The sequence below is a fragment of the Bos taurus genome, chromosome 1 (assembly GCF_002263795.3).
Source record: "Bos taurus isolate L1 Dominette 01449 registration number 42190680 breed Hereford chromosome 1, ARS-UCD2.0, whole genome shotgun sequence".
Taxonomy (NCBI): domain Eukaryota; kingdom Metazoa; phylum Chordata; class Mammalia; order Artiodactyla; family Bovidae; genus Bos; species Bos taurus.
The window spans coordinates 5,474,487-5,546,575 of NC_037328.1; the positions used below are offsets into that span (position 1 = coordinate 5,474,487).

A 72,089-nucleotide genomic window follows, 5' to 3' on the forward strand; every position below is an offset into this window, starting at 1 on the left:
CCAAAATCCATTCCAGCCCAGAGGCGCATGGGAGGGCCTTGTCATCATCAACTACAGAGTGGTACCCCCTCCTTTCTGACTCTGGAGGAGACTTCCTGCACTTGTAGGAAGTGTCTCCCTTGCCCCAAGGAGGGGAAATATGTGACCTCTTGATCTTTTGCTCAAACAGAGTTTGGCCCTCTTTGTCTAACTTGCAGCCTAACTTGCAGCCCCCCTATCTCCTGTCTCAGGAAATGCAAACAGGAGGAGAGTTTTAAGTGTGCGACTGAAGCCTGTCTATCTCCTGCCTCAGGGGGAGTCCCTGCCTTGCTGGAATCCAGGGAATGTTAAAGGGACTGGGAGGCTCAGATGCCATTTGAGATGTAAAGACTAAAGGTTTTACTAGTCCCACTTCTGAGGATTTGCAGTCCCTGTACTGAGATGAACAATGAAGCTCAAGTAACTGGACTTTTACTCCTCATCTGGATTCATCCCTGTTATAGAGAGTGAGCTGGGGTGACTGGCAAAATCCAGGCCTCCCCAGAAGCTTTGCAATTGGTGCTGTGACCTTGGTGGTTTCAGTCACCGCTCTCATTTTGCCTGTGGAGATGAGAACTTTGGAAGACAAGGTAAATTATTCTGGCCTCTGTCAGGTCATGGAAAGTTCATGTTCCCAGTAATCAATTCAACACCCATTAACAAGATGCTAACATTTTGGATTTATTGATATAAGATTATCTTTGTGCCATCACATTTGTAGATCAGAATTTTTAAAGCATGACATTTTTCCCCCAAACAATTTCAGCAAGTAATAAGTATTTAATTGTTGTAGACTAAACCTCAACTTTAATATCTTGCAAATCACATTGCAATCTTTCGAGCTGCTTAATTTCTACCTCAGATATATCAAGTTTCTAAAGGATTAAAGAAATTAACTCATAAGGTACTCACTACTAAGGAGAAGTGTGGTGATGGTATTCAAAGGACATTATTCTTCTGGCGAGTTATGTCTTGAGAGGGTTATTTTCAGTTATGTTCCTTCTAATGAGGGCTTTTTGTTGCTATGAGCAGTCTTTTATTTATTCAGTTTTTATTCTGAGTGGTAGGAAATATAGAAGCACATAACATCCAAAACCAAAAAAAAAAAAAGCAAATGTATAGTTAGTATCAGGAACAGCATGGTATGCTGGTGAAAAAAGGAATCAATAGCAATTAAAACCAGTCAAGCCAAGCAAATAATCAAAAAAGTCAATTTTGCAACATGTGGAACAATATTCAGTCATTTATTTTTATTTTTCTTAGGTATTTTGATGCATTAAATATTCAGGCTCTGTTGTTGTTCAGTTACTTAGTCATGTTTGACTTTGCAATTCAGGCTCTGAGTAAAAATAAAATCTATATATACAACAGAAGACATAAGAATAAATGGCCACCTAATCACAATAAAGATTTAACAGCAAAGAACATCAAGATTATGGCATCCTATACAATCTATTTCACCCACTAATTGCATTAGTTCTTCAGTTGAGAAACTCAGTTTTACCTACAGCTCATTTAACCTCCGGTTGTGTTTGTGCAGTAATTTTTTAACATTTGCTTGACATTGATCCCAATTTTCAATTTATATCTTTCACAGTGACTCTGTGAGTCATATTCTATATTTTTTGTATTTTCAGTTTGTATATAGTTGTTATTACCTTAAAAAGAGTAATGATTCCTGAATATCCTTCTTCTTTGGTGTTGACTAGGCCTTCCAAATGAACAATGATATCTTATTTTTAGTAATAATCTATGTTGTTCTTATAGACACCTTATTATGATGACTAGGTAGACACAAGGGTTTTTCAAAACCAATTTAAGTGGTGTAGCTGTTGTAATATTTTTTTAACTCTTAACAGAATTATATCTTTTATTTACTTTTAGAAACACCAATAAATAGTCTATAGTGACTTTGTGTATGTTAGTCACTCAGTTGTGTCTAACTCATTACAACCTCATAGACTGTAGCTCACTAGGTTCCTCTGTCCATGGAATTCTCCAGGCAAGAATACTTGAGTGAGAAGTTTGTTCTCTTCTGGAGGGAATCTTCCCCATCCAGGGATTGAACCTGGGTCCCTGCATTGCAGGCAGATTCTTTACCATTTGTGCCACCAGGGAAACCACTGTGATTATATCTGCAGAGTTCATATTTTTCACCTTTATTTCAGAGTAGCATAGTTTAAGCATCATATGTCATGCTCACATGTTTTATATTCCTTTCATAATTCACTGTAAAATAAGAATGTTGTACTCATAACCAAATTATTTTAATATTCTATGATCCTGTTTTTACTATTACTAGATATTAAGTGTTCTTTTTGCATGTTAAATTTTTATTTGAAAATAAAACCAAATACCTTTAATATATATTTATATACCATCTTTTGATTTAAGACAGATGGCTAAGAATTGTTATTACAACTAAGAATTATTACAGATATATGTGCTTTTATGTTTTTTTATTTTATCTTAACAGAATTTCATGGAATGTTGATTCATTCATTGTCTCTATTAGTTGCCTGATTATCTAATAAAGTGAGCGAAATCACTCTGTCATGTCCGACTCTTTGCGACCCCATGGACCGTAGCCTATCCGGCTCCGCAATCCATGGGATTTTCCAGGCAAGAGTACTGGAGTGGGCTACCATTTCCTTCTCCAGGGGATCTTCCCAACCCAGGGATCGAACCCAGGTCTTCTGAGTTGCAGACAGACGCTTTACTGTCTGAGCCACTAGGGAAGCCCTGATTATCTAATAAGTAGTCTATAAAATCTATGAGGAAAGTGGTACAACTTTCAAGCCAAATATACGTTTTCAGCTTTACCTAAAGTAAAAGTCATAAAAGATACCTGTTCTTTAATGTTTACTGAAGAATCTAATGAATATTTAAATTCATGACTTGAAATAACTTGGGTTAACTGATTTTTATTTTCAAGACATTTCCTTACCCTTTATGAATTGATTTTTATTTCTAAAAATAAAACAAGTGAACATATGCTTTTTGATGAGTTTGAGTTATAGTGCCTAGCAATTATTTACTCTAGCTGGCCTCAAATTTAATCACCTGGGATCAATTAATTTGAATTTAATTTTAAAAATTCACCATTTAAATAACTTACAGCAACATGGATAAACCTGGAGAACATTTGACTAAGTGAAATAAGCCAGAAACAGAAAGACAAATACTGTGTGATATTATTTATATGTAGAATCTAAAAAAAGTCAGATTTTTAGTAACAGATAATAGAATGGGAATTCCAGGGGCTTGTGGGCTGGAGAAATTGGTCAAAGAGTATAAATGTTCAGTTACAAAATGCGTAAGTTCTGGAGACCTAATATATAGCATGAAGAGTATGGTTAATAAGATTATATTGTAAACCTAAAATTGCCAAGAAAGTAAATTTCAAGTGTTCTCACTAAAAAAAAAAAAAAAAGGCAAAACCCCCCACAAAACTGTGAGATGATGCTGTTATTTTGTCTCCAAGTTATGTTTGGCTCTTTGCCACCCCTTGGACTGTAGCCCACCAGGCTCCTATTTTCATTGGATTTTCCAGGCAAGAATACTGGAGTGGGTTGCCATTTCCTTCTCCAAGAGATCTTCCCAACCCAGGGATCAAATTACATCTCCTGCATCGGCAGGTGGATTCTTTACCTCTGTGTCACCTGCTGTCCAATACCAAACACCTAGTGGGTGGTAAAGTCAAGATTCGAATCTGGATTCACAATCCATGTTTGTTCTGTATTCAACACCTTGCTGTTCCCAGAGAGAAGGTATCAGTTCTGATATTTAGGATAAATTGTGAATTGCAAGAGATGGGAGATTGACTTCTTTGTCTTTGCTGGCTAACATAAATTGAGCATTAATTGGTAAGACTCAAGAAATCTAGAAACAAGAAAAAAATAGGAAAAATGAGTTTTGTTTAGATCATGAATTTTTCATTGGCACACACTCAGGAAAAATTAAGGAAACCCTAGTATAAACCAACTGTGAATAGTTTTTTATAGCATATATAGATATATAGTAAAATATATCATATTTTACACCAGTTGAAATAGACATTAATGACACTTTGTGTATAACTATCAAACAGGACCTATAATTTTGAGTTGAGGATGGACAGAAAATTTACTTTATTAGAGAAAACTTCATAAGGCTCAGAATTGCAACAGTGGGCCTAAGTCTACCGGAATATGAGCTAAGGAAGAACAGCCATATAAGCAACATGCTAATCTTACCTCATCTCCTCTAATCCTTTCTCTTTCACCATGGGATATACAATGCTTAAAATTCTATCAGATAACTTTTAAGGAAGGTAAATTTTGCCAAAATGCTCCCAAGGACAAGAAATTTCATGATAGATAGCCTAGGTATTTGGAAGAAGAAAATTTCAAAGGGTAATCTAGAAGGAACACCCACCCCCCCCCCAAAAAAAAAAAATAAAGGAAGAAGAAATCCTCCCTTTATAGAACATTTCTCTAAGGTACAATGTTGCTTTATGAGCTTCAGAGGTGGCCACTATTGGTAAAGAATTCACCTGCTAGGAGTCACAAGAGATGTGAGTTCAATCCCAGGGTCAGGAAGATTCCTCTGGAGAAGGAAATGGTAACCTACGCCAGTACTCATGCCTGGAAAATCCCATGAACAGAAGAGTTACCTGGAGAATTCCATGGACAGAACAGCCTGGCAGGTTACAGTCCATGAGGTCACAAAGACATTACTGAGTGACTGAACACATGAATACAATGGTGCCTAACATAAAGTCTAGATTCTCTGTGCTAAGAATGGTTGGATTATTACTAGAGGGAAGATGGTTTGAACAGCAGAGGTCACATAAATGAATTTAAATAAATGGCGCTAATAATAAAATAATATTTGAAAAGAAAGTTGTGAGTCTGGTTCATTTCAGTTCAGTTGTTCAGTCGTGTCCAATTACTTGCAACTCCATGTACTGCAGCACGACAGCCTTCCCTGTCCTTCACCAATCCCAGAGCTTGCTCAAACTCATGGACGGTAAGGCCATCCAACCATCTCATCCTCTGTCATCCCCTTCTCCTCCTGCCGTCAATCTTTCCCAGCATCAGGCTCTTTTCTAATGAGTTAGCTCTTCTCATCAGGTGGCCGAAGTATTGGAGTTTCAGCTTCCAATGAATATTCAGGACTGGTTTCCTTTAGGATGGATTGGTTGGATCTCCTTGCTATCCAAGGGACTCTCAAAAGTTTTCTCCAACACCACAGTTCAAAAGCATCAATTCTTCAGCACTCAGCTTTCCTTACAGTCCAACTCTCACATCCATACATGACTACTGGAAAAGCCATAGCTTTGACTAGATGGACCTTTGTTGGCAAAGTAATGTCTCTGCTTTTTAATATACAGTCTAGGTTGGTCATAGTTTTTCTTTCAAGGAGCAAGTGTCTTTTAATTTCATGGCTGCAGTCACCATCTGCAGTGATTTTGGAGCCTCCCAAAATAAAATCTGTCACCGTTTCCACTGTTTCCCCATCTATCTGCCATGAAGTGATGGGACCAGATGCCAAGATCTTAGTTTTCTGAATGTTGACTTTTAAGCCAACTTTTTCACTCTCCTTGGAGAAGGCAATGGCACCCCACTCCAGTACTTTTGCCTAGAAAATCTCATGGATGGAGGAGCCTGGTAGGCTGCAGTCCACGGGGTCGCTAGAGTAGGACACGACTGAGCGACTTCACTTTCACTTTTCACTTTCATGCATTGGAGAAGGAAATGGCAACCCACTCCAGTGTTCTTGCCTGGAGACTCCCAGGGACGGGGAAGCCTGGTGGGCTGCCGTCTATGGGGCCGCACAGAGTCGGACACGACTGGAGTGACCTAGCAGCAGCAGTAGCAGTTCACTCTCCTCTTTCACTTTCATCAAGAGGCTCTTTAGTTCTTCTTCACTTTCTGTCTAAGGGTAGTGTCATCTGCATATCTGAGGTTATTGATATTTCTTCCAGCAATCTTGATCCAAGCTTGTGCTTCATCCAGCCTGACATTTTGCATGATGTACTAAGCAGGATGACAATTTACAGCCTTGAAGTACTCCTTTCCTTATTTGGAACCAGTCTGCTGTTCCATGTCCAGTTCTAACTGTTGCTTCCTGACCTGCATACAGATTTCTCAGGATGCAGGTCTGGTGGTCTGGTATTCCTTTCTCTTTCAGAATTTTCCACAGTTTGTTGTGATCCTCACAGTCAAAGGGTTTGAATAGTCAATAAAGCAGAAGTAGATGTTTTTCTGAAACTCTCTTGCTTTTTTGATGATCCAGCAGATGTTTGTAATTTGATCTCTGGTTCCTCTGCCTTTTCTAAATCCAATTTGAACATCTGGAAGTTCATGGTTCATGTTCTGTTTAAGCCTGGCTTGGAGAATTTTGAGCATTACTTTGCTAGCGTGTGAGATGAGTGCAATTGTGTGGTGGTTTGAACATTCGTTGGCACTGCCTTTCTTTGGGATATGAATGAAAACTGACCTTTTCCAGTCCTGTTGCCAGTGCTGAGTTTTCCAAATTAGCTGGCATATTGAGTGCAGCACTTTCACAGCATCATCTTTGAGAATTTGAAATAGCTCAACTGGAATTCCATCATCTCCACTAGCTTTGTTCATAGTGATGCTTCCTAAAGCCCACTTGACTTCACATTCCAGCATGTCTGATTCTAGGTGAGTGATCACACCATAATGATTATCTTGGTCATGAAGTTCTTCTTTTTGTATATAGTTCTTCTGTGTATTCTTGCCACCTCTTCTTAATGTCTTCTGTTTCTGTGAGCGTGGAGAGAATCTATTTGATATTCTCAAGATTCAAGAACCTCTAGTAATCCATGATGCACATAACACACCTTTTTTTGTGACAAAATAGCTTCAGGGGAACGTCTGTCCACCAGGGGGCGAGTCACCATTGTTTACCATTTAGGAAATTTCTAAATTTATTTTGAGAACTCTCTCATTCACTCTGTCTTCCTTGTTGTCTTACTGATCATTTGGTTATCTTTCAAGACTACTTTTGGTCTCTTCTAATTTCATCGTGGAGCTCTAAGAGCTGAAGTTGGCTGGGAGTTAATATTGTGTCATTTAGAAACCAACAGGAATCATTTTAAGATTGGAATAAAACTCTTCAAACTTTCCGTATTTAAAGCTTAAATTCTTTGTTCTGTGAAGCTTGATGTTTCTGTTGAGGTAGAAACTTTTGCAAATAGGATGAGAACAACCTAGTTTTCCATGATTTACATGCTTTGGATGGTTGCAGTCCATTGCTAATTTGCTGGGGATCTTTTAGACCTTACTTAGAACAATTCTCATTAAAATTGATGCCAAAGCAGTACTACTTGACACTTAGAAAGAATCCTTTACTACTGTCTAATGCTTCTCAAAAAGCTCATTACCAAAAATCCTTTATTTTCAGTTAATAAAGAGTATAGATTTTTGAAACTATATAACATAATCCTTGGTGTACAGAAGGTACTACTGGAGACATTTTGCCTTTGTCAACATAAAAAAGGAGATTTCTCTCTCTCTCTACACACGAACACACACACACACACACACTCACACACATACATCCTTATTATACTTTCAGGACATGTGGCAAATGTAAAATTGAAGGTAAAAACTGAGCTTTCTCAGCCAGTTGATTTTTAATACTTCAACCTGAAGAAAACAGAGGCTGTGTATCAATAATAGAAAACATGATTTTCTACGTGCCTTGCAAGGCAGAGCCTTTGTAAGGCAAATGCCTTATAGGGATCAGAATTAAGCAACATAATGGAGAACAGCAGCTGATGTGGTTTCTGAGGCATGTCATAAATCGTGTTCTATTTCACTCTGAAAATGTCTCTGCTGGCAATCACCTCTGCATTCAGGGGTCAAGTGGAATACTCATCTCCTATTAAATCCAATGCAAACTACAAAGCAAAGCTTAGTGGCTGTGTTGTGGTTTATTTCTCAAGGGACTCGTAATTACAAGTGAAAAAGCCCTGGACATCTCTCATGATAGACGGTTTTGTAAAGAAATATACCAATGCACATGTGTTGCTTAGCAACATGGCTTTCATAAGGAAAAGCCAATGGTTGAGTCTTTCAGAAAGTCATCACTGTAAGTGTATCCCAATGCCTTCAGTGAAAAGTTGAGAAAATCGAAAAAAAAAAAAAAGTACAAACACTTTTGACCCCACCATTGATGCTAAACTAGTAATGCTTATGTGTAGGTTCCAATATTTATTTACTCATGCAAGAAATCACATGTTTTGGAACATCTGCTACAAGCTAAGCATGCACTCCTACTGTGATGTCAATATCTTACCCCGTCAGAACAGCATCCACTATCTCTTAAAGAAGTAGATGATTACAAGTAAAATGATTACCTTATCATAGTATTCCCATACTTGTTAATGGCCAAATTAGAAAGAGGAGCAATACTGAAGGGACTATTATATAAAACATGTTTTGTCGAGGTAGCCTTCTCTAATTACATTAAGTCCAAAGCAGTAAATAAGAATGGAAATTCTATTATAAAAAAAAAAAAAAAAAAAAAACCGAGCTGGATGCTGTATTAGATATTTAACAAAGTATGTACTCAAATCAGTTCAGTTCAGTCGCTCAGTCATGTCCGACTCTTTACAACCCCACGAAACGCAGCACGCCAGGCCTCCCTGTCCATTACCATCTCCTGGAGTTCACTCAGACTCACGTCCATCGAGTCAGTGATACCATCCAGTCATCTCATACTCTGTCGTCCCCTTCTCCTCCTGCCCCCAATCCCTCCCAGCATCAGAGTCTTTTCCAATGAGTCAACTCTTCGCAGGAGGTGGCCAAAGTACTGGAGTTTCAGCTTTAGCATCAGTCCTTCCAAAGAACACCCAGGGCTGATCTCCTTTAGAATGGACTGGTTGGATCTCCTTGCAGTCCAAGGGACTGTCAAGAGTCTTCTCCAACAACACAGTTCAAAAGCATCAATTCTTCGGCGCTCAGCCTTCTTCACAGTCCAACTCTCACATCCATACATGACCACTGGAAAAACCATAGCCTTGACTAGACGGACCTTTGTTGGCAAAGCAATGTCTCTGCTTTTCAATATGCTATCTAGGTTGGTCATAACTTTTCTTCCAAGGAGTAAGCATCTTAATTTCATGGCTGCAGTAACCATCTGCAGTGATTTTGGAGCCCAGAAAAATAAAGTCTGGCACTGTTTCTCCATCTATTTGCCATGAAGTGATGGGACCAGATGCCATGATCTTAGTTTTCTGAATGTTGACTTTTAAGCCAACTTTTTCACTCTCCTCTTTCACTTTCATCAAGAGGCATTTTAGTTCCTCTTCACTTTCTGCCATAAGGGTGGTGTCATCTGCATATCTGAGGTTACTGATATTGCTCCTGGCAATCTTGATTCCAGCCTGTGCTTCTTCCAACCCAGCATTTCTCATGATGTACTCTGCATAGAAGTTAAATAAGCAGGGTGACAATATACAGCCTTGACGTACTCCTTTTCCTATTTGGAACCAGTCTGTTGTTCCATGTCCAGTTCTAACTATTGCTTCCTGACCTGCATATAGGTTTCTCAAGAGGCAAGTCAGGTGGTCTGGTAGTCCCATCTCTTTAAGGATTTTCCACAGTTTATTGTGATCCACACAGTCAAAGGCTTTGGCATAGTCAATAAAGCAGAAATAGATGCTTTTCTGGAACTCTCTTGCTTTTTCCATGATCCAGTGTATGTTGGCAATTTGATCTCTGGTTCCTCTGCCTTTTCTAAAACCAGCTTGAACATCTGAAAGTTCACGGTTCACGTATTGCTGAAGCCTGGCTTAGAGAATTTTGAGCATTACTTTACTAGCGTGTGAGATGAGTGTAATTGTGCAGTAGTTTGAGCATTCTTTGGCATTACCTTTCTTTGGGATTGGAATGAAAACTGACCTTTTCCAGTCCTGTGGCCACTGCTGAGTTTTCTAAATTAGCTGGCATATTGAGTGCAGCACTTTCACAGCATCATCTTTCAGGATTTGAAAGAGCTCAACTGGAATTCCATCACCTCCACTAGCTTTGTTTGTAGTGATGCTTTTTAAGGCCCACTTGACTTCACATTCTAGGATATCTGGCTCTAGGTCAGTGATCACATCATCGTGATTATCTGGGTCATGAAGATCTTTTTTGTACAGTTCTTCTGTGTATTCTTGCCACCTCTTCTTAATATCTTCTGCTTCTGTTAGGTCCATACCATTTCTGTCCTTTATCGAGCCCATCTTTGCATGAAATGTTCCCTTGGTACCTCTAATTTTCTTGAAGAGATCTCTAGTCTTTCCCATTCTGTTGTTTTCCTCTATTTCTTTGCATTGATCACTGAAGAAGGCTTTCTTATCTCTTCTTGCTATTCTTTGGAACTCTGCATTCAGATGCTTATATCTTTCCTTTTCTCCTTTGCTTTTCACTTGTCTTCTTTTCAAAGCTATTTGCAAGGCCTCCCCAGACAGCCATTTTGCACTTTTGCATTTCTTTTCCATGAGGATGGTCTTGATCCCTGTCTCCTATAGAAAGTCACCAACCTCATTGCATAGTTCATCAGGCACTCCATCTATCAGATCTAGTCCCTTAAATCTATTTCTCACTTCCACTGTATAATCATAAGGGATTTGATTTAGGTCAAACCTGAATAGTCTAGTGGTTTTCCCTACTTTATTCAATTTAAGTCTGAATTTGGCAATAAGAAGCTCATGATCTGAGCCACAGTCAGCTTCCGGTCTTATTTTTGCTGACTGTATAGAGCTTCTCCATCTTTGGCTGCAAAGAATATAATCAATGTGATTTCAGTGTTGACCATCTACTGATGTCCATGTGTAGAATATTCTCTTATGTTGTTGGAAGAGGGTGTTTGCTATGACCAGTGCGTTCTCTTGGCAAAATTATATTAGCCTTTGCCGTGCTTCATTCTATACTCCAAGGCCAAATTTGCCTGTTACTCTTGGTGTTTCTTGACTTCCTACTTTTGCATTCCAGTCCCCTATAATGAAAAGGACATCTTTTTTGGGTGTTAGTTCTAAAAGGTCTTGTAGGTCTTCATAGAACCGTTCAACTTCAGCTTCTTCAGCTTTACTGGTTGGGGCATAGACTTGCATTACTGTGATATTGAATGGTTTGCTTTGGAAAGAAACAGAGATCATTCTGTTGTTTCTGAGATTGCATCCAAGTACTGCATTTCAGACTCTTTTGTTGACCACGATGGCTAATCCATTTCTTCTAAGGGATTCCTGCCTACAGTAGTAGATACAATGATCATCTGAGTTAAATTCACCCATTCCAGTCCATTTGAGTTTGCTGATTCCTAGAATGTCGACATTCACTCTTGCCATCTCCTGTTTGACCACTTCCAATTTGCCTTGATTCGTAGACCTGACATTCCAGGTTCCTATGTAATATTGCTCTTTATAGCATCAGACTTTGCTTCTATCACCAGTCACATCCACAACTGGGTATTGTTTTTGCTTTGGCTCCATCCCTTCATTCTTTATGGAGTTATTTCCCCACTGATCTCCAGTAGCATATTGGGCACCTACTGACCTGGGGAGTTCCTCTTTCAGTATCCTACCATTTTGCCTTTTCATACTGTTCATGGGGTTCTCAAGGCAAGAATACTGAAGTGGTTTGCCATTCCCTTCTCCAGTGGACCACATTCTGTCAGACCTCTCCACCATGACCTGCCCATCTTGGGTGGCCCCACAGGGCATAAAATGATTGTTATAAGTAGCAATCTCATAGAGTAGAGGAACACTTCTGAAGACTTCTTACACATTCTTCTATGTGTAAGAACACACATAGAAGCAGTCGAGCATTCCAAAATGTGAAAACAATAGAGCAATATCTCAAACAAAAGCAAATGCATATACAAGTATTGGATGAGAGGAAATTGATAAATAATTTGGAGTGTGGAAAGAAACAAATTAGAAAAAGAAGGTTGGAACCAAATCATAGATTATTATGTGAAAGAACTATACTGAAAAGATGAATTTGGATTCAGACCGAGCTAGGGTTACCAGCTTCAAAAATTATTAGCTGGGTGTTGTTTAGCATGTTATTTGTTTTCCCTGATTTCTAGTGCCAACCACACAGAGTTGTGAAAATTAAGTAAGTTATCTTGTGCAAAGGTGAGACCTCATATTTAATTAGCAACAAGAGACAGGCAGTTTATATAAATGAGCACAAGAGAGTCTCACATAAGGATTCAGTACATCATATTTCAAATAGTATCTTAGGTTCTGTTTTTATTTTTCATGAACACAGTTGGCCAGTATGGTTAGTGTATTCAGTATGTAGAAATAGTCTTTCACAAAGAAATATGTTCTTTCTTTCATATTTTTAAAAACATAGAGACCTCGATATTTTTTTCACTTTGCTAGAGACTAGAGTTCAAGAAATATTATTTCACCACTTTTTAAATTTTACCTTATGACAAAAACAGTGCAAATACATTAACAACTTCTAATCATGTTAATTCTCAGATTGAAAGAAAGTGGTGAACCGCAGGACCATATCCCAGGATAAAAGGAAATATATATATATATTTTTTTAATTTAGAAATTTATTCTGTTTAATCCACAAGCTTTATATAGCTTTAGTTAAAATAAAAAAAAAAAAAAAAAAACAGAAACAAAAACAGTGAAAACAAGACACTATTTCAAAGTCTGGGCCCTTCCAGCTTTCCAAATACAAGAGCTCTGAAAGTTGTATATACCGACTGGAACAAGACAAAGTTATGAACGGAGCCGTGACATTTCATAAAACAAAATTTTATGTAACTGAAGGATCCTTCCTGGGGCTAATTAGTAGCCTTTACAAAAAAAGAGAAAAGAATGAAATTCCAGTGTTTCAAATCAACTTGTTACACATCTATATAAACCCACAGTGTCCTGGCAAACAACATGCTTTCATTTTCTGTCTCATCTTAGAGCTCGAATCCTGATTCATTTCAGCAGAGACTCCACAGGCAACAGGAAAGATTGTGGCATTAAAATATTCATTTATACTTTTGTGGTAGTTCAACAGTGGTTTTATTTCTGGGCAAGCTTGCAAACCATCAAGGTTGAAAGCATCATAACTTAAATGGGTGCTAAGACTCAAATGAGAAAAAGGGAAAAGGAAAGAAAAAGTAGAAAGAAAAACCTCTGGGAATAGCCAGGGGTATTTAAAGGAACCATAAGAATGCCAACAATATTTAAAAAGGGGATTTTTCTTTTTTGGCTTAAAATACTTCACTCTAAACGAATTTATGTCAGCTGTCAATGAAAGAATGTCCCTAATACACTGTGGATACCTTTTGCAATGTAAATCCATGCCCTTTTTTTTACATGGTGAACTTCAACCTAGCAATTATTACAACAAATGTTATAGTCTAAAGCTCAAACACATTTTAGCAATTTTGAAATTGAATTGCGTACAAACCAAATAAAATTTACATCATAACAAACATTTCCACCTAGGACTGTGGGGACACTTGAGCCTTCTGCATTGATCTCAGGGCCTTTTCACGCAGGTGCTTTTCTAAGTCATCAAGGTTATCTTCAGCCTCACTTTCAGTCTCCTTCTTAGGCTCTGGCTCTGCCTCTGGTTCTTCCTGTGCTGATGTGGTTGTGGGAGCAGCTACAGCTGCAGGGGTTATAGCAGCTGTAGCAGCAGCAGCTACAGCCTTCTCATTTTTGTGTCTTTTTGTGCTTCTGTGCTTCTTATCCTTTTTGTGTTTCTTGTCCTTCTTTTTCTTCTTTGTCTTTCCACCTCCTTCTGGGTCTGAATTCCTTGCCAGTGATGGGCTTGGTATTGGGCTTTTAGCCTTTTTAACCGGCACCGCTGGTGACCAGTTGGTGGAGGGTGACTGAGACTGGACAGGTGACGGAGGTGCTGGGGGCTTTTTAGCTGCTGGCTCAGGAGATCCCGAGACAGATTGGGAAGATGAGACCCTCCTTACCGACTGAGGGCTTGGTGAGGCAGCTTTTTATCTTTTAGGGTTCCGGAGTCCTGGAGACTATCCTAATGGGCCTAGAACTTGGAGATGGGGACTGCCTTCTTTGGGGTGACAATGATGCTCCTCTTTGAACAGGTGGAGGACTTGAGGTCTGAGGAGCGCGAGGCCATGGTGAGGGTGAATACTGTTTTTTTGGCTGTGGTGACTGGGCCTCACGGGCAGATCAACTCGGGGAAGACCCTTTCTTATGCTTTGATGACAATGAAGGCGAACGTCTCTTGGTGAATGGGGAGCTTCCTTGTTTGGGAGGTGGTGAATGGGAAACCTGTCGCTTTGGTGTTAGAGATGGTGATGCCCTTCGTTTAGGAGGGGGAGGCCGTTCTTCTCTTTGGAGGTGGAGAAGGAGAGTTTCTCCTCTGTATTGGAGGAAAGTATCTTCTTGGGGAAGGTGAACGACGACATGGAGGAGGAGACGGAGTCCTTCGACGTGGTGGTGGTGTGGAAGACCTGTGTCGACGAGGTGGAGGAGCAGGAGAAGGAGAACGTCGCCTTCTGGAGGGAGGTGGGGAGGGACTTCTCCTCCGTCTACCATGAGGGGAAGCCTCTTTCTGGCGCTTTCGAGGTGATGGAGAGGCACTCCAGGAAGGGGAATGTCTCCGTCGCCTGCCTACCTCACCATTCTTCACAAGGGACCTTTTGGGTCGTTCATCTTCTGAGGAAGAGGAGCCAGAATAAGATGAAGACTGCTGGTTCTGTCATCTATATTGGCGTCTCTGCAGCACAGAATCTGCTGCAGCCATTTTGCCACCTTTATCTTCTTCTGATTCAGATAACTCTACTTTCCGAGGCTTCGGTGCTGGTGAAGGGGATTCTCTTTTCTTAGTACCTTTATGTTTTGTCACTTTACCTGAAGTTCTCCCTGGAGAGACAGAAACACGACTTCTCCTTGTATGGTTTGACTGCTGGGGTGTTCGGGAATGACGAGTTTTTGGCGGCGGAATAGCTGGAGGTGATGGCCTATGCCTTCGCGTCAGAGGACTTGCTGAAGGAGATAACCTACGAGTTTTTCGAGGAGGGCTAGATGTCCTCTTCGGAGGCTTCTTTGGTGGTGACTGGGAACTAGACGAAGAAGATGATGAACTACTCCCAGACAAGGATGCCGATGAATGCCTTCTTCGTCTCACTGGAGATCTACTCCTATGCCTTGGTGGAGGAGGCATGCGTCTCGGTGGGGTTCTTCTTAGAGGAGATGGCCTTCTTCTTGGGTTTGGCTGTCTTTTAGGTGAGTATGATCTTGACCGAGATCTATGGTGCCTTCTTGGTCTAGTATGAGAAGGAGAGCGAGAACGTGTCTGGGATCTTGACTTGGAACATGACCGAGATCTTGGCCGGGTTTTTCCTTTTCCTTTTCCTTTTTGGAGTTTTTCTCCGGAGAAGGTTCTTTAGGCTCTAGTACTGGTTCAGTCTTGGAAACTTTCAGAATGTCATTAGTAGAAGTGGCCTCTTGTAGTGACGGTTCTTTTACTTTCACTGATGGCTCTGGGAGCTCTGGAATTTTTTCCTTCTTCTCTGGAGCAGAGGAAGGACTCCGGCTTTTGGTTCTGTGACAGGGAGATAGAGAATGACTGCGCTTTCTCTGTCCCCTGACAGGGAAAGATCGTCTTCGAGGGGAAGGAGAACTGGATTTGCATCTTCTTGGGCTTTGAGACGGCTCCCTGTTTTCTCTTCTGCTTTATTTTTCTTCTTTATCCCTCTTATCCTTGTCTTCATTTTGCTTTTTCATAGATGCCAACTTTTCTTGTTCAATCTGTCTCTGTTGTATTTCTTCCTTCTTCAGTTCTAGGAGAGCAGAAGGGATTCCAGTGATGTTTTCTTGTGCATTTAACAGTAGGAGCCACAGTTCTCCTGTAAATTCCCTAGCATTTTTTCCATTCAAAAACCTGGTCAGGTTGATTTGCATCATTTTTGAATCTGGATTCTTCACTTCCAGCTGATTGAATATAAACTCAATCACAACATCATCTTCAAACCCAAGGATTTTCATTACTTGTTTTGTTATACAAGGCTTTATAACCTCCAAAATTGCTTTGCTCATGTCCACCTTTTTTTCCTAGGCATTCTGCTAATTTCAGCTGCTTCAGTAGCTTCTTCTGTTTGTTGCTGAACCGATTATCCTGTTCTGCACTTGTTCCGCAGAAGAATCCTGCATCCATCTTGCTGCCTCGCTCAGAGATCACTCCCTATCCCCAAAAGGAAATATTTTGACAGTTTTAGTAGATTGTCCTTTAGGAGTCAGGCTAAGACTTATAAGATTTCAAAAATAATCAGAGTACCAATATATCTTTCTATCTCTTCCTTTAAAAATTTTGAAAACCTGTTCAATTAAAAAAAAAAAGAACATTGGGGCAATTGATGTATGTCATTTGAATAAAATTTGAAAGAATCCTTGGCCTTCAGAGATTCTCTATAACTACTTACTGAACAAATGAATGATAACTGAATTATTCATTGATTGAATAGATGAAAGCAGGGCCGATTTGACCCACTGTTTTTGAATTCTGAAGTGAAGTATGTATCAATATGCCAGCAAATAGTTCTCAGTAAATCTTTATTCTTGTTGTTGGCCAATCACTGAACAGCTTTAAGGAGAAGGATGATGTTATCTGAACTGATTTAAGAAGGATATTCTGTTTTATCAATTAAATTTAGTTGTATGCAACACAGAGACTAGATTTATATAGGAAGTAATCAGACAGAGGAAAGTCATTGCAATATTGCCTGAAAAGAGCTTGCAAAAGTCCATGTAAGAGAGAAGCAAAGAAATAGGAACAAATGGTAGCTATTGAGAACATTTTAAAAGAACAGCCTAATCTAATTTGTTGTAAATGAAGATTAAGAGAAGGATAAAAACCAAACCAACCTGAAGATTTTGAGTCTTGGTTACAGAAGTAAAGGGCTTATCTTAGTAGAAATAAGGAGGTATAAGAATGAGTCCAAATTTCACAAGCTGCCTTTGAGATATTGATGGTTAACAAACATGGCAAGAGATACCTAGAAATTAGTTGACATGCAAGACTTTTCTTTGAAACTAGTTAAGATTTTGAATGCAAATTTTTAAACTACATGTAAAATTGATAGTGAAAAGCATGAAAGAAGATGCAGCTATCCTGGGAGGAGTCATAGGGTATTAAAAAAAAAAAAAAGCATGGTACTCCATTTTGCAAAATGAGTACATTTTGAGGACTGAAAAGAAGGACATGACAATGGAGAATTTATGGTTAGGTGGATACTGAGAGATCCAAGTGAGGCAGAATCAAATAAATGATTCAAAGAAGAGAGTTTCAAGAAATGTAGAAAACTGGTCCCATGAGACAGTTTAGAAAGGCACGTATAAGAATGAGAAGAAAACACTGAATTTGATCACTAGCTGGGCACTGATGACCAGTAACCTAGCATTTCAGCAGAGAAAAACCAGTGGTGGCCAATAAAGAGTGAGCAGGCAAAGAAAAAAAAGAAAAAGAAGAGACAGCTAATATAAAGTTTATTTGTAGATATGAGTCATAGAGTTGAAAAGTGGGGATGGGGTTGCGGCAATCAGATTTCACCAGCTCTTGTTCACTTATTCTGTGTTCTCTTGATATGTCTTTATATGTTTCATTTGTTACAGATTGATGGGTTTGAGTGTAATTGTGCTGAGTCAGTCTAGATGTTAAAATCACCATTGGCATGAAACCTTGGATTATTATTAATCTATTGAATAGACCTGAAAAATGATTCTGTGAAAGTGCTGCACTCAATATGTCAGCAAATTTGGAAAACTCAGCAGTGGCCACAGTACTGGAAAAGGTTGGTTTTCATTCCAATCCCAAAGAAAGGCAATGCCAAAGAATGCTCAGAATTACCGCACAATTGCACTCATCTCACAAGCTAGTTAAGTAATGCTTAAAATTCTCTAAGCAAGGCTTCAACAATATATGAACCATGAACCTCCAGATGTTCAAGCTGGTTTTAGAAAAGGCACAGGAACCAGAGATCAAATTGCCAACATCCACTGGACCATCGAAAAAGCAAGAGAGTTCCAGAAAAACATCTATTTCTGCTTTATTGACTATGCCAAAGCCTTTGACTGTGTGGATCACAATAAACTGGAAAATTCTGAAAGAGATGGGAATACCAGACCACCTGACCTGCCTCTTGAAAAATCTGTATGCAGGTCAGGAAGCAACAGTCAGAACTGGACATGGAACAACAGACTGGTTCCAAATAGGAAAAGGAGTATGTCAAGGCTGCATATTGTCACCCTGCTTATTTAACTTCTATGCAGAGTACATCATGAGAAATGCTGGGCTGGAGGAAGCACAAGCTGGACTCAAGATTTCCGGGAGAAATATCAATAACTTCAGATATGCAGATGACACCACCCTTATGGCAGAAAGTGAAGAAGAACTAAACAGCCTCTTGATGAAAGTGGAAAAGGAGAGTGGAAAAAGTGGCTTAAAGCTCAACATTCAGAAAACTAAGATCATGGCGTCTGGTCCCATCACTTCATGGGAAATAGATGGGGAAACAGTGTCAGACTTTATTTTTCTGGGCTCCAAAATCACTTCAGATGATTGGTGCAATCAGGTGCAATCACTGCAATCAGATGGTGATTGCAGCCATGAAATTAAAAGACGCTTACTCCTTGGAAGGAAAGTTATGACCAACCTAGACAGCATATTAAAAAGCAGAGACATTACTTTGTCAACAAAGGTCCATCTAGTCAAGGCTATGGTTTTTCCAGTAGTCGTGTATGGATATGAGAGTTGGACTTTAAAGAAAGCTGAGCACTGAAGAATTGATGCTTTTGAACTGTGGTGTTGGAGAAGACTCTTGACAGTCCCTTGGACTGCAAGGAGATCCAACCAGTCCTGATCCTAAGGAAGATCAGTCCTGAATATTCATTGGAAGGACTGATGCTGAAGCTGAAACTCCAATATTTTGGCCACTTGATGCGAGGAGCTGACTCATTTGAAAAGACCTTAATGCTGGGAAAGATTGAGGGCAAGAGGAGAAGGGGACAACAGAGGATGAGATGGTTGGATGGCATCACTGACTCAATGGACATGGGTTTGGGTGGACTCCAGGAGTTGGTGACAGACAGGGAGGCCTGGCGTGCTGCGGTTCATGGGGTCGCAAAGAGCTGGACATGTCTGAGAGACTGAACTGAATTGAACTGAAGACCTGGTAATGTCAGTGGAATGTAAGCTCTCTGAGATAAGGAATCATTCCAGTCTTTTTCAACACTCTACACACAGCACATGTCTGACATATAATGGGTCAAAAGATGCTAACTGTTTGAATGTTTGATGAGAAATCCTCTCTGACTCACTTGTTCTAGGCTTTTGCTTGCATATATGTTTCCTTGATTGAATTCTAATTATCTTAATGACTAGAGGTGTCAGTTTTTAATTCTTTTGGTTTCCCACATTTCCTTTGAAGATATGTGATATTTTTGAAAGGTTTCCAACAAGGTGGGTGGCAATTAGATTAAATTATATTTTTTCATCTGAGAAAACTGTATCATTAGACTATTTTTAAAGGCCTACATTTTAGTTGTCCTAGCTCAGGTTTCCTGAGATGCTTGGTCTTGGCAAATACTCTAATTCAGTGTTTTGAGAATTAATGGCTAAAATTATGTGAAATGATTACTTTAAAAAGAGAAAAAAAAATCTGAAAATGAAGTATTTTACAAGATTTATTACATATAAGGAAGTCTCCCTCACCACTAACTCCCAGGAGATTCAACTAAATATTAACATATGTGACATAGTTCTATCTGCAGTTTCAGTAAGGTGATGGATTCATTCGAAATCATGTGTAGACATTATGTCCATTACCAAGGCACAAAGGTTAGAATACTGGGTGAAACATTTTCTCAGACCACTCCCTAAAAACGAACACATCAGAACCGCTATCATCTATCATTCTAGAAACTTCAGTTAGGTCCTTGGGGCTCCCTGTAGCTTCTTTCTTTCAGTCTTCCTATCCAAGCCACTTTATCTATTTTTCCCTTGTGCCTTTCAAGACAATTCCCAAATCCATGATGGCTGCCACAATTCTTTCTACAATGCCATTGGCTCGGCTCCTGTATATCCAGTCAAATCTTTCTCTCTGTCTCACTCTTGACAAATAATTTAATACTAGATAGTGGGATTATAGAAGTGGGTTCTACCATCTAAGCAGATTATAGGGTTTGATCCCTAGGTGGGGAAGATCCCCCTGGAGTAGGAAATGGCAACCTGATCCAGTATTCTTGCCTTGAAAATTCAGTGGACAGGGAAGTCTGATGGGCTCAGACCATGGCATCAAAAAGAGTTAGACATGGCTGAGAGACTGAGCACACATGTGCACACACATAATTCTCCATCAGGAGTGCATTGTAATGCAATATCTTTGTAAAAGAAGCAAGTACCTAAATCTTTTGTAATACATTATGTGATGTTCATAATGTAATGTATGTGTATTAAAGTGCCATATAAACTGTAAAACATGATATGAACATTAAGGAACATTAAACTTTGTTAAGAGTTTAACTTGAAAGAATTCAAACTTGAACACATACTTGTTAGTATTCTTTTTGATTATGATATAAGCAGAGACATATATGAGATATTTTTAATTGATTTAAATTTGCCTCAACATGCTTTCTAATTATTACTTATCCCTTTTAGAATAAAAACTCTGATTTTATCCTAAATTATCTTTCCATCTAAAGTTTGTTATTTTATCTGATAAAAAGTATCTAGAAATCTAAGATTTCTTTTGCAAACATCTAGTGACCCACGGTAGAAAAATTCTCTAATAGGAATTTTGTTTCACTTACTGGGAGAGAGATAGTGCGCTGTTACATAAAATAGAAGAAAATGTTTGTGATAAGGTCAAGTAAGAAGACATGGAATTAGCTGCTTCAATAAATCCCATGTGGAAAATCTCCTTAGCAAAAGTTTTCAGTATGTGAGTTCTGTAGCATTAGTGGGTCACATAATCTATTTATTGATGGTGATCAGTACTTCTTCTAGTGAGAAATAATAGGATAGAATGAGATGGAATGGGATGGGAAAGAGATGTTCAGAGTTATCTCACACATCTTTTTTCCAAAATTTTGGTTTTTGAGAGAAATACACACATACACAGAGAGAGAAAAAGAAAGAGAAATAGATTCTATCAGTTCAGTTCAGTTCAGTCACTCAGTTGTGACTGACTCTTTGCAACCCCATGAATCGCAGCACGTCAGGCCTCCCTGTCCATCACCAACTTCCGGAGTTCACTGAGACTCATGTCCATTGAGTCAGTGATGCCATTCAGCCATCTCATCCTCTGTCATCCCCTTCTCCTCCTGCCCCCAATCCCTCCCAGCAACAGAGTCTTTTCCAATGAGTTAACTCTTCGCAGGAGGTGGCCAAAGTACTGGAGCTTTAGCATCATTCCTTCCAAAGAAATCCCAGGGCTGATCTCCTTCAGAATGGACTGGTTGGATGTCCTTGCAGTCCAAGGGACTCTCAAGAGTCTTCTCCAACACCACAGTTCAAAAGCATCAATTCTTCGGCACTCAGCCTTCTTCACAGTCCAACTCTCACATCCATACGTGACCACTGGAAAAACCATATCCTTGATTAAATGGACCTTTGTTGGCAAAGCAATGTCTCTGCTTTTGAATATGCTGTCTAGGTTGGTCATAACTTTTCTTCCAAGAAGTAAGTGTCTTTTAATTTCATGGCTGCAGTCACCATCTGCAGTGATTTTGGAGCCCCCAAAAATAAAGTCTGACACTGTTTCCCTATCTATTTCCCATGAAGTGATGGGACCAGATGCCATGATCTTCGTTTTCTGAACGTTGAGTTTTAAGCCAACTTTTTCACTCTCCTCTTTCACCTAATTAGTTGCTTCAATAAATCTAATGTGGAAAATCTTAGCAAAATTTTTCAGTTTGTGAGTTCTATGTTAGTGGTGGGTCAAAAAATACAGCAGGTCCCCACCAGCTACCTATTTTACGTATGGTAGCGTGTATATTGCCAATCCCAATCTCCCAATTCCTCCCATCCCTTCCTTCCTCCCCACCTCCCCCAACCCCCCACCATAGAAAGATAAATAGTAAAATTCCTATTCCTGTCCATTTTACTCTTGCAGCACAACAATCTTCTTCTGCTAGATGGAGTCATTTATTTCTAATACACTTAAATACACGTGGGGATTATTTTTCTTTCTGCTAATTTTTAAGACTGCTATATAAATTGTTTGAGGATAAGAAATGCCATTCAGTGTTAAGTATTGACTGAAGAAATTTCCCTGTTTTAGGATGTGTAAATTAAAACTAATAAAAATAGTAGCAAGAAAGACCTGATGTTGTCACCACCTTCCACTAGATAATAAGTGTTTTTAATATAATGTCTCCTTTAGTTCCTAGACTAATCCTGCCAAATATGTGATTTTAATCCAAGTGTTAAAATGACAAAATTGAGGCTAGAAGGTAAGTCACCAAGGTTAACCAGCTTGTATCTCAGGAATTAAAAAAAAAAAAAAAATCATCCCTGATAACTAAGTTTAAAAGGAAAAAAAATTAGGAAGATTTCTCAAGAAGAAGATGTGGAAACTAAGAGATGTGTCAACCTGCTATAACAGCCCAGAGGATATAAAAGATCTCAATTTCTCAGTAAAACCAGTCTCTCTTTCTCTCTCTAACTTAGTGTTATCACTTTCAGGAAACACTTTTTAAAAATGAGAGCATTTATTCTTAATAGAGCTCATTTTATATGTAAATAGAAAATGATTGCATACACTCAATAGTTGCATATGCCATAGAATGAAAAACAGAGACAGATAATGAATAGTTATGGGTAGTCATTGCAATATAAGCCATCTTTGGGGGTTGAGGTTGAACAATGCACAAACTAAATAAATCTTAATTCCTCATAATTTAATTTGTTCAAAACTGGTCTATTTCATGATTTTTAAGTGGCTAGAATGAATTTGACCGCTGCTTCAAAGGAGCCTGGTACTGTGAGCTTAAGCAACTTAGAATTTATCATTACATACTTACATTTCTCTGTTTCAATAGCAGCAAAGTATTCTGCGCATGATATATAAAAGAGTAAAATGAAAATGTTTCCTAATTTCAATTTTCTTGTTGGTATTTTTTGTATTCCTTCTATATTATGTGAAAGCCATGGCCTAAGTCAATCGCATAATAATCGGAAATCTCTAATTTGGTTGTTATTAGAATGTGGTACCCAAATGGGTTTAATGAGAATGCACTATATCACATGTAAGAAAGCCTGCTCTTTGTTTGGGTCTTCTGCATGAACATTCTTGTCTTTGTGTGGAAGGGTCACAATTTACATAGAACTTCTCTTTGCAAGCAATACCATCCAATTCTCCACACTATTTCTTTCATATCATCATTCCTCAATTTGTACTCCACTTGCTCAAAAAATATTATTTGATATTCATCATAAGTTTGGCTATAACTATTCAGAGCATTATTCAGCATTCATTTTAACTTTTACTGGGCTTTGTAAAATAAATATGAAGACATGTAATTTGTTAAGAGCATAGATTCTTAATAACTAAATGTGACATTTTTTCCAGGCTTTTGAAAACTTAATGCTCAATATTTCCTTGATGTCAAATGCTTAGAAGATATTAATAAGGAAAATAGATACATTATTACCCAGAGGATGAGATGGTTGGATGGCATCATCAACTCAATGCCATGATTTTGAGCAAACTCAGGGAGATGATGCAAGTCAGAGAAACTTGGCATGCTGCAGTCCACGGGGTCACAAGCAGTTGGACACAACTGAGTAACTGACCAACAGCAAATTACCCAGAAGACTGTAATGGTTCACCATCATCAGGATGTGTTCTTTTCCAATTAATCCATTTTTACTTCTTGCATAGGGTGATATGTTAAAAAGAATTTTAAAAGTAAAACTGAGTTTACAATACATCACTAACTAGCTGTATGATCTTGGACAAAGAAACATCTCTGTATGCTATCTTAAAACAAGGCAAAGCAAACAAACAGAAAACTGAACTAATACCCAACCCAACTTTGTGTATTTTATGGAATTGTAAGAGTATATAGTTGTAGCATGTATTATTAAAAAGAAAAGTCCTAAGAATTCCCTGGTGGTCCAGTGGTTGGGAGTCCACTTGTCAATCCAGGGGACATGGGCTCCATCCCTGATCCAGGAAGATTCCACATGCTATGGAGCAACTAAGCCAGTGTGCCCCAACTACTGAAGCTCTTGTGCCCCAGACCTCATGATCTGCAACCCTGCCTCGAGAAGCCCACCGCAAGTAGAGAACAACCCATTTGCTGCAACTAGAGAAAGCCTGTGCATAGCAAAGAAGACCCGGCACAGCCAAAAATAAACAAATAATAAATGATGAAATAAAAGAGGAAAACCCATAAAATTGAGTCTACTGTGTTTAAAAGTAACAGAAAAGTGAATGGATTAATGATTGTAATTGTGATCACCAGTTTTTACTTTTGTCTACAATGAATTTTTTTTTTTAATGTTGTGATCTTTTTTTCAGCCAGCAGTAAAAACCTGACAATATAATTTGGTATTAATGGACAGACATTGTTTAAAACATCTTTTATCCCTTTACACAGAAGTGTGCTTAAAATTGTCATTAATAAGAAATATGCACTGCTTCTGAGATAGAACATTCAGCCCCTTTGAGAGGATTACTCTGTCTCCAACATTTTCCTATGTCCATCAGAAAGCACACCAGTGCACAACATAATGCGATATGTGTCAGAAACACCAAAAAATAACAGTATTTTTGATCAAGACAACTTCTGAGTAACAGAAGATGTAAAGATAGTTTTCCACATTTAATAAACAATTTATATCTAAAGTGCTGTGCTCCCTTGAAAGAAGAGTGAATCAACTGCTAACATTTGATATTCTGAAAGTATACAAATACTTTCTGATATACAGAAAGTAACAAATTACATAGAAGGTACAAGTCTTGTCTTGGGGCTTCCTTTCCAGAAAGTTGGCAGGAGTTGAAAAGAAGGAGATAGCCCACAAACTACAAAATATTTCTAATATCTTTCTGGCCAGAGTGATAAAATATGAGGAAAAAAATGAACTGCAAATATATCATAAAACAAGTATTGACTAAAACAATAAAATGAAAGTTCTCATTTAAAAATCTGCCCCTCAAAATGCACACTAAATTTAGGTGACAGGATGAAAGTCTAAAATGATTACTCAGAAATGTCTATTGACCTCTAGTTTCCTATATAATATAATCTAAATCTGTGACCATAATATCCATGGCCAAATAACATTTCTAGTTCAAGCTCAAGCTTTTTCCCACACACAAAGGGCAAGGGAGTATCTCCCTACAAACTGCATATTTCACTTGTCCCATTTCCTTTCTTGTGACCTTCCTCTGCCTGTTCAAATGTACTGTCTTCTAGATTCTAACTTGATGTTTACTTTTTCTGGGAAAGGTCTTCCAATCTTCATGTCTTATCTTGTGAGATTATATCAGTCTAACTAAAATTATAGTTGGTTTATAATATGGTTTATAACTGTGTATCAGTTCCATTACACAATTACTTAAACTTGCATTCTCCAGGACCTAGCATAAACTCTGGTATATAGCAGGAACAAATAAATATTTGTTTAAATGAACTTGTTTTCTTGTATTTGAAATATGAATCTCTTTGAGTGTATGCTTGTAACATGAAATATTTGGTAGATACAGCTGAAGAAGTTCATAGTAAAGTACCCATATGATGAATTAAATTGAGATTTTGAGATACTTTTGAAACTGTCATGTAACCTTCAAAAACTCAAAATGAATAAATGTAGTTTGAGATCCACTTCATCACTGCTGGCACATACAGAAAGGGTTGATGTCTCTTTTGTGGAGTGTACTGAATGAGTCAGACAAATTGAAGAAAATGGTCAGAATGTCCAAGAGGTATTGCAGAAGTCTATAAACCAGCAATTGGTCTCAATTGGTCTTGACTATTTGAAATAGAGTGAGAAGATAACCTACATCTTACTGTTACTTCTTGGTCTAGGATGATCAGAATAGGTGCGATCCTAGCAGACAATCTAGCCATTCTAGAGGTGAGGAGCATGTCACAAAAATACCATTTTCTTTTCTCTAATTACAATTGAACAGGTTATTACACTGGTGATGGTTGTAAACATAATTACAGCTACTGTATTTATGTGCGATTGTGCAATAATATTTGCTAAATAAGTATTCAACATTATTTATGAACTATAAATATATTTACTGGATAATATCATTTATAACACCTCATTAATGCATGAAATGATATACTATTGCATTTTTACTGTCAAAGCCCTATCTGAAATGTGGGTAGGTTTAGTGTTCACTGTCAAGAACTCTCCCAAACAACTCACTCGGGACATCGTCTAAATCCATGGTTCTAAACACAGAATAAGCTCACTTCCAGAGGACGTTTGGTAATATCTGAAGACATACTTGATTGTCACAATGAGGATGGAGAGGAACAGCACTGACATTTAGTGGGAAGAGCCCAGGGATGCTGTTAAACACCACACAGTGGACAAGACAGCCCTATCCTAACAAAATCATATCCGTCCTAGGTGTTACTAGTGCCAAAATTTTGGACAGTGAGGAGGGTGAATACTTTTGTCAAGTGCAAGAAACAAAGCAGAAAAGTAGAAAATGACCAATGAAGGACATGACAAAAATGGGGGCACAGAAAAGGCAAATGGATTGAGAAAACACAAGAAATATGATGACTGATATAAGTTGGGCAAATAGATTAAAAATGCTTTGGAAAATAAATTCTCCAAATATTGTCCTTTGCCTGAGCAAGTCTTGTGCACAGCTGGGTCAGAGCTGTGTTCTTAACAGAAATACACTGAAGAGGCTAAACAGCTCATAAACAGAGAAAAATTATTTTCGTGAATACACATGGACATTTTATTAAGAGTCTTAGTTCTTCTATTGAATGATCATGAAGTTATGCTTGAAATCTCTCTTAAAACATGGACATAAGAATCTGAGAAAATGATCATTTAAAAATATGAGAATAATTTTATAAACTGAGAGGAAGATTACTTATAAGCAAAATTCTAATTTACTATTGCCTTAAGTTTTGTGCAGTAATTTCAACTCTATTTTTATGAAATAGAAACTGTCAGCCCAGCTTTTCTAGAAAATGGAGACTTTGGTGGTTTTGTTATGTGTCAGCTTGGCTAGGCTATGGAGCCCATTTGTTTGGTCAAATACTATAGTCTAGCTGTTCTTGTAAAGGCCTTCTAAAGATGAATTTGTTGTTTATAGTCAGTTGACTTTAAGTAAAGGAGTTTGCTCTCAATAATGTGAGCAGGGCTCATTCAATCAATTAAGACCTTTAGAGAAAAATATTTTCTGCCCATCTGAAGCCTTCTGCCCAGCTCTGTTTCCATGAATAGTGTGGTAAGTGTATGTGTTCACTCCAGGCTAAGAGCGTCAACTGCAGAACAAATGGATGCTAGCAGAGGAAAGCTGGGTGGGGTGCAGAGCTGGTAGAATTGAGGAGGATGATCTAAGGAGACGTTATAGAAGTGTGTGCTATCAGGGGAATGGTTTAGTGCAGAGGGTCCGACGGAGGCTGGCAGAGAGTTAAGAAAGGGATTTCTGGAAAACATAGCATGGTCTCCTCCAGAAAAGAGCTAGTATTCAGACATGGGTGATGAGGGAGGATCCTCAACAGCAAAGACAAACCACGGGTAGCACTTGGTGCGAGCTGAGCGAAAAGACTTTTTACGACCCTCTTGGACATCTCAGAATACTACCAGACAATCTGTTAACTAAGCAAAGTGAAGTGTCAGAACTTCCTTCAGCAAAGGGGAACACCATTGCACCGAGACATTCAGCTGTGTGTGTCTCCACATGCAGTTCAGTTCAGTCACTCAGTCGTGTCCGACTCTTTGCGATCCCATGGACTGCAGCACACCAGGCCTCCCTGTCCATCTCCAACTCCCGGAGTTTACCCAAACTCATGTCTGCTGAGTAGGTGACGCCAACCAACCATCTCAACCTCTGTCATCCCCTTCTCCTCCTGCCCTCAATCTTTCCCAGCATCAGGGTCTTTTCAAATGAGTCAGCTCTTCACATCAGGTGGCCAAAGTATTGGAGTTTCAGCTTCAGCATCAGTCCTTCCAGTGAATAATCAGGACTGATATCCTTTAGGATGGACTGATTGGATCTCCTTTCTGTCCAAGGGACTCTCAAGAGTCTTCTCCAACACCACAGTTCAAAAGTATCAATTCTTCAGTGCTCAGCTTTCTTTATACTCCAATTCTCACAACCCATACATGACTCCAAAGACAGGTGTTAGAAGTGAGATTGTGGGCTCAGATGGTTTCAAGGTACAGAATTGATTGGGACTGGGCAAGTTTATTAGTAGATAGCATAGAACTGATGGGCATGGCAAAGAGAAGCTACTGACACCAGTCTCTTGATAAAAGCTGACTGTTGCATAATTTGCAAACCTATGGACTGTAACCCACCAGGCTCCTCTGTCCATGAAATTCTCCAGGCAAGAATATTGGAGCGGCTAGCCATTCCCTTCTGCAGGAGATATTCCTAACCCAGGGATCAAACCAGAGTCTCCTATATTGCAGGCAGATTCTTTACTGTCTGAGTTACCATGGAAGCGTCTTGCTTAATTAGGGGGGGCTGTTTTTCAGGTCTGCAGACTACTGTATCAAATATTACAGTAGTTTACTGAAACATACAGTGAAATGATTTATTGGTTTTAATCTAACATTTTTCCCAGAAAAATTTTCCTGAATTAACTAGGTCATGTTGACCCAGGTGGTCTAAAGCAGATGAAGACAGATGGCCTCAGCTGTCATTTCCTTTCCACCTATCCTTTCCCTTTGGCTTAAACAGAAGCCAGGAGCAGCACAGTGATGGAAGACAAGGAAGAGCAAAGAGATAAATAAAGTGGTCAGGCCATTTCAAGTCATTGGTGACCCATGAGAGGCTTGAATAGAGAGGAAAAGGAGGAGCTATAATATAGCTATAGACTTCTAATTTATGGATTAAATCTATATGTATGACATCAAAATATTTTTTTAATGTGATCATACATCTGTCCATGATATTGTTCAGAAATTTAGGGAAGTTAGGGCCCTTGGGTCAAGTGTAAAGTTCTATAACAGGAGAAAAATGAGGGAATGTCCTAAATACGCCCTAATAAGTCCTGTCTATTTAGTACATTTAGTTGCACTTCAAATCAAACATTTGTTCTTCAGTCCTCAGTTGTCTCTGACTCCTTGTGACCCCATGGACTGCAGCACCTCAGGCTTCCCTGTCCTTCCCCATCTCCCAGAGTTTTCTCAAACTCATGTCCATGGGGTCAGTGATGCCAACCAATCATCTCGTGCCCTTCCCCCACCACCTTCAATCTTTCCCAGCATCAGTCTTTTCTGAGTCAGCTCTTCTCACTGGGGGGCCAAAGTGATGGAGCTTCAGCCTCAGCATCAGTCCTTCCAATGAACATTCAGGACTGATTTCCTTTAGGATTGACTGGTTTGATCTCCTTGCAGTCCAAGGGACTCTCAAGAGTCTTCTCCAACACCACAGTTAAAAAGCATCAATTCTTCAATGTTTAGCCTTCTTTATAGTCCAACTCTCACATCCATATATGACTACTGGAAAAACCCATATAGCTTTGACTATATGAACCTTTGTTGGCAAAGTAATGTCTCTGCTTTTGAATATGCTGCCTAGGTTTGTCATAGCTTTTCTTTCAAGGAGTAAGCGTCTTTTAATTTCATAGCTGCAGTCATCATCTGCAGTGATTCTGGAGCCCAAGAAAATAGTCTGTCACTGTTCATTGTTTCCCCATCTTTTTGCTGTGAAGTGATGGGACCAGATGTCATGATCTTCGTTTTCTAAATGTTGAGTTTTAAGTCAGCTTTTTCACTCTCCTCTTTCACTTTCATCAAGAGGCTTTTTAGTTCCTCTTCACTTTCTGCAATAAGGGTAATATTATTTCATCAATAACCATCATAAGGTTATTGATGTTTCTCCTGGCAATCTATATTCCAGCTTGTACTTCATCCAGCCTAGTATTTCACATGATGTACTCTTTATAGAATTTAAACAAGCAGGATGACAATATACAGACTTGAAATATTCCTTTCCCAATTTGGAACCAGTCTGTTGCTCCATGTCTGGTCTATCTGTTGTTTCTCGGCCTGCATACAGGTTTCTACAGAGGCGGGTAAGGTGGTCTGGTATTCCCATCTTTTTAAGAATTTTCCACAGTTTGTTGTGATCCACACAGTAAAAGGCTTTCAGTTCAGTCACTCAGTCATGTCCATTTCTTTGCGACCCCACGGACTGTGGGCATGCCAGTCTTCCCTGTCCATCACTAACTCCCGGATCTTGGTCAAGCTTATGTCCATTGAGTTGGTGATGAAGCAGAAGTGGATGATTTTCTGAAATTCTCTTGCTTTTTCTATGATCCAGTGGATGTTGGCAATTTGATCTCTGGTTCCTCTACTTTTTCTAAATCAAGCATAGCCCTCCAATAATTCTCAATTCTTTCCTCACATTCCATTGCAGGGTTTGACTTTCACTCATTGTGTCCTATACAGGATCTAATACAGTAATCAGTCTTTTCTTTTTTTGGATCAATGGACATGAAATAAAGTATACTGAATGTAATTCATGGAAAAGTCTGTTTTCATTTATCATTTTGCTATTGGTCATTATTTTGGCTTACTTGAAATCAGGATGAATTTCTGAACATGGAAGCTATGGAAATGTAGCTCCCACTATAGGGAGCATAACTGACTTACAGTCCCAGCTGCTAGTCTCTGAGTGTAGCCCCACATTTATGCCAAAGTCATGCTGTGACCTGTTCTTGGCCAGTGACTGAACTTGGCAAGGATATGCAGGCAGGGCTGTGTCTATGACTTGAGATGACTCATCAAAATTTAGAACTGGCCTGAAGAAGGTTCTTCTAACCCAAGCTTCCTTCCTTGCATCTTCCCTCCACTGAGTTCAGACCAGCATTGCTGTCTGAAGGCTCTCCCAGAACCCTCCAGCTGCCTCCCCATTTTCACTGGGAGGTATTTTGTTCAACAAATATCTGTCATGTCAAGTCCTAGACTACAGCTATCTCTCAAAGGACTGCAACTAACACATTACATGAGCACGGTTTATTTTTTACATGAACTAGTAACCTTATTGTCACTAATCAGTTTTCCGTGATATTCTCACCCTTTCTGAACGTCCTATTCTTTGTGTTCCCATTGAAACATGGTTTTATCGACATTATTGCACTTGCTAAATAACAGTGAGTTAAACTTGTGTGTGTGTGAATTCTGTGAAGGGAGGGAATGTACGTCTTCATTCAGCATGAATGCCTGGACTATAATCAGAACTCAATAAATATTTTTCAACAAATGCCTACCTAAAAATGAAATTTTCTAAAGTAATTAGATGAAAAAAAAAGTACCTAGGAGAGGATATAAATCTCTTAAGACATAAAATGTGCCATATATTTAGATTTCTAAACTTCCTTTTTCTACGCAGCAAAATATTAACAAAACAAAATGTTTAGCTAGTGAACACAGTTGAAGGTACTGGATGCATTCACTAAATGTACCATATGAATTAAAAAATGGAATGTTGTAGTTCATTCTAAAGAAATAAGTTTATTTTAAACGCCATATCTATTTGAAATACACAAGTGAAAGAGTCTTAGGAGAAAAGTAGTAAAACAAGACTCTGAGTAAGACAGCAACAGAAATGATTCTGAGCATTGGATCAGGAACGAAGAAAATTCAAGACATATCTCATATGCCTGATTACAAAGTCAAGATTACTTTGTCCACAGTGAATTGTATACTTCCAGAAGGACTGTGATAGTAAGCCCTGGTGATGAAGATGGTCAGTTATCAAAGATATTGGAGATGCCGAGGGTTAAAACTTCATAAAGCATAGATATAACCTTGAGGTGACTGGAGTCATTCAGAAAGTTGATTCACAAAAGCATGAGCTAAAGGCTGTTTAGTAACAAGATGACCGGCAACTCCTGGAGGAAACGAAAGTTGGGGAGCAGAAGTTGGATCCAGAGCCCAGAGACTGGAAGCCAGTATTTCCACAACCAAAAGACCCAAGGCCAATATTTCCAAACCCTAGAGATCCAGTGTAAATTGTCTGGCAGGGACTGCGGAAGATGAAATTCTGTGGATGGGAGCAGGATGTCTGGAAAGATCTGGTGACAGCACAGGGTGTCTGGAAGCTGATGGGCCTAAAGACGTTCTCCTGACAGCCACCGTAGAGAGTGGAGCCCAGCTGGAAAGTGCTGGGGGAGGAGACAACATTGCTGGGGTAGAAAGAATCACAGGTGGAAACTGGGACCCCCAAGTAACCTCCAAGGGAACAGGAGGAGTTTCTCATGCTGCAGTTGAAAGACATGCTGTTGGGAGTTCTGAGTTCAGCTGAGTTTGTGACTGTGAATGTTGCCTTCTACACCGGATACTTAAATACTCTAGCAATGGGTGTAATAGCATGCGTTCATTTTAATAAGAACCCTTAATTAGGCTCCAGTAAAAATGAAATGCATTAACCTTCAAAGACCTTTTTTATGATTACAGACTTTTAAATGAAAGAATTTCATTGATTTTCAAAGCAGTTGTTCATGAAGCAAAAATGATTGCACCATAATTGTACCTGTAAGATTGGGGTTTTATTCATCTTATCCTTCAACATAGTGTATTGAATGGGTAACACAGTGAGAACTTTGTTGTGTTTAAAGCTCTAAAAAGTACTTTGTAGTCAGGAGGGAATATTCATTTTGTTCCAAGTTTAGGAATAGAGAGGGAAAAAAATCAATATCTGTTTTACATCCCAAATCTTGTGTACCTTATAGAAGAAATAACCCACTTATGATCCTTAATTGGTACAAATGTTAAATGAGCATCTAACACATTTATGTTCTAGTTTTCTTATAGCATAAGTACCCAAGCTGCTCTTCTATGTGTGAGTTTTTAAGAATAAGGGACCCATATTTTCAGCAGTGCTTTGAAGTTTCCATTGTAAAAATGCTTAAGAAATCCTTATTCTGAAGTTGACTTGTTTCTTGAGAGATCACATCAATAAATTTAATTTTCAAAAAAATCTCTGCATAAAGTTTAAGTCATTTTTTAGTGGTGTTGATGTCAATGAGAACAAAATAATAAGCTCTATACATTAAAAAAGATGAACCTTTAGTCCCTTATTTTTCTCTCATAGGATAGGATTTTTACTAAAGAAGGTAAAAAAGTAAGGAAAATGCCTACTACCTGTAAACTTCAAAAAAAGATCAAGTTAGAAAAATTCATAATTACAAATGATTTTTGTAGATTGAAATGAGGGCAGAGAGTTCCAAAATATATGATAATATAAAAAAGAGAATGAATCATTTTGAATTTACCTCTGATGTGGTACATATATTAAATCATATATATATATATATATACATATATATATATATATATATATAATTGTATATTTTTTGTTTATATATTCTGCATAGAGAACTAGTATAAGTATTTTTTCTAGACTCTCTCATAAAGTTCATCATTACTTAACTGTAAATACAGCAGCACATGTGTACAGAGAATAGCTCAGAATAACCTGTGGTGATGGGCCAATCTCTTAAGACACCCATCTTCAAAAACTGATATATCATCCAGTAGAAATGAGCTGAGACTCATTCTATGAAGATTTGAAATTACTAAGTGGAAGTTTTTAGGAAAGATTCAACTAAAAATCTAAAACAAGGTACTTTTGCAGGTAATTGAGATTTCCGTCTTGGGGGCACTTATTAGATATCCATCTGATAAGATATTGTAAATGGGATTCCAACGTGGCAGAGCACTGGAGATAATTGCTAAACTCCCTTCTACATGGTAAACTTTATGACTTTGAATGTTTTCAGTACACAAATTGGTCTTCAGTCATATTCCATATATTTGGTAGGCAACATAATTTGTGCTCTGTTTCTAAAATAAACAGTTCTTATTTATTAGGCTTCTTAATTATGAATAGAAAATTGCTTTGTAGTAGATTCCAAACCTTCCTGTTTTGTTTATAACGTCAAAACATCCATATAAATATTTCACTCAGCTAGACTGAATTTGCTTGCTTCAATATCATCCACTCATATAAGATATTTCTATAGAAGAATATGCTATGAGATAAGATATCAAGTAATACTGAACATTCTTTTCTCAATGAAATGGAATTTTTTGCACACAAGTACTTTTGTTAAAAAGTAGAAATTTTTTTTTCTGTGATATGAACAAATCGAATAGCATAGAAGCCACAGGAAGATAAAGCTTCTCAATCTCTCTTCTTCAAGGTGTCAATCTTCATTACCCTACTACACAGAGGAGGAATACAAGTCATAGAATAACAACAAAAAATGACTTTAGAAATTGTGTAAGACTTGTCAGAAACACCTAAGAACAGTTTAAGTCAAAGTCATGTATGTTACTTTCAGAGGCAGAGGAAGAATCTCCCTAAGATGGCTACATTGGTCAAATACTTCAAGGCAAATTCCTTATAAAATTTCTTTAAAACAAAGGCATTTTCCAGATTCTAGGGAGTTCTTTTGGTGGAAAACATTTCCTCTGAGTAGAGAGAGAAATACATTGGGCATTTTTGTCACGTGTTTTGTTCTTATTTTTGATGTCTCTAAAAGTATCTCAGATGAATAACCTCTAACTTTCCAAAACAATATAAAGGTATTTATAATATTTAACTCATTCCACCATAAACACGCAGGCTTCCCAAGTGGTGCTAGTGGAAAAGAACCTGCCTGCCAGTATATGAGATGCCTGACCCAGGGTTCAATTCCTGTGTCAGGAAGATCCCCTGGAGGAAGGCATGACCATCCACTCCAGTACTTTTGCCTGGAGGATCCCGTGGACTACAGTCACAGAGTCGCAAAGATTCGGACACGATTGAAGCGTCTTAGCAGTCACACACGCGCAGTAAACACACACATGCACACAAAAGAGTGAATAGCTAAGACGGACTCTTGCTAGTTTGCATACAGTTTTAAGCAGGAGTGTCAGAAATAAGGGGATCTCTCATTTAATATTTCATGAAAACCATTAACATTGGGGTTCAATTAAAAAAAATTGTCATATGTCTTGTGTGTTACCATTGCCACTTCCTTATGGCATTACCCATTAGGTAAACCTGCCACTTCCTGGTAACAATCCATGTATGTTCTTATTTAAAAAATGATTTTGAGTAGATCAGTTAGCAACTTTGCTCTCCAGATGACAACAATTTTGAGACAGATTGTGAAAGGGGATTCAATTATTTTTAATTAAACCAGCTTCCATCAGCCCAGTCACTGCCTCTAAAGTTTTCTGAGTGCTTTGCTTGGTGACTTTGGTAGAAAAGGATGACTAAGAGCTTTGAAGATTCCATACTATTACTTGAATTTCAAGGCACAAACATGATTATACTCTTCAGCTATAAAACCACAAACACTCCATGTGTATAACTATGCTGATCTTTTGGATTCAATTAAAAAGATGATGGTAGCTTGTTTTTATGAGCCACGAGGATGACACAGTCGATGATAAGGATATATAAATGCCCCTGTCCAAGAAGTGACATTCAGACTCAGAACCTTCCCATCGTAACTCACATCACCTGTGAAGATGTCCTACAACTGCTGCTCTGGAAACTTCTCCTCCCGCTCCCTCCGGGACCACCTGCGCTACTCAGGCTCCTCCTGTGGCTCCTCCTTCCCCAGCAACCTGGTCTACAGGACTGACCTCTGCTCTCCCAGCTCCTGCCAGCTGGACTCCTCTCTCTACAGTCAGGAGACCTGCTGTGAGCCCATCAGAACCCAGACTGTGGTGTCCAGTCCCTGCCAGACATCCTGCTACCGCCCGAGGACCTGCACGTTCTTCAGTCCCTGCCAGACGACTTGCTCTGGGTCTCTGGGCTTCGGTTCCAGTAACTTTCAATCTATTGGTCATGTTTTCCCATCTCTGGGCTTTGGATCCGGTGGTTTCCAATCCGTGGGTCACAGCCCCAACATTTTCTCATCCCTAAGTTGTAGATCCAGCTTTTACCGTCCGACCTTCTTCTCTTCTAGGAGTGGCCGGTCTCTTTCTTTCCAACCGACCTGTGGATCTGGCTTCTACTAATGTCATACTTGAATACAATACCTACTACATCTAGAATTGTAATGCAATACTTACTATACTGAGATCGACACTATCTGTTGACCTCTTGTTTTACCTTTAGCTTATAAATTTGACTTCTACTGTTACCTACTCTGGATTAGGAATAATTTGAATACCAGTAACTGAAAATGTATTCATTGAAGAAAGGTGCCATAACTACTCCCTTGTAGCTATATAGACATGCGATACTGAAGCACATTTATTTCCTGGTTATTTCCCCAACTGCATGTATTTCAAATTTTACTAGTAGAAAAAATGGTGTAAGTTTAAATAAAGTATGGTGTATGACATCCACATATTGGTTTTGTCATTTTGTTTGCTTTGTTTCTTCAATGGAGGAGGGCGTGGCAACCCACTCCAGTATTCTTGCCTGAAGAATCCCATGGACAGACGAGCCTGGCAGGCTACAGTTCATAGGGTCACAAAGAGCTGGACACAACTGAAGCAACTTAGGACGTGTCTTCAAATCTAATTCTAAATATCTGGCTGTATTTTTCTGCATCTTGTACTCATAATTTAAATTTTCTCAATTTAAAAAGTAAAATTGTTCAGTGTCCTTTAGGTTTGGAAGAAATTATTTCATCTTTCATGTTTACCCTTCTTTTAATACAGAAAGAGTAAATACATTCTGTTAATATGGTAAAATCTGAAATTACATTTTTAAGACTAGATTTTAAGACTACAGACAAGTAACTGTGACCTTTTGTTTTGTAGGGTGTTAGAAACTTGAATATTTTTATATAATTATAAATAGGTATATTAAATTAACTACATCACATAATTTTGGAAGGAAGATTACTCATAGATAGATTCTAAAATAATATATTCAGTAAGACGTTAGTGAGTTAGATTTGGTGAGAATTTCAGTTGCCCCAGATTTACTGCTTTCATAAGAAAGCAAATGAAATGTCTAATTGATTTATAATTGAAAACATCTAATACACCCCAATACTTATTAGAAGTAAGCCCAGAATTTTTTGTACAATCATCAATACAGTTGGTTTGCAACCACTTTTTAAGTTGTTCTGTTGATAACATTCACTTAGAGAAAAAACAAAAAAAGGAAAATGAAACTCAAAAACAATGCAAATATTCTCATGTTACAAGAGTTAACTAAATGTTTAGGAAGCTGATTACACCTGAGTCAGCAGTTATGCTCCAAACTTTTATCTGTTAAGTCAAGGACAATATTACTAAAAGGTACAGATGACCTAGATTCTCACCCACAGGGTAACCATATGTCTTGGTTTATTCTGTTTGTCTCAGCATCCAGTCCCACTTGATAATTGTCTTAGATTTCTCACTTTTTATATGTAATGGATAATTGAGTTAACATAAGTGATGATTGGTTTAGGAAATTTCCACTTTGCTTTTGCTATGGTTTCATCTAGTGGAGTCCTTATAAGATGCATACAGGGTGAACAGATTTTACTTTAACCAGTGTTAAATCTGAAGACAAGCCATATCCTATTCTTTGCTCTGCCTGAAAAAAATAGAGCTACTCCTTTTATTGCTGAGAGATCATGGAAAACACACTACACTTAAATACAGTGGTAGGGCAGTTCACGTGCTCAAATCTTGGCGGAGGTTTATTTGTTGTTCTAACCTAGCCAGTACTGCTATGGCTGTTTTCACATCCTGCGAGATGCCATAATAGACACCAAACGACCAGTAGGTGGAGATAGTGGGAGATTTAGGATTACTGATTCAGTTCAGTTCAGTCGCTCAGTCGTGTCCGACTCCTTGAGACCCCATGAATCGCAGCACGCCAGGCCTCCCTGTCCATCACCAACTCCCGGAGTTCACTCAGACTCACGTCCATCAAGTCAGTGATGCCATCCAGCCATCTCATCCTCTGTCGTCCCCTTCTCCTCCTGCCCCCAATCCCTCCCAGCATCAGAGTCTTCCCCAATGAGTCAACTCTTCGCATGAGGTGGCCAAAATACTGGAGTTTCAGCTTTAGCATCATTCCATCCAAAGAAATCCCAGGGCTGATCTCCTTCAGAATGGACTGGTTGGATGTCCTTGCAGTCCAAGGGACTCGCAAGAGCCTTCTCCAACACCACAGTTCAAAAGCATCAATTCTTCGGCGCTCAGCCTTCTTCACAGTCCAACTCTTACATCCATACATGACCACAGGAAAAACCATAGCCTTGACTAGATGAACCTTTGTTGGCAAAGTAATGTCTCTGCTTTGAATATGCTGTCTAGGTTGGTCATAACTTTCCTTCCAAGGAGTAAGCGTCTTTTAATTTCATGGCTGCAGTCACCATCTGTAGTGATTGGTGTACATAAAATATGGGCATAAAACTGAGGGTGGTACATAACATATACTTGCTTCACAGATGGTGCAGTAAAGCATCCATCTGCCAATGTGGGAGGCCAAGAGACTCAGGTTAGACCACTGAGATGGGAAGATCCCCTGAAGAAGGGAATGGCCACCCACTCCAGTATTCTTGCCTGAAAAAAATCCACAGGCCACCGTTCATGTGGTCGCAAAGAGTCAGACATGACTGCGTGCAGAAGCACACAGCATATAAAGATTAGTCTAAATGCTCTTGCTGCAGTGGCTTGGCCACATATTGTACTGCTTAAATCTACAACTATTTATTTTATTGTTTGGGAGAATTTTTTTTATTTTTTAGACTTTGCAAAAGAATATCTTATTAGGAGCAATGAAGCTAAAAGTTCATATTTTAATTTAAAGGTGTGAGAACTTAGTTTCTATTCTTAAAGGAAGTTGATGGTGAAATATGACTCGTACAACAATTTCTTGACATTTACTCTCCACCATGGGGGTCAGAAGTATCACCAGATAAAAAGTCAAAGAGACAATTTTACTGGAGAAGCATCAGTATCTATTCCAAAAGACAGAAGTTTTAAAAAGATTACTTCCAAAGATGATTATCTATCACTAACAGTTGTAAAATATAAATATATGTATTTTTACATATATGTAAAATATATGACAGTCTGTTCATATATTACTCTGATGCATACATTTCATTTAGGTCAAATAACTACTCTAAATCATTTTCACCATGTTAAATCCTAAGTTTTCTTGTACAAGTAAAACATACACATGCACACGTGTGCGCACGCACACACACACACACTCACACACACTAAACAGCAAAAGCACAGACGAAGCAGTAGTTGATGATGTGCTCTTCCATTAACAAAAGGAAAGCTTCACTGAGGATTAATGAAGCCAGTATTGTGTCAATATTGTTAAATACTTCAAATCAAAAATGAATTTAATTCCAATAGTGATTTGATTTCTTCATCCAGTCCAAAGAGTCCATGTAAAGTGGACTAATGAAAGTTCATAATACTCTGGCAGCTCTAATGCAAAATTATTTTAAAAGTTCAAATCAAAGATAAAATGACTGGTTGTCTCAGTAATAATAAAAACAAAAATTTTGCTGAAGGACCACATCATGGTAAAAATAATCAGGTAAGATTCCCATGAAGAAAAAATACTGTTGTAATTGCTGTAAATATATAACCCATAATTGGATTCAAACATGCTGTAATATTCTGCTATTCAAAGCAGAAGCTGTAGTTTTAAAGCATTTTTTATGTATACCCAGAGTAAGTTCTTTTGGCATGCTTTTCCTTACCTCATCAATCACCTCTTCCACCTCTGTTGTATTTTTATTTTCCTGGAGCCTTTTTTGTTATTGATTTTTATGTCATTAGCATGTTACTTTGTATAACAAAGCACACACAGTGGGGGGTACATTCTTTCATGCTTGATTTGAGGTCTTTATTCCATGTTCTATGTTACTTTTACATCCAATTACAGGACTTTTCCCTTCTCAAGGACTTCCCCATGGTTCTATCCTGATTGACTCCTTGCTCCTTCAGTCTGACTCACCAAAGTGGAATGCAGTTTACAGATTAGTGAGATGTCATGGTTTCGCAATTTTACTTTTTTTTAATTTTCAGAGAAAAGCTTCTAGGAGTGACAGTGTTTATGTTGGGGAATTCAGAGGGGGAGAAGAAATCTGTCAAGTTATATAGAAATCACCTTTATCTCTTATTTAAAAAATATTAACAGTAAGCTCATCTTCAATTTTGGGGTTGCTGATATTAAAATTATGCATGTGTGACTGTGAAAGAGAGGTTTGTGTGTGTGTGTTTGTTTTGTTTTTTACTATTCTTGTTCATAGTGGTAGTTATTGAGGAAGGGAACATTTTAATGTGACATTAATAATGATAATTAAAGTGAATAATATCGGGTTTGTCATTGCACTCAGAATTTCTAGCAGTATCTTCCTGAGGGATAATCATGTATTTCTCTCGGTCTATTATTAAGTATTATGGTTAATGTAAATCTTTTTAAGAGAAATTAGCTCATTTTTCCTTAGCGTTCTTTTCCTAAACTCTATGTTTATTTTTTGTTTTTCTCTTTATTGTGAATACTACTCACGAGGCTAATGAAACTAGATCCAAAGGAGCTGAAGTCTATTCAGATAAAGCAATCTCCGTAGTAGGAGGTATACTCAAGGCTCTTGGTTGAAAGAGTAGGTGAAAAAAAAAAAAAGCTCCGGAAAGAACAAGAATAGGTTGATTCAAGAGATGGGATTCTACTAGATCTTTGATGAACAAATTTGGGCAAATTTCTAATTCTTTTTGACTTTTCTTTCTCTCGTGTCTGGAAAGGTATATAGCACAGAATATTTGTCTTCCTCATGAGGATGTTTGAGCATTAAATGCAAGTTGTGTATCAGGTACTCCTTGTACCCTCTGTTATATATTCAACTGTGATCCCAGACACAGCTATGGTGCCTGAAACAATTGCATGCAAGTTTCAACCCTCTTTGCATTGACAGTATCTCCCCTCCTGCATAAACAACATTTCTTTTACTCTCTACTTGGGTTCTCAGAGATCACAGCCAGAAAAACAAAAGGAACACACTGAATCCTCTCACATGTTTAATGAGGTTCCAAAAATTAATACACAGCCAGGCAACATTCCAGCAATGGGAAGCACAAGTTGATGGATAAATGATTCTCACTGTTGATCAGATCCAGAGGTGGACAATTCCAAAACCATACCATATGTTCCTTAAAAGACCTTGAAAGACTAAGGCCTCACTGTCCATCATAAAGTCAGCAACAAAAAAAACATAATCCTTTGTAAGATTTTTTCTCTTTGATTCTTTCACCTTCCATGGTCTCCCACACTATTTGCCTGATGCATGCTATGCATGCGTGCATGCTAAGTTGCTTCAGTTGTGTTCGACTGTACAATCTAATGGACTGTAGCTCACCAGGTTCCTCTGTGGGATTCTCCAGGCAAGAACACTGAGTGGGTTGCCATGCCCTCCTCCAGGGGATCTTCCTAACTAGTATCCAACACGTATCTCTCATGTCTCCTGCACTGGCAGGCAGGTTCTTTATCACTAGCACCAGCTGGGAAGTCCTAGTTGCCTGGTGTCTTGTGACAAATACACAGTCTGTACTCAAGGTTTTGACTTCAGCTCTGCTTTACAGTTGGGAAAAGGATACAGGGTGGAAAACATACTAGAAGCAAAGGATACAGCCTAAGACTAGAGGATACAGATATTTATTCAACACTGCTCCATGTGTGTTGCTGTTAGTAACTCAGGTTGAGCCTTGAGGAAGCCTCAGAAGGTTATCCCACATCTCCTTAACCCAGTGGGCTTCCCAGATAGCACTAGTGGTAAAGAATCTGCCTGCCAGTGAAGAGGACATAAGAGACACTTGTTTGATCCCTGGGTCAGGAAGATCCCCTGGAGAAAGAAATGGCAACCCACTTCAGTATTCTTGCCTGGAAAATCCCATGGACAGAGGAGTCTGGCAGGATACAATCCATGGGTTGCAAAGAGTGAGATACGACTGAAAAGAATTAGCACTCACTGCTTAACCCAGTTGCTCCCCAGTTAAAATCATTGTGAATCTCTTTATGAATGTTCATAGGTACGGCTCAGAAAGGATCATGCACTGGGACCAGGCTCAGGGAAGGATTACGGCATTTATGCCAACCAATAGAGAACAAAGCATCTACCTTTGGAGTTGTTTAAAGGCTTATTTTTTCTCTTAGCTGAAAATCTACATTCAGATACTAGACTTTCAGTATGTTTTCTACATATTATATCATCTTATAAATTATACTATATTTTTGTTGCCTGCATTTCTAGTTATACACCAATTTCTCTGTTTTCCATTATTAGCAGAAATCCATGCTTCCATCCTCAGACAAATATCACTGATATTGAGGCAAATAAAATATGGACCTCCAGGAAATAATTACTCCCACTAGGAAACATATGCAATGACAATATAAATTTGCTAAAATCTTTCAAAATGTGTGTTTTCACATCCAGTTTCAGAGGCACATTGATCTTTATTTAAAATTCCCGAATACTGATTAAACTATAGGCAAATAATGAGACAAGCAATACATTTCAATGTCAGATGATGTAAATTTATTAGATTAAAATTTTCATTTTCAAATGCTTTTCCATGAAAATCCAACAGTACATGTATTAGGACTTCATATTGGGTTATTCATTAAGTTTAGAGTCCCTCAAAAGTTGATGATGCAAGAAACTGATGATTTAAGAATAAAAGATTGGTGGTAAATATGAGAAGGAAAACAATGGGTATATTGAGAGAGACTTTGATCTCAATATGCAAAAGGATTTAGACCTTCAACAAATTGAACGATAGAAGCCAGATCCACAGGTTGGTCTGTAACAGGATGATTGGCAGCTACGGGAGGAAAAGTAGGTTGGCTGGCAGAATCCAGATCCACAGCTCAGGGAAGGGAAGCCACAGATTCCATAACCCAGCCGTCTGAAGCCACGGGATCCACAGCCCACTGAGTAGCAGCTTCTGGATCCAGAGCTCAGGGAGCTGCAGCTGCTGGACCTGAAGCCCAGAGACCCAGGGAAAGTCGTCTGGCAGGGACTGGAGAACGTGGAGGTCCTCAGGCGGTAGCAGGATGTCTGGCAGGGACGGGACACCACAGTCTGGGTCCTGATTGGCTCACAGCAGGTCTCCTGACTGTAGAGAGAGGAGCCCAGCTGGCAGGAGCTGGGAGAGCAGAGGTCAGTCCTGTAGACCAGGTTGCTGGGAAAGAAGGAACCTGGGTAGTGCTGGTAGCTCCCAAGGGAGCAAGAAGAGAAGTTTCCAGAGCAGAGGTTATAGGACATTTTGACAGGGGATGTGAGTTCAGTTGAGTTACAGTGAGAAGATTCTGAGTTTGAATGTCTCTCCTGCACTGTGGCATTTATACACTTCCAGCAAGTGGTGTGGCACACCAGGGGATCATGGTTCCTACATGAGATTTCCTCTTTTGCATATGTGTAATTCAGTAGTCTTCTCGGTAATTGCAGTTGCAGGTGAATGGTTTCTCACATTTGTTTTTATGGATGCTGTAATTCTGTTGTTATAGCCAAAGCCAATGAACTACTGCTATGTCAGAAATGCTATGACTGTTTCTTACTAATGCACATCCCATCATGGCCAGGGAAGCGTCATGACCAGGAAAGCTTTTTTCTGATTTACGCTAACCCTGCTATGTATCTACATCTGTTTTTACTGGTGACTGTTTTCCTCCTAAGAGTGTGGAATAAGATGGATTTTCCTCTGGTACGATGGATCAGAGGCACAGTTTCAAAGCTTTCCTGAAATGATCCACTTTGTCACCATTTACTCCCATTCTCCAAAATCACTCAGCAGTAATCTGTTATGGCAGCAATAGAAAATACACCAAGGATCACAGTTATACAGTATGTCTCTAATCCAATGGAGACCAAAAATAGATAAAATAAGAGACTGAAAGAGAAATGGCATAAAGACAGCTTCTGTGTATGTAAAGATAAGATGACCAAAAAAGAGGCTAAGCTGAAATTGTATCCAGGAGAGATCAATCTGGCCCAAGTCTGTTTAGTTAAGACGGAAACACTGGTATGGTGAGAGAAGGAAACAATTGAAAGTAAAACACAGAGAAGGCTTAGGAAATTTTTTTTTCTATTGCACTCAAATGATTACTTATTCCCTAATGTCTTTATTATTAAAAATATCAAAATTAGTATATTTTATGAATCTTGTATGTTATTCCTTTTATCATCTGCTGAAGCTGCAGCTCCAATCCTTTGCAACCTGATGCGAAGGCCAACTCACTGGAAAAGACCCTGATGCTGGGAAAGATGGAAGGTGGGAGGAGAAGGGGACGACAGAGGATAAGATGGCTGGATGGCATCATTGACTCAATGGACATGAGTTTGAGCAAACTCCGGGAGATAGTGAAGGACAGAAGAGCCTGGCATGCTCCAGTCCATGGGGTGGCAAAGAGTCGGAAACGACTTAGCAACTGAACAGCAATGCAGGATTTCTATCGTCTTAGAATATCTCTAGTTTTTCTCTGCACAGGCTTTGACTTCCTGGCATTTGCAGAGCTGCAGTTTCCTGCCTATATGTGAAGATTTTTTTCCACTTCTCTTTTCTTCTGCAGGGTGTATACATCTCTCTCTTTTTCTCCTCTTTCTGTTCTCACCCTACCATTTTTCCTTCCTCCTTTTAATGTATTTAACCTAGATTTTCTCTCTTTTCTGTTTTCCAAATATATATATATATATATATATATATATATATAGCTTCTCTTTATAGAGTCAAAGGTTAAAAACAAAGTTTACTAAATTTTATCATATTCTGAGTGTATAAATAGTTACAGCTACTTTCAAAGTTCATTCACAAAATATTCAGTGTTAAAATAAAACTAGTTAAACTATACTCCAGACTCAAGGAAATGTAATGTTATTGTTGATAGCAATATTTTCTTATTTTATTTTTTAATAAAGCTATTATAAACTTACCAAAATAATAACATTAAAATACTGAATATAACAAAATAAAACTGGAACAAAATATAACAGCAGAAAATACAATCTGAAATCCATAATCCATATAATAGTCTTGGGAAAATCAGACATTAAACTACTTTTGTTATGAATTTAGTAGTAGGAAACAGGGAAATATTGCTATCAGGGAAGAGCTGTGTTTCAGAATTGAAGATAATTTGAGGATTTGGGGCAGAAAATGAAAACTAGACAACAGAATCTAACTTAAAGTTTAGAAATTTATAAAATAACTGATTTGGAAAAACTAGTGATATCTTTTATCAATAGATCAAACATTGACTAATAGATGATGCTTTTGAACTGTGGTGTTGGAGAAGACTGTTGAGAGTCCCTTGGATTGCATGGAGATCAAACCTGTTCATCCTAAAGGAAATCAATCCTGAGTATTCTTTGGAAGGACTGATGCTGAAGCTGAAGCTCCAATACTTGGGCCACCTAATGCAAAGAACTGATTCATTGGAAAAGACCCTGATGGATTCATTGGGAAAGACTGAAGGCAGGAGGAAAAGGATACAACAGAGGATGATAATGGCTGGATGGTATTACCGACTCGATGGACATGAGTTTGAGCAACCTCTAGGAGTTGGTGATAGACAGGGAGGACTGGCATGCTGCAGTCCATGGGGTCGCAAAGAGTCAGACACGACTGAGTGACTGAAATGAATAGACAGTTAGTGAATTAGAAGATGGAATAGGAGGACATCCCAAACTAAAGTGTAAAAAAGACAAAAAGACTGAATATAGAGAAAAGACTGTGAGAGGCATATATATATATATATATATATATATATATATATAATGTATAGTGTATTTTGCTTATAATTGGATCTCAGGAAAAAAGGAGATAAAAATGGGATGGAAACAGTATTTGAAGAGATAATAGTTTTGTTGTTGTTGTTCTTCAGTCACTAAGTCATGTCTGACTGACTCTTTGTGCCCCATGGACTGCAGCATGCCAAGCTCCTCTGTCCTCCACTATCTCCTGGAGTTTGCTCAGATTCGTGTCCATTAAGTCAATGATACTATCTAACATATCTAAACAATAGTTTAGGATTTATCAAAGTTGATGCATCACCTGTTGTGTGAAATGGTACTCAAGAAATGAGTAGAACTGGCCTAAGGTTGAGGTGACTAAAAGATGGGCTTTAGCAGAAATGATCCCAAGATGGAATTAAAGGTACAAAGACTTATGGGGATATGGCTGTGAGAGAAGAGTGTTGGGGAAGAGGGGCAGAAGCCTAGGAGACTTGTCAGACTTCCATGAGAGTCTCATCAGAGTGAAGAAGATAGAAAGACATGTCCCAGGCAGCCACAGACTGTGGACAGTTTCTCAAGACCATTGGAGATCCTCAATTGTTGGCCAGCAAAGGATCTCATGTGTCCTAAGAAGAAGGCCTTCTAATATCTCTCCTGTGCTCAGTCATTGCCTGGGAGCAGCCCCATGGAAAGAGAGGCTTTTCTACCAATGCAGTGTTAGATTTTGGACCATAGCATGGAGTTGGGGCGGGGCCATCCCTGGTCAATCAAGCCTCCTGTAGATGAAGATCTGAGAAGGAAATTCTTAGGGCTTCTACATGTACAGATGACAATCTGTTAAGACTACAGGTCTCATATCAGGTCCACTGAATCTGAAACTCAATTGCTTCCTTCCCTCATCTCAGTATTTCTTAGCTCTTTGGTGCTTTTCATAAGGGTCCAAACTGGCCTTCCTTGTGACTCTGTCTTAGTTCTCTCCCTCACTGTCACCATGTCTCCAAATAGTTGTGCAGGTTTCTTTCTGGTTCTAGCCATCAATGGTGTTCAAAAAAATGTCCTGGCTGATAATTTTTCCTCTCCATTGTATCTGAGACACGTGCGTAACAGAATATAATTGAATAACAATAATGGAGGATAAGAAGATATCAGTTCAGTTCAGTTCAGTCACTCAGTCACGTCCGAATCTTTGTGACCCCATGGACCACAGCACGGCAGGCATCCCTGTCCATCACCAACACCTGGAGTTTACCCAGACTCATGTCCATTGAGTTGGTGATGCCATCCAACCATCTCATCCTCTGAGAAGACATGGGAACAAGTAAAGCCAGTATTTAGTAGGTTCTGTGTTCAAGCCAAAGTTACACCTCTGATCCATTGACAAGAAAAATAATTTTATCTTATGTAACTGCCATTTGAGAAAAGCATTTTCTCTTCATTGGCAGAAGCAAAACACCCAAAGATTATGGCAAGAGGAAATGGAAAGGCTTTCTTGACTATGATGGAATAAGCATTAGTGTAAAACAGTCATAGCATTTCTAACATAGGTGTAGTTCATTGGCCTTGGCTATAACACCAAAATTATAGCATCCATAAATACAATATGGGGAGAACCACTCCAACTACAATTATAGAGAAGATTGCTAAGTTACATGCATGTAAACAAGGGAACACAAATATGGAAAAAATGACCCTGTAGGTTACCACACCTATTGCTGAGAGTATATATAAGCACATCTGTCTAGAAGGTTACATTCAAACTCAGAATCTTCTCAGTGTAGCTCAGCTGAATTCACATCTCCTGTCAACATGTCCTACAACTGTTGTTCCAGAACCTTCTCCTCCTGCTCCCTTGGGGACCGCCTGAGCTACTCAGGCTCCTCCTGTGGCTCCTCCTTCCCCAGCAACCTGGTCTACAGGACTGACCTCTGCCCTCGCAGTTCCTGCCAGCTGGGCTCCTCTCTCTACAGTCAAGAGACCTGCTGTGAGCCCATCAGGACTCAGACGTTCCGTGTGGTGTCTCATCCCTGCCAGACATCCTGCTACCGTCGGAGGACCTCCACCTTCTCCATTCCCTGCCAGACAGCTCACTGTGGGTCTCTGAGCTGTAAGTCCAGCAGCTGCAGCTCCTTGAGCTCTGGATCCAGAAGGTGCTACTCAGTGGGCTGTGGATCCTGTGTCTTCAGACCCCTGGGCTATGGAGTCTGTGGCTTCCCTTCCCTGGGCTGTGGATCCAGATTCTGGCACCCAATTAATTTTCCCTGCAGAAGTTTCCATTAATCTTGCTACTGACCAACCTGTATATCTGGCTTCTACTGATTAACTTGTAGAAGAGCCAAATTCATTTGAGAAATTTAGATTTTGTACCCTAATTATCTGTTATCCTAATCTGCTCCATTGAAAAGTATTCTAATATTTCCTGATCACTGGCAATTCTTTACCTCTCTAACCCTCAGACTTGGGGTGATAAATTAACTCTGTCAACATACAAAGTTAATGAGAAATTCAAATTGAATGGTAGATAGAATTTATGGTTTTGCACATCTCCCAAAGATAGATGGAAAGTCAAATAATTTGATTTTAATAAACTCTTTATTCTGCCATCCAAATATGCTGTGAATGTTGTTATTTATTAGCAATGTGTCAACTAAGATTTGTATTGTCATTGTTTCTGTTAATGGGCTTTGGAAAGCTCAGATTTAGGGAATTATGCACTAATTTTGGTTGTGCTCAGTCATGTCCCAGAGAAGGCAATGGCACCCCACTCAAGTACTCTTGCCTGGAAAATCTCATGGGCAGAGGAGCCTGGTAGGCTGCCATCTATGGGGTTGCACAGAGTCCAACACGACTGAAGTGACTTAGCAGCAGCAGCAGCAGTCATGTCCAACTCTTTTCGACCCCATGGACTGTAGCCCACCAGTCTCCATTGTCCATGGAATTTTACAGACAAGAATACTGGGTTTTGTTACTGTTCAGTCACTCAATCATGTCCAGCAGAGTCGCTTGCCATCTCCTACTCCAGATGTTTTTCTTTCTTTAACCAAGAATTTTCCCTGGATGCCCACAGCTTCTACATACAGCCTTACTCTAAAAGAAAATCTCAAGAGATTTGAATATCTTTATCCACATGGTAAACACAGACCATACCTCTTGAAAGGCATTATGTACAAGAGCGGTTTTAAGAATGCAGGAATAAAATTTAGGCTTCTGTGATGAGACCTGGGCATGAAGAGTATCAGAATGGAAGACTAGTGTGTGGCTGTACATTTTTAGAGAAAAGGACACCTCTGAGCTTTAGATAATCACCTTGCAGGAATTTTTCTCTCTCTTTTTTTTTTTTCAATTGACTATATCCCTGTACCCCAATTACTGTTTTCAATCTGCTCAAATTATCACCATTTGTAAAAAAAGACAGGCAACAAACTTAGATGAGAAGGAACTAGGCTCAGCAGGTGTGAGGTTGCACCTGGGTTTCTTAAGCAACAGAGAAACAGAATCTAACTGTTCTCAAGAAAGCTCTAATATCATAAAAAATGAATGTTTCAATTGTATATTGAAATAAAATTGAATATTCTTTTTTTAAGTGCTATTCTTCTATCTTACATGCAAGTGTTATAGAAAAGTAAAGTAGTAACAGAGACAGTACAATGATAACTGAAAATTTAATCTTTATGCAGAACAAGTAGCGTTCTATATAGAAAAAATAAATATTTTCCTATTCTTTGTAAGATTTTCAAACATCCCTGAAATTAAGAAATTAGATGCAAATTAGGAAATTAAATTTAGTTGAATGAGATATCTCACTCAACTAAAATCATTGTACTAACAGGGCCTCATTTCTTCCCAGAGGATCTAGGGGAAAGCCTATTTACTTGTCTTCTTTTCGTTTGTTTGTTTTCTAGTTCAGTTCAGTTCAGTTCAGTTGCTCAATCGTGTCTGACTCCTTGTGACCCCATGAATCCCAGCACGCTAGGCCTCCCTGTCCATGACCAACTCCCGGAGTTCACTCAGACTCACGTCCATCGAGTCAGTGATGCCATCCAGCCATCTCATCCTCTGTCATCCCCTTCTTCTCCTGCCCCCAATCCCTCCCAGCATCAGAGTCTTTTCCAATGAGTCAACCCTTCGCATGAGATGGCCAAAGTACTGGAGTTTCAGCCTTAGCATCATTCCTTCCAAAGAACATCCACGGCTGATCTCCTTCAGAATGGACTGGTTGCATCTCTTTGCAGTCCAAGGGACTTTCAAGAGTCTTCTCCAACACTACAGCTCAAAAGCATCAATTCTTCAGCACTCAGCCTTCTTCACAGTCCAACTCTCACATCCATACATGACCACTGGAAAAACCATAGCCTTGACTAGACGGACCTTTGTTGGCAAAGTAATGTCTCTGCTTTTCAATATGCTATCTAGGTTGGTCATAACTTTTCTTCCAAGGAATAATCATCTTTTAATTTCATGGCTGTAGTCACCATCTGCAGTGATTTTGGAGCCCAGAAAAATAAAGTCTGACAGTTTCCACTGTTTCTCTATCTATTTCCCATGAAGTGATGGGACCAGATGCCATGATCTTCGTTTTCTGAATGTTGAGCTTTAAGCCAACTTTTTCACTCTCCACTTTCACTTTCATCAAGAGGCGTTTTAGTTCCTCTTCACTTTCTGCCATAAGGGTGGTGTCATCTGCATATCTGAGGTTATTGATATTTCTCCCAGCAATCTTGATTCCAGCTTGTGCTTCTTCCAGCCCAGCGTTTCTCATGATGTACTCTGCATATAAGTTAAATAAGCAGGGTGACAATATACAGCCTTGACCTACTCCTTTTCCTATTTGGAACCAAAGGCCACCCAAATTCTTTAGCCTATGCCCTACTTCCTCCAAAGTCAGCAATGGTGGGTAAAATCCTCCTTGTATTGATATGACTCTGGTCTACTCTTCGCCTTTCTCTTCCATTTTCAAGAATGTTTATAAACACATTGGGGTCACCTGATGATCTCTCTGTTTAGTATCAACTGATTAGCAACTTTAATTCCATTACTACTTTCATTACTCTTGCTATACAACATACCATATTCACAAGATATATGAATACATTTAAGGGGCCATTATTCTCCTTATCAAAATTAGTAAGTAAATTTATAAAAATAACTCAAAGATTGATTGAGTGTAAATAGTGATATGATGAGATCACAAACAATCACTAAAATTCAGTGGTGGAGACAATGAATTTATAATATTACAATTACACCTGAAGTTAAATATAGTATCCCATTTCAGGTTGATAGTCAAAATAAGAAAACTGTATTATTTTACAACAGAAAACACATAACTCCTGAGCTGATATTTTGCCATTACCATTCGGGAAACTACCATTCTTCTGTTCCAAATCTCTGGCATTATTAATTTCCTGGAATACAGATTTTATTCTATCTATATTTCATCAATTAATTTTAGGATAGTGAATAGTATAGTGTTCATTCAGATTTCACTAACTTAATCCTACTCTATACAACTAAGAGCAGATCAGCTGGCACTTACCTGGATTCTAGCTTCCTGATTCCTCCTGCTGCATGCTTCCGAGATGCCTAACACCGTGGAAATGTGAACCCAGAGTTTTGTGTCCCGAGCTGCTGCCCACACAACTAAAGTTCCAGAAACTGCTGATTATCTGTCTACCGACTTGTTTCCAGTCCTGATTTCTGAGAATAAATATATCCATTTTCCCAGGAAATTTTCTCATGAGTCATTTTTAGGCATCCGATTTCAACAATTTCCATTTCTTAATAGTTTTTACCTCGTTAGTGATTACAATGAATAACTGTATCCTCCCCAAACCCCTTGTGCCCCTTTTTTTAAATTAGTCACACCTCAGAACACATAGCCAAACATTTGGCCAGTATTACTATTTTTCACAATATTTTCATTAAAGCTTTACTGTGAGCCAAAATCTGTGCTATGGAAATATACCGTTGAATATATTTCTTTAATAAAATTATTTTGTGTATTACTCCATAATGAAAAATGAAAAACAGAGTGAGAAATATATGCTACTTGTTCTAAGTAGAATGAAAGTCTAACAGAGAAAGTGAATGTTATATAAAAAATGAGCTGTGAATAAGTCCTTGATGCTACAGTAACATACGTTGAGCAACATATATCTTATAAGTAAAGAAAGAATTCCCAGAGAAAGAGCATTTGAAATGGGTCTAAAGAATAAGTAGGGAGAAAAAAGATTAAAAAAAAAAGTAGGGACTAGATACGTGGGACATGGAGAACAAGTGTTTTAGCACAAAAGACTTGATATGTGCACTATAAGATGGAAAGCCATTTTGTCTGGTCATTGAGGGAAAAGGGAAGAATGACTTGAAATTAGGCCAGAAAGATTTAGGAGCTATTTTCTCTAGGTCTTGGGTGTCTAATTCTGGATCGCTTACTTCTAAAAGCAACAAGAACTGTTTAATTGTTTTTAGTAGAAGTATAATATTGTTGCACAACACATTTTCACCCCTTTTTAAAAAATCACTTTAATACATCCGTGATTTTAATGCCATTAGTTGAAAATTCATTTTCCACATTTGAATTATTTGACATTTTGTAAAAAGAAATTGATAATATACATGTGAGTCTATTTCAGATCTCTATTCTGTTCCACTGAATGAAAGTGAAAGTGAAAGTGAAGTCGCTCAGTCGTGTCTGACTCTTTTGCGATCCGTGGACTGTAGCCCACCAAGCTCCTCTGTCCATGGGATTCTCCAGGCAAGAATACTGGAGTGGGTTGCCATTTCCTTCTCCAGGGGATCTTCCCGATCCAGGGATCGAACCCTGGTCTCCCACATTGCAGGCAGACTCTTTAACCTCTGCACCACCAGGGAAGCCCTTAAATACAAGAATACAGTCTCTCAGAAAACCTCCTATAGAGACACAGAACTTCAGATCCAAGTACTAACATCAAAGATTTCAAGGGAGGAAAGGAAGCCAGGTTGAAAGAAGAAGGGGGAGGAGACGGGAGAGGCAGGGCAAAACGGGTGGCCTTACAGATGTCTCCTGCCACCTACAGATACCCAGGCATTATGGGACTTTTCCCTGGGCCTCCAGAGAAGGGAGGACTGGAACTCGGCCCTACCAGAAATCAGACCAGTCCAGAACCAGAATTCGAGTTCTCTGCCAAGAGGAGGTGATTAGTCTCCAATCCTCAGCTCAGGCTGAGGGCCCTTTGACCAGATTCCTGCATCCAGGACCGGAGGACTAGAAAAACAGGGAAGGATAGGAAGGGTTAAAGAGAGAAAAGAGAGAAGGAAGGGGAGAGAGGTCAATAAAGTCTCTTCTTCCTTACCGGTCGGGGCACTCTGGCCAGTTGTCCATGTCAGGAGGAGACCAGGGACAAAAGGGTCCCAGTTGCGGCCGCTGGGTCTGCTCCATTGGCAGGCAAGCTGGCCCCTGAGTACCCCGAGTGGTCAGGATGTCAGTCTCAGTGAAGAGGAGTCCCCGCCGGAGTCGCCATTTGTTGCAGGAAGGCAGACCCCTTCCAGGGCCCGAAATGGGGCTCTTGTCTAACACTCAGAACTGAATTGTCCGAGGAGACACATGTGCTGACATAGCAAGAGATTTTATTGGGAAAGGACACCCGGGTGGAGAGCAGTAGGGTAAGGGAACCCAGGAGAACTGCTGAATAATCACCTATAATTTTCTCAGTACCAAAATACATTGATGTATCCTTATATTAGGTCCTGAAATGATATAATACAAGTCTTTCAAATTTAATTTTCTTTTTGAAAGTTGTTTTGTCTATTCTTACTCTCCCATATAAATTTCACAGTCGATCTTTCAGATTCTATAAAATGCCTCCCAGCATTTTTGTCCAGAATGTATTGAATCTATCAATATACATTAAGATGTAATGAAAGCTTTCAACCCATGATATGTATCTCTATTTGAGTTTTATTTAATTTCTTTCTGAAATATTTTATAAGTATTAATATGGGAATCTGGAATCATGAAACGTACTTCTAGATTACATATTTTGTTTTTAAAACATATTTTAGACTTAATTGTTCAAGTAATGTTGGTTTTATATATAGAAATAAAATAGTTTTCTATAGTAATTTCATACATTCCTTAGGATGTTTTGTGTAGACAATCATTCTGCCTGTGAATAAAGACAACTTTCTTATTCTCTAGGTGATATTTTATGCCCTTTATTTGTTTTTCTTGCCTTACTGCTCTGGCTAAGACATATAGTACAAGGATGACTAGAAATGTGGGAATATGTTACTGTAGCTGAATGTGTGTGTGTTTATATGCTTGAGTAGTGTCCTACCTTCTCTGTTAACAGCAGTTAATAAATATGTATCTTTTTGCTTTTAAAAGTCTGGGGTTTATAGTACCAACTTGTATCTGAGCAGAGGACTAATGAATGAAAGCTGACTAATAGTACTTACCTAGTTCACTTAGGTGGAGAAGGCGATGGCACCCACTCCAGTACTCTTGCCTGGAAACTCCTATGGACGGAGGAGCCTGGTAGGCTTCAGTCCATGGGGTCACTAAGAGTCGGACACGACTGAGCGACTTCACTTTCACTTTTCACTTTCATGCACTGGAGAAGGAAATGGCAACCCACTACAGTGTTTTTGCCTGGAGAATCCCAGGGACGGGGGAGCCTGGTGGGCTGTCATCTCTGGGGTCGCACAGGGTTGGACATGACTGAAGCGACTTAGCAGCAGCAGCAGTTCACTTAGGAGGCATTTGCAACAAAATGCCTGCTCTCTTATCCTCATAAGCCTGAAATCTCCATTTTCAAACTCTTCAGATTAGGAAATGGGACCTTTGCATATAGCATTTTGCTAACTAAATGTCTTCTAATTTTAAACTGCCATACTCACTGTACCATATTATCTTTATTGCCTCACTCTTTAAATTTCACGGTAATTCATTTTAGCTCCAATTTCAAAAGATGAAAAGAAAATTTTTATTTGGTGATGGAATAATTACAAAGGAAAGGGCATTTAAATGAATCTAAAAGTTGGAATTGTCTTAAATATCAAAAACAAAGAGCCATGAGAACAGATAAAGGAAAATAGATGAACCTGAAGTGAAACGACCAAATAGACGGTAAAAATACACAATTGTGTTCAGGGGAGAACAGAAGTTCAGTTGGTTTGCAGTAAAAGGAGAAATTTATGCAGAAATGAGAGACAGAGGTAGCAATATATGATGGGTATGTGTAGGTATACTGACTTCATTAATTAAGGTTTTGTTATTTCTGTTCAAATTGGTGCAGTTATCTAATTGGGTACTGTGGCTCCAGTCTCCATCTGAATAAAACTATTTTTACTTATTCTCCAGACTGAGCTTATAAAATACTTTCTCTTGGAAGCTTTGTTCACATACCTGACATCTCAGATTGTTATTAAGATCTTGTTGTTAAATGTACTTATATAAGATGTTCATTTACAGCTTTAATTACCATTGCAATTAAATCATTATTTGATTAGCCTTGATAGTTGGTAAGTTCAGAGAAATGGAAACCCATTTTAAAATTAATTTTAAACTTTTCTTAACATAGAGAATAATATGAATGAACATGTTCTCCCTGAAAAAGAATGTAATAAAACATTCGTTTATCACACAATTTGTTCATCAAGTATTCTATAAGAATAGAGTTGAAAGAATATTATTTTGTGGACTCACAGGTGCTGACAAGATGTTTGACAGGGTACTACTGAGGCATGACTAATAAAAAAAATATGGGAATTAAGGTTGGGAGAGAACAAAGCTGTTATCTATAATCACTAAAGTGACAAGAGTAAATAAATAGAAATTGGTGAAATCAATTGCATGGAAATGACTCATGATGAGTTTCCTCGGAAACTGAATAAATTAATCCCTAGAAGTAAGAACCACATGCTGGCTGGTAAAAAGATGACTGGCAATTCCTGGAAATAAAGTAGCTTAGGCAGCAGGAGCTTGGGAACAGAACTTCTGAATTCAAATTTCACAGAGCTGCTGAGTATAACATTTGGACAAGGAATACAGCAGGAGGAAATCAGCTTAGTAGGGGCAGGATCTACAAGAGAGATAATGGGAATCTGGTAGAGAGAAGGCTGCTTTTGCAGGGAACTGAAGACCCAGAATCACTGTTGCTTGGACAGAGACCCTTACCTTGATCCTGATAAATTCAGAATGTTAAAAAAGATTTGAGTCTGGCCTTTGTAGCCCAACACTGCTTTCAATCTCAGACGGAGTTTTGGGTGAAGTAGAAAGAGAATAGCTTTATTGCTTTGCCAGGCAAAGAGGGCCACAGCCATCTAATGCCCTCAAGACTGTGTGTCTGACTGCAGGCGGGGGAGGGTTGCGAGGTGTTTTATAGTCAAGGAGCAGGGTGGCTGAAAAGGTTCAGGGTGCCTGCATATCCCTCATTCCTTCAGTCCAGAGATCATCTGGCATCAGGTGATGATGAGACAAACCCTCTCTGAAATGAAGAGTGCTTCATCAAGTAGGTGACATCTTCCATTTGATGAGGTTTTTAACTCTGCAAAAGAGTTCAAAGATATCGTTTTATGTATCCCTCAAGGAGGGGATTCACAGAGCAGGACTTTGCCCCAAGGCTGCACTCTTGTTTCTTGGCTTCTCCTCCCCTGTCTCTGCATTCCCGCTCCCTTCCCTGACTAGCAAATGTTTGAACATGCCCTCTGGAACTCAAAGAAGGGGACACAGAAAGACTTCTGTGCCCAGAACCCCCCAGGGTACTGCTTGGTTTCGGGGATATGAACTGGATGTTTCTAGAGCAGCCTTTGTATGGGACTGCACCAATTTCTGGAGAAATAATGATACAATTTTTACACTTTGCTTCTTACATCTTTAAGGATATAAAGCAGTAGTATACTTAACTTCAGCACCAGTTGTGATATTACAAATGTACTCTTTCCAACACTGTAATTTCTAGTTGTGTGTTAGTACATCACTGTCAGTAGCTCAGTCGTGTCTAACTCTTTGCAACCCCATGGACTGTAGCCCATCAGGCTCTTCTGTCCTTGAAATTCTCCAGGCAAGAATACTGGAGTGGGTTGCCATGCCCTCCTCCAGGGATCTTCCCCACCCAGGGATTGAACCCAGGTCTCTCACATTGCAGGCATATTCTTTACCATCTGAGCCACCAGGGAAGCCCTATTATATCACTTTGTTGCTATATAATTATTGTTGAATATATCCCTGATTGTTTTTTTTTAAGGAACCTTGCTTTTTAACTAGAGAATTTCTAGTGGTCAGAGAAACACTTTCACATCTGAAATATGCAGCTGATTTCTAATCATCAGAGACTGCCTTAAGCCAAAGAGGGGAATTGCATGTGGGGATAACTTGAATTATTACATTTTCAAAAATTATGGATGCTATAGACAAAATAAGACTGTGTTCACAGGGGAGCAACATGACATTACTATTTCAGTTTCTGTCAGCAGATGCCAAATTAAATTTTCTGTTTTCTTTCATTATTTTTTTTCCTTTAGATTTCCCAGTAACAGTTTAAGAACCCTGAAAATCTCCCAAGCATTCTGATAGCAGTAATGATGGTGATGATAATGGGGAAGAGAACAGAGAGAGATGGCTGAATATCAGGAGAGAGAATGAGATCACGTGGCAGAACTGAAAATGCATTAAAATGAAGCTTAGGAGTCAGGTGTTCTGTTGTTGGCCTTAACATTAACTTTTCTTTGAGATCTAGAAACAAATAATTCTAGTTCTCAAGTTTTACATTTATACAATAAGATCTACTTGGGGATCTATACAGTGATTTGTGTCTTATATTTAATCCACCTTAGGAAGAGAGTACAGCATTTTCTTGTCCTTGAAGAAATGTCATCTTTGGCAAGTCTGATTCTCTTTGAGCCTCTCTTTTCTCTTATGCTAAAAGGACCTTAAATGTAATGAGTGAATTCCTCACAGACCCGTTTGAAGGTATAATGAAATAAGGCATGGGAAGTTTCTTTAGATTCCTTGGCTCTGGACAAAGATAAGCACTTATTTTTACATTTGGCTCATTTACAAGTTGTATTTTTATATATTTATAAAAGCATAGAAAGTAACTATAAAAAAAATCAAATTTCATGGTGAGGTGCAACCAAAACAGACATATGGGCAGCTCTAGAAGCTCATTTTCAGCTGCTTTGAGTTTGAGACTTGGGAAGGCATCAAGATGAAACCCATCCCTTCTGAACCTAAACCCTTCCAGAGCTGCCTGTATATCTGTTTTGGCGGGGCTAGTGATAAAGAACATACCTGCCAATATGGTAGACATAAAAGACATGAGTTCAGTCTCTGACTCAGGAAGATCCCCTGGAGGAGGGCATGGCAACCCACTCCAGTATCCTTTCCTGGAGAGTCACATGGACAGAGGAGCCTGGCCGGCTATAGTCCATAGGGCTCCAGATAGTCAGAAATGATTGAAGCGACTTAGTACACATGTATGTACCTAGGTTGAGTGATAACCTCCTTACATATACATCATAAAATTACACAAGAAACTGGTTGTTGAAATGATAAATTCAGAAATTTTTGTCAACCAAAATGGGGTAAATCAATTTTAGTTATTGAAAGCTCATCAGATCAGATCAGTCGTTCAGTCATGTCCAACTCTTTGCGATCCCATGAATCCCAGCACGCCAGGCCTCCCTGTCCATCACCAACTTCCGGAGTTCACTCAGACTCACGTCCATCAAGTCAGTGATGCCATCCAGCCATCTCATCCTCTGTCGTCCCTTCTCCTCTTGCCCCCAATCCCTCCCAGCATCAGAGTCTTTTCCAATGAGTCAACTCTTCGCATGAGGTGGCCAAAATACTGGAGTTTTAGCTTTAGCATCATTCCTTCCAAAGAAATCCCAGGGCTGATCTCCTTCAGAATGGATTGGTTGGATGTCCTTGCAGTCCAAGGGACTCTCAAGAGTCTTCTCCAACACCACAGTTCAAAAGCATCAATTCTTCAGTACTCAGCCTTCTTCACAGTCCAACTCTCACATCCATACATGACCACAGGAAAAACCATAGCCTTGACTATACGAACTTTGTTGGCAAATAATGTCTCTGCTTTTGAATATGCTATCTAGGTTGGTCATAACTTTCCTTCCAAGGAGTAAGCGTCTTTTAATTTCATGGCTGCGGTCACCATCTGTAGTGATTTTGGAGCCCAGAAAAATAAAGTCTGATACTGTTTCCACTGTTTCCCCATCTATTTCCCATGAAGTGGTGGGACCGAATGCCATGATCTTCGTTTTCTGAATGTTGAGCTTTAAGCCAACTTTTTCACTCTCCACTTTCACTTTCATCAAGAGGCTTTTGAGTTCCTCTTCACTTTCTGCCATAAGGGTGGTGTCATCTGCATATCTGAGGTTATTGATATTTCTCCCGGCAACCTTGATTCCAGCTTGTGCTTCTTCCAGCCCAGCATTTCTCATGATGTACTCTGCATATAAGTTAAATAAACAGGGTGACAATATACAGCCTTCACGAACTCCTTTTCCTATTTGGAACCAGTCTTTTTTTCCATGTCCAGTTCTAACTGTTGCTTCCTGACCTGCATACAAATTTCTCAAGAGGCAGATCAGGTGTTCTGGTATTCCCATCACTTTCAGAATTTTCCACAGTTGATTGTGATCCACACAGTCAAAGGCTTTGGCATAGTCAATAAAGCAGAAATAGATGTTTTTCTGGCACTCTCTTGCTTTTTCCATGATCCAGCGGATGTTGGCAATTTGATCTCTGGTTCCTCTGCCTTTTCCAATACCAGCTTGAACATCAGGAAGTTCACGGTTCACATATTGCTGAAGCCTGGCTTGGAGATTTTTGAGCATTATTTTACTAGAGTGTGAGATGAGTGCAATTGTGTGGTAGTTTGAGCATTCTTTGGCATTGCCTTTCTTTGGGATTGGAACGAAAACTGACCTTTTCCAGTCGTGTGGCCACTGCTGAGTCTTCCAAATTTGATGGCATATTGAGTGCAACACTTTCACAGCATCAAAGACATTCTATTTTCAAGCTTACAAATTTAAACTAGTCCTTTATTTACTTTTTTTTAATGTGAACTAAATTATTTCCTTACTTCCTTTATTTTGTACTTCTGCAGAAATAGACATATAGTAAATTGCTCATGAGTGAATTCAGCTCTCCTCTGCTTCTGAGATTAATAGCTAGAGAAAGTTATGACTTCAAACTATGTACTTCCAGGAAATTACCACATTAACACACTTAAAATTCTGAAGATATTAGTTAGGGACTTGGACACCCTTAGAATTTCAAAGCCCATTCACAAGGGAATATTGATCTCTCATTTTAATTGTTCAAATATACAAGAGAACAAAATTAGAAAAGCAACAGATAACAAACCACCACATTATTTTTGGATTAAGGGGTTTATTAGATTTAATTCATGTGAATTTCATTTGGAGGAGAAATTTCTATCGCAAATGCTGGCATTAGACTTTAAATTTGGGCTTTTGTTCAACTTACTGCTGGCAATAAATTTTTAAAAGTTTAAAAATCAGTTGATATATGATAAAAGTACACTACAAAATTTTAAATAAAAACCTCATGTGACTGTAAACTAATTAATACTATTCATAACAATTTAACCATCAAAGAAAAAACCACAATGGGAATTGAAAATATTTTAAAATGCATGATAATGATGGTACAACCCAGTAAAATTTTAAAGATATAGCTGTGTAGAAGGAAAATTTTAGATTTTAATCCATATGTGATAGTTCATATTCTTGTACCCGGGGCTTGGCTCAGATGGTAGAGAATCTGCCTGCAATGCAAGAGACCTGGGTTTGATTCCTGGGTGAGAAGATCCCCTGGAGAAGGGAATAGCTACTCACTCCAGTATTCTTGCCTAGAGAATTCCATGGACAGAGGAGCCTGGCAAGCTACAGTCCATAAGGTTGCAAAGAGTCAGACATGACTGAGCAACTAACACTTTCACAATTCAAGAAAACTTGAAGCTTTAGTACTTTATACTGAGGAAGTTAGGCAAAATAGCAATTTAAGCCAAAAGTAAATTTAAGATAGAAATTACAATGACAAGAACAGAAATCAATGAAATAGAAGTCAAACACAAAACAGGGAAAACCAAGGTCAAAATTTAGATTTTGAGAAAATCAACAAAATCAATTATTTCATTTTTTTAAAAGAAACGTCATGTGAATAAAGAAGTGACCAACAGCTTCATAGAATTTACATAATTATTTAAAAAGCTACTCATTTTTCTATATTCTAAAGCAGCTATTTTTTTAAACTTTCTCCAGCAATTGAGGTAAATATCTTAGCCTTCCTCATTGTATCTGTTTTACAAACACTTCTTCAAAATAGCCCTCTTGTCAAACTTGAGTAATCAAATAATGAATAAGGAGCAGAACTGCACTTGAACAAGGTGAAAAATTAATCAATTTGTTTTTAAAACCTGCAGAATCCTAGTTCATATCCTGTGCACCAATCAAAGAGGCTTTTAGCTTCATTCTCCCCCAGTTTATTTTCATCTCTAATTATACATTTGTATTACAGTGAATGATAAAGGACACTTCCCAGACATTTGGATCCTGGTCAACCCAGCTCCAATCTTGTACTGATTATTGCTGTACACAGTAGGCTTCCAGGAGAAGATTATTTTCTTAAGGAAAAAAGCTGAATTATTTGTCAATATCATAGAACTGGATGACTTCAAAATATATGTGCTCTTTACTATAGAAATATTGATTTGCAATATTTAGTCTGTGACTCTGCATTCCTTAGATATGGACACAATTATTTGATATAAGTGTTGTCCATAGTTTATAGCACTTTTCAACTGCACCCACTTCTAGAAACTGTTGATCAAATTAGCCACGGTCTGCTAAGTTGCTGCTAAGTCACTTCAGTTGTGTCTGACTCTGTGTGACCCCACAGACGGCAGCCCACCAGGCTCCCCTGTCCCTGGGATTCTCCAGGCAAGAACACTGGAGTGGGTTGCCATTTGCTTCTCCAAGCCACAGTCTAATTAATTATTTTATTTTTGAGAATAAAAGTTTTTTTAAAATGTTTTCATTTCTCCTTTATTTTTGAGGGATATCTTGAACTGAAGTAAAATCCTAGGTTGACTTTTGAAAATTTTAAACCCTTAACTTGCTGTTTGAGAATATCTGTTAGGCTTTTTATGTCCATATCTCTTAAAATTTCTCATATATTTATCAATTATATCCATATTTTTCTTAAATAACTCACCTGTCCATCACTATCATTTCAGTCTATGCCAACTAATTATAATATGTGTGTTTAAGGTGAATTTGTTCCTATTGATTGTTATTCTTTTGTTGGGGGGGAGGAATAACATTTTGATATTTTTGGTAATATTTTATTGCATTACAGACATTGTATATAAAAGAGTAGTGTATTTTGTAAATATTTGTCTTTTTATATACATATGATTGCTTTCATACATTATGGTTATAAAATCACATGATTGATACATTGTTGTTCAGCTGCTCAGTTCTGTCTGACTACTTGTGACCCATGGACTATAGCATTCCAGGCTTCAGTGTCCTTCACTATCTCCCAGAGTTTGTTCAAACTCATATCCATTGAGTTGATGATTCCATCCAACCATCTCATCCTCTGTCACCCCCTTCTCCTCCTGCCCTCAGTATTTCCTAACATCAGGGTCGTTTATAAGGAGTCAGCTCTTCACATCAGGTGGCCAGAGTACTGAGCTTCAGTTTTAGCACCAGTCCTTTCAATGAATATTCAGGGTTGACATCCTTTAGGATTCACTGGTTTGATCTCGTTGCTCTCAAAGGGACTCTCAAGAGTTTTCTCCAACACCAGTTCTTTGACCCAGTTCTCACATCTGTACATGACTACTGAAAAAACCATAATTTTGACTATATGGACCTTTATCAGCAAAATGATGTCTCTCTTTTTTAATATGCTATCTAGGTTTGTCATAGCATTTCTTCCATTGAGCAAATGTCTTTTAATTTCATGGCTGCAGTCACCATCCACAGTAATTTTGGAGCCCAAGGAAATAAAGTCTGCCACTGTTTCCATTTTTCCCCCATTTATTTGCCATGAAATGGTGGGATCAGATGCCATGGTCTTAGTTTTTTGAATGTTGAGTTTTCAACTAGCTTTTTTACTCTCACCTTCATCAAGGGGCTCTTTAGTTCCTCTCTGCTTTCTCCCATTAGAATGGTGTCATCTGCATATATGAGGTTATTGATATTTCTCCAGGCAATCTTAATTTCAGCTTGTGCTTCACCCAGCCCGACATTTCTTGTGATGTACTCTGCATGCTAGTTAAATAAGCATGGTGACAGTATACAGCTTTGATGTACTCCTTTCCAAATTTGGAACCAGTTCATTGTTCCACATCTGGTTCTAACTGTTGCTTCTTGACCTTCATACAGGTTTCTCAGGAGGCAGATCAGGTGGTCTGGTATTCCCATCTCTTTAAGAATTTTCCAGTTTGTTGTGATCCACACAGTCAAAGGCTTTAGTGTAATCAATGAGGCAGAAGTACATATTTTTCTGGAATTCTCTTGCTTTTCCTACAGTCCAACAGATGCTGGCAATTTGATCTCTGGTTCCTCTGTCTTTTCCAAATCCAGCTTGAAAATCAGGTAGTTCTCAGTTCACATACTGTTGAAGCCTAACTTGAAGGATTTTGAGCATCACCTTGCTAGCATGTGAAATGAGTGCATATATACATACAAATATATGTACAAAAATATTTTGATATAATGTTTTCCAGAGATTGCAAGCCCTTTTTTCTTCATGTTAGAAAGGTAAAGGGCTTATCAATAAGCTTCCTCAAAAAATTAAATTAGGTAGACACTGTCTTCAATTTAAATGTGGTTGATGGAACCTCTAGTTTGCCTACACTTAGACCAGATACACTGCCACTCCCTGATCTGAGCCATTATTATATTTTATTTCAGATGGGAGATATACTGGCCAATAGTTTCAGAATGCCTTAGTTTACCTTTGAATTCATTTGAGTTTTGCCCATTATTTTACTGTTTTACAGTTTTCAAATTTTCATTTTTATACATTCTCATATTCTGTCAAAATTCTTAAATTTATCATTAATGTCTCAAGAAAAATAGCCACAATTATTTGTGTGTATATTTCTAATATGTCCATTATCTGGCCCTCTTGTAGACTTATTTTTCACTTTATGGAAAATAAATGGGGAAACAGTGGAAACAGTGTCAGGCTTTATTTTGGGGGGCTCCAAAATCACTGCAGATGGTGATTTCAGCCATGAAATTAAGACACTTACTCCTTGGAAGGAAAGTTATGACCAACTTAGACAGCATATAAAAAACAGAGACATTACTTTGTCAACAAAGGTCCACCTAGTCAAGGCTATGGTTTTTTAAGTAGTCATGTATGGATGTGAGAAATGGACTATAAAGAAAGCTGAATGCAGAAAAATCGATGCTTTTGAACTGCAGTGTTGGAGAAGACTCTTGAGAGTTCCTTGGACTGCAAGGAGATTCAACCAGTCCATCCTAAAGGAGATCAGTCCTGGGTATTCATTGGAAGGACTGATGCTGAAGCTGAAACTCCAATACTTTGGCCACCTGATGTGAAGAACTGACTCATTTGAAAAGACCCTGATGCTGGGAAAGATTGAGGGCAGGAGGAGAAGGGGATGACAGGCTGAGATGGTTGGATGGCATCACCAACTCAACGGACATGAGTTTGGGTAAACTCCAGGAGTTGGTGATGGACAGGGAGGCCTGGCATGCTGCAGTCCATGGGGTTGCAAAGAGTTGGACATGACTGAGTGACTGAACTGAACTGTAGACTTTTTTGTACTCTCTGTTGCCTCTTGGTTTGTTCTTTTCTAGCCCTTTTGTAGCACTGATCATTTTTAATCAATTACTATAGGTAATTTGAGGCTCTTAATGGATTTATCTGTAGAGGAATTTACTTTGGATGAACCAAGCTGTTGTAAGATTGCTAACATCATATCATCAAAATCAATGCAACTCTGTCTATGGCCAAATCACCCTGAATGTGACCGAACTTGTCTAATTTCAAGTACCCAATCTAATGATGACAAAAGTTTTATTTGGTAAAGGGTTCCCCTTGTGTGTAAAGAATCCCATGGACAGAGCAACCTTTTGAGCTACTATGGGATTCTCCAGGCAAGATTACTGGAGTGGGTTGCCATTCACATCTTCCGTGGATTTTCCTGACCTAGGGATTAAACCGGGGTCTCCTGCATTGCAGGCAGATTCTTTACCTGCTGAGCCACCAGGGAAGCCCTTCATCATGTTACACTTCTACATATTAAATACAAAGGTGGTTAGTAAAAATATTTATTTTACAATGCATGCAAGGTTGTTTAGAATAGACAAGAATTCTAGTGAAGATTATCACCAAAAATCTGTTTCAGTAAATTGACTAGATGGAAAGGAAAACTAGGATTAATGTCTTTCAAAATGCAAACTTCAAAATGATGGACTAACATGAAGCCATTAGAAATGTTGTCCAAACCTATTTACCAAATTAATTAATAACCCCACTGCAAATTAATTGCCCAAATGTTCCTGCAATATACCAGACAATTTCTATCTCTGTGCTTCATCCATGTAATTTTATTTTTCCAAATTTTCTCTAATTCAATTCTATACTACTTCTGTTTTAGCTTTTCATAACAGCCTCCCTCTTTTAGGAAAATTGTGAACAACAGTTTCTCTGTGAGACTGGGATGTTTGGCCAGATTTTGACTCCCTTTGAACTTCCGTTGCCTCATGCTTAGGAAAAAAAAAGTATCACAAAAAATTTACCTTCCTCTGAGTACTATTTAAAATTCTGAAGAAATAATGACTTGAAAGTCTCTTTGAACATTTATTTACCTCAACACAAAGATAATGCTCCTTTATTATTAGATTTGCCTCCTTTTCAAACTGTCTGACTGTGTATCGTTTTCTGGAATCTGTGTCTTGTTAAAAAGATTAGCACATGACTATAAAAAAGTAAAGAACATCCATTTTTGCTGACATAAAGGTTGTGATGATTCTCAGCCATATATAGTTTGAGCCATTGGAAAGCATAGAGATAAAAGCCCACACATCCTGAATCAAAATTCTTCACAAGAAGAATAATTGGCTTCCTTCTTACATGCTGTAAAGAAATGAATTTCATGGAAAAGTACTCACCAAGATTCACGAATCCGATCACTTTTACCAACCAACTTTGGATGAACTTAATGGAAGTTACTTTAGATTTATATTTAGTATTTTCTGAAAATATACTGCCACAAGTTAGATGTATATTTTTGTTTTATGTACAAATCTAGCAGTATATCTAAATTTTATTCTTTCTCTCTGCATACCATATATATCCACTAACTTTTGTTCTTTTCTTTTCCTGTAAAGAGAGATCTAAGACCTCATGTGATTTAAATAATGAGGCTTTTATAGCTTTTGAGGGACTTCCCTGGTGGTGCTAGTGGTAAAGAATCCACTCACCAGTGCAGGAGACAGAAGAGACATGGGTTCCATCCCTGAGTCAGGAAGATTCCCTGGACGAAGGAATGTCAACCCACTCCAGTATTCCTGCCTGGAGAATCCCCTGGCCAGAGGAGGAGCCTGGCAGGCTGTAGTCAATAGGGTCACAAAGAATCAGACATGACTAAAGTGACTTAGCACACAGCACATAACTTTTGAGATGCTTATTCATACCAATTCATATTAAAAGGTTAAAAGAAATCTAAATAACAAATTTTTTTATCTCAAATTCTTCAATCTTTATTATCCCAAAGTTTGTATTATAAAACAAATTAATCTTTTACATTTATAAATCCAATAAACAGTAAAAGAAACTCCTGGTCAATAATTAACTAATAATAATGATAACAATACCATATATGGATACCAGAATAAGTGTGTTTATTTAAATGTATGTTAGTTGCTCAGTCATGTCTGACTCTTTGTGACCCTGTGGACTGTAGCCCACCAGGCTCCTCTGTTTATTTGCTTAAGATAAATAATGTTGAATTATGAAGTATATTTAATAATTGGGTGATTTCCATCACCAGTGCAGCTATATGATTTAAAGTTTAGGTTTATTACTTACTTTTACATTATCAGTTCATTTCAGTTCAGTTCTGTTGCTCAGTCACGTCCAACTCTTTGGGACCCCATGAATCGCAGCATGCCAGGCCTCCCTGTCCATCACCGACTCCTGGAGTTCACTCAGACTCACGTCCATCGAGTCAGTGATGCCATCCAGCCATCTCATCCTCTGTCATCCCCTTCTCCTCCTGCCCCCAATCCCTCCCAGCATCAGAGTCTTTTCCAATGAGTCAACTCTTCGCATGAGGTGGCCAAAGTACTGGAGTTTCAGCTTTAGCATCATTCCTTCCAAAGAAATCCCAGGGCTGATCTCCTTCAGAACTGACTGGTTGGATCTCCTTGCAGTCCAAGGGACTCTCAAGAATCTTCTCCAACACCACAGTTCAAAAGCATCAATTTTTTGGCACTAAGCTTCCTTCACAGTCCAACTCTCACATCCATACATGAGCACTGGAAAAACCATAGCCTTGACTAGACTTTTACATTGTGCAAGAACCAATTTCTAAATGAGGCTGGGTGGTCTACAGATGGGTGAACAAATCTTTGGGACCACAAAAAGTGTTGTTTCTTATGAGATTTTAGAGTTGACATTTTTCAAAAATGTCTATGTATTCTATAATTTAATGTCTAGAAGCCAGATCCGCAGATTAGCCAAAAATCAAGATAGATTGAGTGGCAGGATCTTGATCCATAGCCCAAGATAGGGGAACCCCAGACTCCATAACCCAGGAGTCTGAAGCCACTGGATCTACAACCCAGTAAGTAGCAGCTTTTGGATCCAGGGTTCAGGGAGCAGTCCTTGCTGGACCTAAAGCCCAGAGACCCTGGGTGAGTTGTCCAGCAGGGACTGAAGAATGTGGAGGTCCTTGGGTGGTAGCAGGATGTCTGGCAGGGACTGGACATCATATGAGATATCTGGGTCCTGATGGGCTCACAGCAGATCTCCTGACTGTAGAGAGATGAGACCCGCTGGCAGGAGCTGGGAGAGCAGAGCTCAGCGCTGTAGACTAAGTTGCTAGGGAAGGAGGAGCCTGAGTAATGCAGGTGGTCCCTCAGGAGCAGGAGGAGAAGGTTCCAGAGCAGCAGTTATAGGACACATTGACAGGAGATGCAAGGACAATTTCTACCTCCTGGACTATGGCATTTATTAGCAATAGGTATTAACAATTACAAGGTCATCATTTACACATTTCTACTCCCTCATTTGCATGATGTTCGCTCAGTCATCATTTCTGTAAGTTCAGCTGGCTAGTTTCCTACACATTGTACTTATGCGTGAAAAAAGTGAAAGTGAAGTCGCTCAGTCATGTCCAACTCTTTGCGACCCCATGGACTGTAGCCCACCAGGCTCCTCTGTCCATGGGATTCCCCAGGCAAGGATACTGGAGTGGGGTGCCATTTCCTTCTCCAGTACTTATGTGTGCTGTAATAATTTTCATTATAACACAAACCCAGTAAACTACCCATGTCACAAAAGTGTGTCCCTTTTGTATTCATGACCACCCCATTGTGGTCAGGAATGTTCCTTCATTTCTTCCTGGTATATGCTGCATGTGTATTTGAGTCTGGTTTTGCTGAAATATGCAGTCCTTCTAAGGGTGAAGATTGAAATGGTACCATCTTTCATTTTTATTTGGTCAGAGGCATAGCTTTGGCTTTCAAAACAGCCTTCTAAACATTGAACCTGCTTGTGACATTCATTTATTTCCTCCAAGATTAATTTCCAAGTATTAAAATTAATGTAGAGACCTCACAGCCAATGCAAAAGCCCCAACCCTTTTAAAATTGACTGACGGAGTAACAGGAACAGAGGGAACCCTAGATGAGCGTTTGGAAGACACAAGACCAATCAATAGGAACAGTCACAAATGGAGACCAATCTGAGCCTCTCAGAGGAAACTCGGGTAATGACTCTACTGAGGTGTATGTGTGTGTGTGTGTTAGTCACTTGGTCATGTCCAACTCTTTGTGACCCCATGGACTGTAGCCCACCAGGCTCTTCTATCCATGGCCTGCTCCAGGCAAGAAGACTGGGGTGGGTTGCCACTCCCTTCTCCATGGGATCTTCCAACCCAGGGACGGAATTTGGGTTTCCTGTGAATTCTTTACTATCTGAAGCCCTCTGTTGAGGTGAGTCTCAGTAAATAACAAAGGACAGAATGACACGTTCAGGTTTCTCCTCTACCTGATTTCAAACCTATGATTTGCTGAATAAATATTATTCAAATCAAGAGAGTTTCAAATGGATTAACTTTATGAATTTTGAGATATATTTTGCCTTCTTGTTATCCACATTTACAGTACAACCAGATATGTTGCTCTTCTAGAAAAGTGCCAGTTAGACACTGCAGCCCCGTCATGTAGGTGACTACATTTCCTCCCTGTTAAACGTCCTCTTTCTTCCTTAGACCACTTTCTTAAGGTTGTTTCTTTAGTGCAGGATACCTGCATGTATCTTTTGTGTTATCTCTCTAAAAGCACTAAAGGGGAATTCCCTGGCAGTCCAGTGGCTGAGACACCACGCTTCCACTGTAGGGTCACAGGCTGATACATGGTCAGAGAACTAAGATGCAATATACCATGTAGCCAAAAAAGAAAAAAAAAAGAGAAAAACCTAACACTAAAGGTACAAAGTTTCTCTGGTGACTCAGACTGTAAAGAATCCGCCTACAATGCAGGAGACCTGGGTTGCATCCCTGGATTGGGGAGAGCCCCTGGAGAAGGGAATGGCTATGCACTCCAGTATTCTTGCCTGGAGAATCCCATGGACAGAGGAACTTAGCTGGCTACAGTCCAAGGTGTCAGAAAGAATTGGATGCGACTAACACTTCCACTTCCACTTGCTGGGCTTCCTTGGTGGCTCAGATGGTAAAGAAACTGCGTGCAATGTGGGATACCCAGGTTCAATCCCAGGATTGGGAAGATCCCCTGGAGAAGGAATGCACAACCCATTCCAGTATTCTTGCCTGGCAAATTCCATGGACAGAGGAGCCTGGTGGGCTGCAGTTCATGGGATCGCAAAGAGTCAGAATGATTGAAGCAACTAACACACACACAAACAGTAAAGGACTTTCTTCAGGTAGGTACAAAGAAAATATTCCCAGAGAGTAACATGGAAATGGGAGAAAAAACGTGAACACAGATTACATTTAAGTAAAAATTCATAAATCATTAATTGAAAAGATTCTTGGTTTTAAAATATATGTAGTATTAAAATGCATGAGGACAACAATACCAAAAAAGAGAACAATTGGATTTAAGGTTTTCCAAGGTTTTAGAATTATTGTAGAAATAGTAAAATAATTTATATTGATGAGAAGTAAATCAGGAATGTACATTGAAATTTCTAAAAAAAAGTCTAAAATCAGTAAAACACCACAGATATTACATTAAAAATGGGAACTGATAATGTTAAAAGTTTTGCTAATCAAAAAGGGAAAAAAATAATCTAAAAGATTAAATAATAAAAAAATTCCAAATTTTTAGATATACATTTTATATGTGTATATATACATATGTGCATGCTCAGTCACTCAGTCCTGTCAGATTCTTTGTGACCACATGGACTGCAACCCTCCAGGTTCCTGGGTCCATGGAATTTTTCTAGGCATGAATACTGGAATAGGTTGCCATTGCCTGTCCTTAGTCACTCAGTCATGTCTGATTCTTTACAACCACGTGGACTGTAGCCCACCAGGCCCCTCTGTCCTTGATGATTCTCCAGGCAAGAATACTGGAGTGGGTTGCCATGCCCTCCTCCAGGGGATCTTCCCAACCCAGGAATTGAACCCAGGTCTCCTGCATTGCAGGAGGATTCTTTATCTATTGAGCCACCAGGGAAGCCCAGCCATTTCCTACTCCAGGGGATTTTCCCAACCCAGGGATAGAACCCGTGTCTCCTACATCTCCTGCATTGGCAGGTATATTCTTTACACTTTGCCCCCTGGGAAGCCCCATATATGCATATACACATATGAGTATATTTAGACATATCTTTATCTATATATCTGTATGACACATAAAAGGAAAAGGAGTCTAATACAAAGATTCAGATTCAATTTTAAAAGAGTACCACAATATTCTGCTTCAAGAGTAATCAATAAAAATAAAAGCATACAGAAATTTTGAAAGAAATGATATGAATTACCTAAAAAAAACAAAAGGGAGCTATTAATTTATTAATCTCAGTCATAGAAACTTCACTAATGATAAAGAGGAATGATCATAATTTTTAAAAAGGTGTGAGTCCTCCATGGATATCACACTCAATGCTTAAGGATATGAAAAAGGAAGACAAAAGCTAGTTAGGGTAGAACACTTGACCAACACAGTTAAAAGAACTGATCAAACGGTGGAGGCATTGCACTCAAGTTCAACGAGCACAATCATTTGAAGTGCACAGGGAGTTTAACTGAAAATACTTCAATCATAAAACAAACCTCCACCAACTCACATGATTATAATAACTCTTAGTAATGCTCTTGTCATCAAGGAAATAATTATAAGGCAGTGAAATACACTTGTAAATAATCTGTCTTGGTTCTTTTCAGCCGCTATGACAGATTATCATGGAAAGGATGCTTTATCAAAACATTGATTTCTTATGTTCTGGAGGCTAAGAAGTTCAAGTTCAAGGCACCATGAGATGTCTGAATGTCTGATGAGACCCTTTCCTTGATGGCTATCTTTTCACTGTAACCTCAATAATAGAAGGACCGAGAGTTCTCTGGGGTTTCTTCTTTCAAGGGCACTAATCCTATTAAAAAAATTTCCATCTCTGATAACCACTGTGTTCAGAATTAGAAGTTAGCATTTGGATTTTGGGGGCAAATGACAATTCGAGACATTGTGTAATCCATGATTCTAAGAAAATATATCAATATGGACAACAGAAAATTCCTTGATCAGAATGCTATTGAAGATAAAACACTAAAACTTAACAGGTTTTGGCTAATTCAGTTCTTTGAGGGTATTTTATACACTAAATGGGTATGTTTGAAAAGAAAAAAGGCTGAAGATCAAGAAGTTAGAATAAGGAATAACAAATCAAGACAAAAGAAAACAAAAAGAGGAAACAAATTAAAGG

General features: G+C 38.8%; 4 protein-coding genes and 1 pseudogene across 4 annotated transcripts; 2 read left to right on the top strand and 3 right to left on the bottom strand.

The window, feature by feature from the left end:
* Positions 1-13,355: 13,355 nt before the first annotated feature.
* LOC783565 (serine/arginine repetitive matrix protein 1-like) lies at positions 13,356-16,202 on the bottom strand (annotated as a pseudogene).
* Positions 16,203-31,686: 15,484 nt separating this feature from the next.
* Positions 31,687-32,466, bottom strand: KRTAP15-1 (keratin associated protein 15-1). The gene has a single exon (XM_024992971.2). It carries the CDS (start codon positions 32,464-32,466, stop codon positions 32,056-32,058), a length of 411 nt encoding a protein of 136 aa, XP_024848739.1. The 3' UTR covers positions 31,687-32,055.
* Positions 32,467-35,693: 3,227 nt separating this feature from the next.
* On the top strand, positions 35,694-36,539 carry LOC783607 (keratin-associated protein 13-2). The gene has a single exon (NM_001080350.1). The coding sequence runs from the start codon at positions 35,712-35,714 to the stop codon at positions 36,204-36,206; it is 495 nt and encodes a 164-aa protein (NP_001073819.1). The 5' UTR covers positions 35,694-35,711; the 3' UTR covers positions 36,207-36,539.
* Positions 36,540-42,680: 6,141 nt separating this feature from the next.
* Positions 42,681-43,483, bottom strand: KRTAP13-1 (keratin associated protein 13-1). The gene has a single exon (XM_002684593.5). The coding sequence runs from the start codon at positions 43,430-43,432 to the stop codon at positions 42,929-42,931; it is 504 nt and encodes a 167-aa protein (XP_002684639.3). The 5' UTR covers positions 43,433-43,483; the 3' UTR covers positions 42,681-42,928.
* Positions 43,484-47,689: 4,206 nt separating this feature from the next.
* Positions 47,690-48,469, top strand: LOC785155 (keratin-associated protein 13-1). Its single transcript, XM_002684594.5, has one exon. The coding sequence runs from the start codon at positions 47,705-47,707 to the stop codon at positions 48,173-48,175; it is 471 nt and encodes a 156-aa protein (XP_002684640.1). The 5' UTR covers positions 47,690-47,704; the 3' UTR covers positions 48,176-48,469.
* Positions 48,470-72,089: the final 23,620 nt, after the last annotated feature.

Bases quoted from the DNA above. Each gene is read 5' to 3' on its own strand.
- KRTAP15-1 (XM_024992971.2), bottom strand. From the start codon at position 32,466: ATGTCTTTCAACTGCAGCATGAGAAACTCCTCCTGTTCCCTTGGAGGT.
- LOC785155 (XM_002684594.5), top strand. From the start codon at position 47,705: ATGTCCTACAACTGTTGTTCCAGAACCTTCTCCTCCTGCTCCCTTGGG.
- LOC783607 (NM_001080350.1), top strand. From the start codon at position 35,712: ATGTCCTACAACTGCTGCTCTGGAAACTTCTCCTCCCGCTCCCTCCGG.
- KRTAP13-1 (XM_002684593.5), bottom strand. From the start codon at position 43,432: ATGTCCTATAACCTCTGCTCTGGAAACTTCTCTTCTTGCTCCCTTGGG.